Here is a 69054-nt window from a genome sequence, read left to right on the forward strand (position 1 = left end):
TTTTTTTTCATCCCATTTTTTAAATCCCATTTTTTTTTAATCCCATTTTTTTATCCCATTTTTTTATCCCATTTTTTTAACCCATTTTTTAAATCCCATTTTTTTTTAATCCCATTTTTTATCCCATTTTTTTAACCCATTTTTTAAATCCCATTTTTTTATCCCATTTTTTAAATCCCTTTTTTTTTTAATCCCATTATTTTTTTTAATCCCATTTATTTTCATCCCTTTTCCCAGAGTTCCCAGTCCCCGCCTTCCCGGCCACTCCCCTTCCCATCCCAGGCTCCTCCTCCCCTCCGCTCCATAAATAGTTAAATCCCTGGAACAGCCGGGAAGGAGCCGGAGCTGCAGGTGAGGAAAAACAACTCCACCAGCAATTTCCTCTCTTAATTAATTTAATTGCTAATTGCCTTTTTTTTTTTTTTTTTTTTTTGCTTTAATTATTTTGTGGGTATTTATTAGAATTTTAAATTTATTTTCCCAGTCAAAAATCAGCTTTTTTTTAAACTCGTTGTTATTAGGAATAATTAAAAAAAATAGTTAAATATGGTGTTTGGTATGTATAGGTATAAGGTTTTTTAAAATGTTGATTTTTTTTAAAGATATATAGAGATTTTTTAAAGATATATAGAGATTTTTTAAAGATATATAGAGATTTTTTAAAGATATATAGAGATTTTTTAAAGATATATAGAGATTTTTTAAAGATATATAGAGATATCTTTAAAATATATAGAGATATCTTTAAAATATATAGAGATATCTTTAAAATATATTGATATTTATTAATGTATATTGAGATTTTTTTAAGATATATTGAGATTTTTAAAGAATATATTGAGATTTTTTTTTAATATATTGAGATTTTTATACGATATAGAGAGATGTCTTTAAAATATATTGAGTATTTTTAATGTATACTGAGATTTGTTAATGTATATTGAGATTTTTTAAAGATATGGTAAGGTTTTTTAATATATATTGAGATTTTTAAAGAATATATTGAGATTTTTTTTAAAATATATTGAGATTTTTAAAAAATATAGAGAGATATCTTTAAAATATATTGATATTTATTAATGTATATTGAGGTTTTTTAAGATATATTGAGGTTTTTTAAGATATATTGAGGTTTTTTAAGATATATTGAGGTTTTTTAAGATATATTGAGGTTTTTAAAGAATATATTGAGGTTTTTAAAGAATATATTGAGGTTTTTAAAGAATATATTGAGGTTTTTAAAGAATATATTGAGGTTTTTAAAGAATATATTGAGGTTTTTAAAGAATATATTGAGGTTTTTAAAGAATATATTGAGGTTTTTAAAGAATATATTGAGGTTTTTAAAGAATATATTGAGGTTTTTAAAGAATATATTGAGGTTTTTAAAGAATATATTGAGGTTTTTAAAGAATATATTGAGGTTTTTAAAGAATATATTGAGGTTTTTAAAGAATATAGAGAGATATCTTTAAAATATATTGAGATTTTTAAGAGATATATTGAGATTTTTAAGAGATATATTGAGATTTTTAAGAGATATATTGAGATTTCTTTAATGTATATTGAGGTTTTTTTTAATGTATTGTGCCTTTCTAATACATTGAATTTTTTTTCTATACTGGGATTTTTTTATACTGGGATTTTTTATTAGATATTGATATTTTAATATATTGATTTTTAAAGTACTGATTTAAAAATATTTCTCTATTGAAGCTTTAGATTGAAATTTTAATATTTAAAAAAATTTGAATCTTTAAAAGTGTTCTGTAATTCTATATTAATTCTATTTTTATTTGATAGTGACTTTTATTTGATAGTGACTTTTATTTGATAGTGACTTTTATTTGATAGTGACTTTTTCTTTAATATCATATTTTTTTTATATATATATTGAGATTTGAAGTGCCAATCCAACATCTCACTGAGGAGAAATCGCTGTTTTCCTTAGAAAGCAAATTCTCAACACCTGCAAACCAGAACTCTGGGCTTTATATTCCATTTTAAATCCCCAAAAAAACCTGTACACTTTGTTCCAAGGACCAATCTCAGGAATCCACTGAATTCCACAATCCCAGGCAGGGCAGTATCCATAAAAAAACATGGATAGGAGCATCCAAAGCTCAATCTCAGCTTCCTGTGCCAGCAAATAAATGGAATTTTGGGGATGGGGTGGTTTGGGGGTGGGCAGAGCGAGGGGCTGCTGGTGGTTTTTTTGATGTAGGATTTTAGGGAGTTGGGAATTCCATCAAGAGGAGCAAGGATGGGGATTTATCCCTGAATTTTGATCCTCGTGGCACTGCCAGTAAATCCCATGGAGCAGAACAATCTGGAAGGGCAGGGAAAGGAGAGCTGGGTTTGGGGCAACAACTGAGAAAATCTGCCCAGAAAAACATTGGATTTTCAGTCATTTTTTTCCAGATCAAAACCTTCACCTGGAGCCCAGCCAAGGAATAAATCCCATTTTTTGTGTGAGCAGCCAGGCTGGTTCCACTCCCGAGCAGAGCTGAGATCTCGGATTGAGGCCCTGGGGAGAGAATATTTCCAGGAGCATCAGGGATCAGGGGGAATGGTCCCAGTGGCAGAGGGCAGGGCTGGATGGGATCTGGGGCAGGAATTATTCCCTGGAAGGGCTGGGATGGAATTGCCAGAGCAGCTGGGGCTGCCCCTGGATCCCTGGAATGTCCAAGGCCAGGCTGGACATTGGGATTTGGGACAGTGGGAGGTGTCCCTGCCATGGCAGAAATGGAACAAAATTATCTCAAAGGTCCCTTTCAAATTATCCTTTAATTTTGAGAAGCCAGATCGGGCTGGAACAGAGGGAAGAGTTTTATGATCCATGGGTAATTCACTTGGAATCTGGAAGGGATTTTTCCCTTCCTATTTTCCTGTAGAGACAAACATTCCCCGTTTAGCTCCAAGCTCCACCTGAGCTGCGTGATCCCACAAACCCAGAGCTGCTGGAATTCCTTGGATTCCCCTGGAACATCCTCAGCTCCCGTGCTGTGGCTGTAAATCTCCACAATCCCAGATCCCACACACCCAGAGCTGCTGGAATTCCTTGGGTTCCCCTGGAACATCCTCAGCTCCCGTGCTGTGGCTGTAAATCTCCACAATCCCAGATCCCACAAACCCAGAGCTGCTGGAATTCCTTGGGTTCCCCTGGAACATCCTCAGCTCCCGTGCTGTGGCTGTAAATCTCCACAATCCCAGATCCCACAAACCCAGAGCTGCTGGAATTCCTTGGGTTCCCCTGGAACATCCTCAGCTCCCGTGCTGTGGCTGTAAATCTCCACAATCCCAGATCCCACAAACCCAGAGCTGGTTATTTGGGCATTACGAGATTCCAGGTGGAGCAGTCAGAGCCCAGCAGGATAAACACATCCATTAACCGGGAATGGCTGCGAGGAGAGGGAACCTCACCAGGAATAATCATCCAGGATATCCACACCGTGCCAGGGGGACACTCCAGGGGTCTGGGGATGGGGAAAGGGGAGGAAATTCCGCAATTCCCTGAGTCAGGAGTGCTGAACATCCCCCAGGGAAAGAGGATCAAACAATTCCTGCCACTAGGATGAGGAAGGGAAGGAAGCTGCCAGGCAGGGATCCCAGCTGGCCTCACCTGGGGGTCAGCTGCTCTCTTTTCCAAGGATTACCATCCAAATATCTCAGGGAACGCTGGCAGGAAGAGCTACACTTTAGTCTCCATATTTTTTCATATTTTTTGGGGTTTTTTTTAACCCTCTCATTTACATTAATTTGAAGTTTTAAATTTAAACTCACTTTTTAAAACCCACTTTAAAAATTTTTCAGCTCGCTTTTTAACTGGGTTCTTGTAGGAAATTTCAGGCAGAGTCAACCCCTCAGGTGTTGTAAAGCAGCTCTGGCACAAAGCTCTTCTAAGATTGTCACGTTCTTCTCCAGGAAGGCATTTCAGAGAGCTAAAAATGATCCATGGATTTCTGTCAAAATGGGGAAATTGTTGCTGCCGAAAGCTTATTTTTGTGTGTGGGACTGGGAAGATGGAGCAATGATTTGTTTCATCTTTAGATTTTTCAGAATGGCAGGATTTTGTGGTTTACCCAGAGCAGCTGGGGCTGCCCCTGGATCCCTGGAATGTCCAAGGCCAGGCTGGACATTGGGAGCTCCTGGGACAGTGGGAGGTGTCCCAGGGCTGGGATGGGATTTGAGATCCTCCCAACCCAACCCATTCCTTGATTCTGTGCCAATCCCAGAATTGATTTCCCTTCTTGGTGAGGTCACTTTTCATCCCGTTTCCATTAAGATAAATCCCTGGAATTGGCAGTGTTATTCCCAAATTCTGACTTTGATGCTGCATCAGCAGCAGAACAAAACCAGCCTGGGGGGAATTGTGTGTGCCCATGAGTGGAAATGCCCGTTTTCCATGCAGATTCCATGGATTCCCTGAATTCCTGCCCTAGCTGGCTTCCACTGTGGATCTCTGCCTGGCAGATGTGCAGCTGGAGGGTGGAATGATGGAATATCCTGGGAATAAACCCCCAGGGATCCCCCAGTGCCCCCCTGCCCTTCCCAGACCCCCCAACAAGCCCAGCCTGGGCATCCCTGGATGCTCCTGGAGCTCTGGCAGCCTCGGGGCCGTGCCCATTCCCTGGGGAGCCTGGGCAGTGCCAGCAGCCTCTGGGGAAAGAAGAGCCTTGCCCTAAAAGCCAACCTAAACCTCTGTCCCAGGAGCAGAGATCAGATCTGCAGCTCAGACTGGACATTGCAAGTGCAGGAATCCCCAGAGCAGAGGACAGGGGATGGTTTGAAGGTCCTGGGCTCAGCTAATCGGTTCCTTTTCGCTTTGTTTTGTTCAGATCTGGCCTCTGGAGTGGAAGCCACGATGGCTTTGAGCAACCACACCAACAGCAGCTCGGTGCTGCCCAATTTACTCCACATGTCCGTGGAACAAAAAAAGGCCCTGAGGTTCAACAACTACAGCAACCCCGCCCTGGAGCTGCAGGAGGAGATCATGGCCTCGTTTTACATCCTCATCATCGTCGGCTTCTTTGGCTTCCTCCTCTTCGTCATGATGCTCAGCAACATCGTTTCCAGCAAGCCTGAGAACTACATGGATTATCTGTACTCGGGGAAGCTGAGCCCGCCGCGGGGCCCGCTGGAGCTGCGCAGGGACGAGAGCAGGGACACCTTCGTCATCATCAACAGCGCCGCCTTCCTGGACCTGCAGCGGCAGGAGGGCAAAAACCAGCCCGGCACCGAGGGGCTGAGCGCAAACTCGGCCCTTGGGGATGTGTGAAAATGTATTTTTTTTCATTTTTCTTCTCTTCAGCCTAGCCAGAGATGATTTTCCTTCGTGAAGAGCCGTGCCAGGACAGCTGTGTTCCCATGGTGAAGGTGCTGGTGTGGAACCTCTGTTATTGCAGCTCCAGGATGAGAGGCTGGAGGTGAATTCCCTGCTGGGCTGCTCTTCCATGGCTGTTCCTGTCGTGTTTTCATGGCTTGGCTCTCGGGAGAAGGGATCATCCTTCCTTTGCTGTTGCTTCCAGCCGGGTCAGGACGTGTCCAGCTGGGATGATGTGTCTGTGCCTGCTTCCTGGAATTCTTTATTCCCTAATTTATTTGGGAGGTCAGAGGTGCCAGAGAGCCCTGGCTGTGACTGTGCCAGCAGGAACAGCCACTGCAGCCTCTGTGTGGCCTCAAACGATGGGGAAGGGTCGATGATCTGTGTCCAGCCATTCCACAAGGAACAAAGGTTATTTCAAGGATCTGGAGGCACAGCTGGACTTGTTTGGTCTGCAGCAGGTTTTGGACAGTGGTCGTGCATTTCTCAGCAGCTCTTCCATATTTGGCTGCCCTAAACCAGGAAAATGAGGAGGGCCAGGACATCCCATTCCCAAGGGCTTGGAGATGGGACAATTTGGAATTGCCTGAAGCTGCCAGAGGGCAGGGCTGGATGGGATCTTGGGCAGGAATTGTTCCCTGGCAGGGTGGGCAGGGGCTGGGATGGAATTGCCAGAGCAGCTGGGGCTGCCCCTGGATCCCTGGCAGTGCCCAAGGCCAGGCTGGACATTGGGAGCAGCTGGGACAGTGGGAGGTGTCCCTGCCGTGGCAGGGCTGGGATTATTTTTAAGATCCTTCCAATCCAACCCATTCCATGCTCCTGATGTCCCTCCCAGAGCCCCCCTGGGCAGCCTCAGGGCTGACAATTCTCAGCTGGAGCCCTCAGGGATGTGACACCGCTGTGCCAACAATCCCAAACAACTCATCCAGGGTTTAGTGCTGCCCCTCTCCTGATGGAATCCCACAGAGCTGCTGCTGCTTCCCCAGGGGGGTGTTGCACTTTTGGGGTGTGTTCTGCAGGTCCCCACGGGGCTCAGGAGGGCTCCATCTGTGCCCTGAAGAGTCCTGGAATCCAGGATGGGAGGTGTGGAGAGGCAAATGCTGGTTCCAGCTTGCTACACTTGGTCCAAGAATTCATTGGCAAAAGCTCTGGAGTCTGCAAATCCAAATGGTTGGAGACCACTGGGGCAGATACTGTGAGAGCCTTGAGGCATTTGGTTATAGGAGTAAAAATCCTATGAAATCCTATAAAATTGTGAGTCTGAACGTTGGGGGTTCTTCTCAACCTCCTTTGTGTTCCTTTGTGTGTTTGCTCTTTCTTACTGACAGAAAAAAGAATTCCCAACAATTTTATAGGAAGCATTATTTCCTAATTCTCCTTCCAAGGTTTTTACTGTCTGGAACTTCACATTTTGCTGCTGTGATGTTTTTCTCTCCCTGTTTTCCTTGTATCATTTTCTGCCATGATAAAGTGTTGCTGTTTTGGGATTTTGCCACTGTTTGGGCCAATCCAACCACCTGGAACTGATTTATTCCACGTGGGCCACATCCTTGCAGAGAGTTTTCAAAGCCTGATCTCCTCAGAACTGTTCCAAGGCTGCTACTTCCAGCTGATATCCAAGCTGAAATCCAAACCACTCTCTTGGCTTTCCACACTTATCCTTGGAATTCCAGAGCTTCAGCTTTCCAGCAGAGACCTCTCCTTTTTTGGACAGGTGCATATTCCCAGCCACTGGCTCCAGCAGAGGCCACTTAGGGATTGGAGTTGGTTTTGGATCCTGTTCCTTTGGCTTCCATGTGATGTCAACTCTGTGGGAGCCAGGATCCACAATTCCAGCTCCTGTCAGCCACGTTCCCATTGCTGCTGCTCAGCTGGAAAATGGGAGATGTTTAAAGGTAGAAACAACATTTGCAGCTCCCAGGTTTGTTCCTTCTCCCCAGTGGGGCACCATCCAAAACTGGATCCAATTTCTGCCATGCCAGCACTGAGAGGAGATTCCAGCTCAACTTCCACCAGCTCTGAGAATTCCTGCTCTGCACACCCAGCTTCTCCATTTTTCCATGCAGCAGCATCAGGAAGCAGAGTTGGTGGTGCCTCATTCCATGGGGAGATCCAGGTTTTGGAGGTGCCTCATTCCATGGTGAGATCCACGTTTCAGCTTCCATCACCCACTCCAGATTTTGGGCAGGGATTTCACCTCCTGCACCACTGGCTGCTGCAAGGAATTGCCAGGCTGGAAGCTGAATTCTGCAGGGAAGGGCAAACTGAGCTTCCAGACCCAAATTCCCTGCTGAGGGATGTCAGAACTCTGATATTCCCTTGGGAATGAGCCCATTCCTGCTCACACCTTCACCAGCTCCTGCAGGTGGCTGAGGTGAATCCTCCCCTCTGCAGTGGCAGCTCCACATCCCAAAAAGAGAGGGGAAAATCAAATTCTGACCGCTCAGGATCTGGTGGCTTTGTTCCCTTTCCAAAAACTCTGTCCCAGCCCCTTGGAGCTTTCCCTCCTCACCCCAGGGAGATGCAGCTGTGCCTGCACCATTTCACCCACACTGATAAAAGCTCCAACTCCTAAAGAAATCCTGATCCTACAGAGTCCAGGCAAGGGATGCTCAGTGTTTCCACCTGGGATAGTGGCTGGGATGAGGCAGAAGCCACGAGAGGAGTGTGATAAACTCAGCCTTGGCTGAGAATTCCCAATGCTGAACCTCAAACTCCATCACTTTTCACAAAGTCTCTCCCTGGTTTAGCAGGAAAGCACCAGCTCTTGTAGTGACTGTTCTGAGGAGTAAAAGACTCTAAATTTAATTATTGGCTTCATTTATTTTCTAAATTTCCCACCTTTTTCTGTTTCCATCCTGAGGCCATCTTTGATTTGGGCAGGTTTGTCCCTCTTGGTTTCAGCAGAGCTAAAATTACCCACTTTTGGAAAGTATTTTTGACACCAGAAATACAACTTTGATGTGGGACTTCAGCTCATGCTCAGAAATTCATCAGCCAGGAGGAGGGAAAAGAGATTATTTAAACTGGGGATGGTATTGATTAGAAAAAGAATCCTAATCTTTGTCACTTTGTGTAAGATCGGGAGAGAACCAAATTCCCTGTGGAGAGTTGGTTTTGGGGAAAAAAAAATAAATTAAACCTACAAAGCATTTAATTTAGATAAAAATAAAATGTTAAATTTCAAACTTAATTTTAGCTGTAATATGATACAGCAGTAAAAAAATCCTACTGTCTAAAAAATCCTGCTGTGTATTTCATTATGTTCTGTATTTCATGCTGGTTTTAGTTGGCATTTTAAAATAAAGGGTTTGTGATGATTTTTAGCTGTAATCTCAAATGTAGTAACTGGCAAGGTAATGACATAATGACTCCTGAACTGGCTAATTGGGGTGTAAGTGATAATTGCCACCTAATTGCCCCAGTAATAGGGACTTTGTTCAGGGGTAAGTGGTGAATTTGGTGGTTGGGTTGCTTTATGTCCCTGCTGTAAGTCTGGGACAGAGGAGAATCCCTTGCTCTTGAATCCCTTGTGACACTGGGATTTCCAGATCACAGAATCATGGAATATCCCGAGTTGGAAGGATCCTCATGGATCATGGATCCAGCTCCTGGCCCTGCCCAGACCCCCCAACACCCCCAGCCTGGGCATCCCTGGATGCTCCTGGAGCTCTGGCAGCCTCGGGGCCGTGCCCATTCCCTGGGGAGCCTGGGCAGTGCCAGCAGCCTCTGGGGAAAGAAGAGCCTTGCCCTAAAAGCCAACCTAAATCCCTGCTGGGCCAGCTGCAGCCAGGATCCTGTCACTGTCCCAGGGAGGGGTCCCTGCCTGCCCCTCGAGGAGCTGAGCTGAAGCCACCTGGGCCACTGCAGTGCCTGTCCCCACGGCCTTGGGGACGCCATCCTCAGCCTGGGGCAGCTCAGGGAGGGAGAAGAAGGGGAATCCCAGCTTCATTCCTGTACCCCAGGATGCTCCCACAGCTCTTCCCTCACTGCTTTCCTCCTGGTGTCCACTCACAGTCAGGAGGGAGACAAAAGCGAGAGTGACAAAAGTGACAGGGCCTTGTCATGCCTGTCTCAAGAATGGCACCTTCTGATGGTGCAGAACAAAACAAATCCATTAAATAATTAAACAAGGAAACAGCCAGGTCAGGGAGGGATCCTGCCCCTCTGCCCAGCCCTGGGAGGCACCTCTGGAATGCCCAGCCCTGGTTCCTCAGCACAACAGGGACAGGAGATCCTGGAGCTGAGGAAGGGCCTGGAGCATCTCCATGCCCAGGAAAGGCTGAGGGAGCTGGGGCTGCTCAGCCTGGAGAGGAGCCCCAGCTGAGAGGGGCCTCAGCCCTGGCTGTGCCTGGGTGTTCCTGGGTGTCCGTGGGGTGTCCCTGTCCGTCCCTGTCCATTCCTGTCCGTCCCTGTCCATCCCTGTCCGTCCCTGTCCATCCCTGTCCGTCCCTGTCCATCCCTGTCCATCCCTGTCCATCCCTGTCCATCCCTGTCCGTCCCTGTCCATCCCTGTCCATCCCTGTCCGTCCCTGGGTGCAGGAGGGGCAGAGCAGGCCCAGGCTCTGCTCCAGGCCCAGCAATGGCACCAGAGCCACGGGCAGGGGCTGAGCCCAGCAATTCCCCCTGCACAGGAGCACAACTTGTGCCCTGGGCAGTGCCCAGAGAGGGGCTGGAGTCTCCTCCTGGGGATATTCCACAATATCCACAATCCGTGCCCAGAGCTCTGGGATGATGCTGGAACAGGGAGGTGGCACCAGATGTCCCAACCTGAACCACCCTGTGATTCTGTGAAACAACACCTTCAAATTAGGGATCAAAGAACAAGATTTGCACTTCCAGTGGATACCAAGGGCCCCACAAGAATTAGGGGATAATTCCCTCCAGGCTTTTCTTCCCACACTTTACATCCTGTTCTTTAATAGTGAGGTCCATGAATGACTTTTCTGGGGGCACCTCAGGCCACCACCAGATCTTTCATGTGCTCTTTGCATGAAATCAATAATTCCAGCAGGATTATCCCTGTCAGGTTCTGCTCCTGGTATCCTTCATTAAGGATAAAAACACATATTAAAAGAACACTAATAAAAGAGCAAGTTTCAAATCCCAGTGTTTCGTTTCAGGTGTATCCCATGACAGGTGCATCTGTGCTCTGCTTGGATCAGGGACACATAATTTACACAAAAATGGGCCAAAAATCCAATTTCACCACCCTTGTGACAAATTCCTGATATGGGAGTCATGAGATCAGGCCTTGGACGTAAATCCCTCGCATTTCAACAAAAAGATGGCTGGAAAATGAATTCTACAAATCAAGCCTGTCTTTGATTCCAAGGATCTGCTCCTGAGCAGGGACTTGAATAAGGATGAAGAATTCCAAGTGACTTTCCCACTGCAGACACATTCAAATCTGGCAAAAATGGGAAATTTCCAATTTTCCCCCTAAAACCTGCTGCCAGCTCAGTGCTTCCCAACACCAAGCACTTCCAGCATCTGCAAGGAACATCTCAGGGACAGGTAGGAGAAATCTCCCTGAAAGGAAAAGATCCCAGCAATCAGTGGTTGGTTCAGGCTTTAAGGCACGAATTCAGTCTCTCAGGGTAAAATCTGGCACCTCTTCATGGCAGATTTTCCTTCCCCATGCTGTTAATTAGTGAAATTCAATGATTCCCCATGCTGAGTGATGCAAAGTGGTAATTTTTAACAGTTTTTCCAAGTTCATTGAGTATTTTCTTCAATTTTTTAAAATTTTTTTATTTTGGAAGTGGCTCCCAATTTACGTTGTTGTGTTCATTACTGTGTTTCTTGTGAATTTCTGACAAAATCAACACATAAAAACATAAAAGACAGAAGATATGACTCACTAAGCCTGTACTGTGTTTCCCCTGTGCATGGAAATCATTGAAATGGGAATTTTTGTGGCAGAGAGAGATCTAAACCAAGGGAATCTCATCTACCTTCAGAAGAATCCACAGATTTAATTCTCCAGAGAATTAAATCCACAGATTTAAATCTCCATCTCTTGAGATGTGGATATGAAAAATAAAATAACCAGCTTTTCTCAGCTTCAGATTCCTCAGCAAAAACATCTGCTCGTTTTTGACCATCAGGGAAAAAGCAGGGAATGGGAAATAGAGGAAAGAGGAGGGAAGGGAGAGACTGGAGAGGGGCAGGAATGATTTTATTGTCCTGGTATCTTATCCCTGCACATAATTCCACATTGTCTTGAAGCAGCAATTGCTCCACTAAATATCCCAGAAGATTCAAGGCTGGAGGAGCCCTCCTGGATGAGGCAGTCCCACCCAGCATCAGCCCAAAGCTGTCCCCAAGGGCCACATCCAGACTCCTCCTGAGCATTTGGGATCTGGGTGCGCAGGAACAGCTGCTCTGCTGCAATGTTGGCTGCTGACCAGAGGGATCCTGACAGGCTGCACCCAAAATATTCATGTCTGGTAAAAACCTGCCTCTAAATGTTCCAATAACTCCATGGCTGAAGGTCACAGACCACACTGGGATGCTCTGTCCTTAATTCCTGGTGGAGAGGGACACCTGGGATGGTTCTTTGTGGCTGAAGAAAAATCCCAGAGTCCCAGAATCACCTGGAGACTTTTGTGTTCATCCAGCATCAGCCCAAAGCCTGTCCCCAAGGGCCACATCCAGACTGCTCTGGGACAATTCCAGTGACTCCAAACCTCCCTGGGCAGCTCATCCCAAGGCCTGACCGCTCTTCCAGGGAAATTTTCTTTCCCAATCTCCAACCTGAGCCTCCCCTGGTGCAATTTGAGGCCATTTCCTCTCATTTTTCCCTGTCCCCTCCTGCCAGGGACTTGTGCAGAGCCACAAGGGCCCCCTGAGCCTCCTTTGCTCCAGGCTGAGCCCCTTTCCCAGCTCCCTCAGCCCCTCCTGGGGCTCCAGACCCTTCCCAGCTCCCTCAATCCCTCCTGCCAGGATGATTTGGGAGTGCTGTGAAATGAGAATGAGGAAAGGATCAGCTGTGGTGCCTCTGTGCCCTGGGGAAAGGCAGGGATTGCACAGCCCTGGGCTTTTCTTGGGACACAGCTCTGCTCACCCCATGGCCCAGCGAGCTCTGCCCTGCCCTGCCGGCGCCTCTGGGGACACGGAACAGCCCCAGTGAGAGCAGCACAACCCCCAGAACACCTCGCTTGTGTCTGGGTTGACAGCAAGGAGAACAAGCCCAGACCTGAAGGGCTCCGAGTCCTGGCTCCGCTGTCTCCCTGGGATTTGGTTCCAGGGCTCAGCTGCTGTGGGTTCCAGGCAGAGTTTCCACCCTTGTTCCATGGCAAGGTGTGTCCTGCTCTCCCCGACACAGCAGAGTCCATGGGAGCAGCAGTGGGGTCAGAGGGTCATGGAATGGTTTGGGTTGGAAGGACCTTAAAACTCATCTTGTTCCATCCCCTCCCACTGTCCCAGGTGCTCCCAATGTCCAGCCTGGCCTTGGGCACTGCCAGGGATCCAGGGGCAGCCCCAGCTGCTCTGGCAATTCCATCCCAGCCCCTGCCCACCCTGCCAGGGAACAATTCCTGCCCAAGATCCCATCAAATCCTACTCTGAAGCCATTCCCTGGCTCCTGGCCCTGCAGCCCTTGGCCCCAGTCCCTCTCCAGCTCTCCTGGAGCCCCTTCAGACCCTGTCAAGGCTCTAAAATCTCCCCAGAACCTTCTTTCCTCCAGGCTGGACGACTCCAATCAGCTGCTTCCCATCCATTCAGCAGGGAGAGGTATCCCAAGGAAGGAATTTGTGTCTCAGGAATTGTCCTTCCTGGTTTGTATTCTTTGGGAAGCCCCCCGTGAAGGATTTCATGGAAACAAACATTAGGAAAGAGGAAGTGTTTGCTGCCAGTTTCCCAGAAAACAAAGGGAAAAATAGAATAATCTCCTTTTCCTGGAAAAGCTTTGTCAAATCCCTTCCCATTTCCCTCTGGGAGGTTGAAGCCTGGCAGAACTTTTCTCCCCAGTCCCTTTTAACGAGCATGGAAACCTGTGGGCAGGAAAAAGAGCTGAGTCTGAAATCCAAGGAACTTTGGGATTTTACAGAAACCCCTCCAAGATGAGTCCTTGCCTTTCCTCCACTCCCATTTTGCTGCTGGGCAGGATAATTACAGCCCACGTTTTTCACAAAACCCTGTAACCCTTGCTGGGGAGTATTGTGGCTCATGCAGTGTGACTCAACTGGTAATTTGGGATAACAAGCAATTCCTTCAACATCTGACTCAAGTTAATGGGAGGATGTTACCCAATAGCAGCACCTTAGTCAAGAGCTCTTGAAATAACATCCCAGCTCCTCAGCAGGGTTTGAAATCCCAATTATTTTACTGGGTTTGCCAGCAGGAGCTCTGGGAGGGAGGCTCAGGGCACTTGAACAATGCAGGAGAGCAAAGCCAAGCTCTGGTCCCACTCAGGAATCTCTGTGTGTGTGTGGAGATTTTTCTTTAAAATGTGGGAAAAAAAAAAATCATTAAAGGATCTTTGCATAAGGACAAGAGGCAGAGTCAGATGCAAATGTTGGGGGAGAAGCTGCCACAGATGTCCCTCTGCTGGAGCTGGAATGCAAATCACTTGGATTTCCATCACGTCTCATTGACTAATGACTCCTAAATGCTTTTCCAAGCCTCATCTTCATGGAAAAAAAAACCCACAAACATTTATTTTCCCCCCAGACCTTGGAGTTGATCTGTAATGGGTGACCCAAGACATTTTGGGATGGGAACATTTTAAATGGGAACATTTTTCTCCATTTTCAAGTCCTCAGTCCTGACAGCTTTCTGCAACCCAAAAGCACTTGGGGACATAATTTAGGGGTGATTATGGTGGGACTGGAGGATCCTGGAGGTCCCTCCCAAGATGGGTGGTTTGGGATTTTGGGATAAAAGCTTTTCTGAGCGAGCAGGCAAAGTGGAACCCACTGAAAAGTGGGAGAAGGGTGGCCAGGAATGGAAAGCCAGGAGACGTCACTCAAAGCTCATGCTCTGTCCCTCTGAACTCATTCCTTGGAATTTCTTCCTGCAGGGCCCAGGTGGGAGAGGAGGAGGCCTGGGAAGAAGAGGGAACACGCTGGGGATGGTCTGTGTGAGAAAATCAGAATAACAGAGCTGGTTTAGAGCCCAAACACAAGGCCCAGACCCATTCAAGGAGCACCAGGCTGGGAAATGAGCCCGAGTTTAGGCTGGAGAAATGAGTCAGAGCAGATAAAAAGAGCTGGAGGACTGGAAGCTGAGGCACTGGGGAGCAAAGCCAAGCAGCAGGAGGAAGTCCAGGAAAAAATTAAAGGATAATCAAAAAGGAGAGCCACCCATCTGTGTTCCAGGGGATCAACAGGAAGCAGCCACGTCCATCCTCCTTCACGTGACAGCCACATCCCAGCCTTGGGACAGACTGCAACAGCCTTGCAGGGATGCTGGGACACATGGACATTTCCAGGAGCTCGTTCTGATCCAGCAGGAACGGCTGCCAGATGGAAATCCACATGGATAAAAGCCTAATCACTCATTTGTGCCCAAACTTCCCCTCTGCAGGAGCACACGAGGAACCCGTTGCCACCGGATAACTTGTGGCAGCTGCCAAGAATTCCAGTTATCAGCTGGGATTATCCCAAACTGCTCCACAGGTGAGCCAGGCAAGGTCCAGCTGAGCCCAGACACGCTGGAATTGCTCCAGCAGCCAAGACAAAGCAGTTTCAAAGCCAAAGCCAGACTGGGGAGTGACTTGGGTTGTGCCACCTCCAGTCCCTGGTCACTCACTGCCAAAAATCAGCCCTTGGATCAAATCCAGGGGGAAACATCAGCCCAGGTTTTGGGAATTTTACCTGAGTTTACCTCAATTTAACCTTCAATGGGTTGGACATTAGGTTGTTTTCCACGTGGGGCTGCAATCCAAAGCTCAGAGATCCAAAGATCCAAAGCTCAGAGAGTGTCCAAAGGATGGGGAAAGGTCTGGAGGTTCAGCTGGAGGAGCCTGAAGGAAACTCCTCATCCCAAGGGCCAGCTCCAATCTCTGCTCCTGGCACAGGGACAGCAGCAGGGATTTAGGCTGGAGCTGGCCCAGCAGGGATTTAGGCTGGGTTTTAGGGCACCCAGAGGCTGCTGGCACTGCCCAGGCTCCCCAGGGAACGGGCACAGCCCAGGGATGCCCAGGCTGGGCTTGTTGGGGGGTCTGGGCAGGGCAGGGGGGCACTGGGGGATCCCTGGGGGTTCATTCCCACTCAGGATATTCCAGCTCCCTCATGTGAGGTCTGTCAGCTCCTCAATAGCCTTGAAGGCTGAGGTTAGTAATAGTTCATAAATATTAACTAATTAACTAGGCTGAGGTTAATAATAGTTCATAAATATTAATTAATTAACTAGGTAGTTTGTGCTGTAATTAGAGGATGAAACAAGTCACTGCATCACTGGAAGCATTCCTGCCAAGACTGGAGTTGGGATCCCAGGGAATTATGAAGGAGTGTCCCCCACGCAGAACATTTGCAGAGCAGGATAAAGCAGGTGGAATTGCTGATTCCCAAGAGGAAGAACGGGGAAGGAAATGTTGGAATCACTGTTTGGATGTGAGGCCCTGGGGATGCTGCTCAGGGAGCTCTGCCTCCCTCCAGCCCCGCTCTGGGGTGATTCTGGCAGAAGTCTCAGACTAAAAGCTTTCAGTGGTATTAAAATTAAGCTGAGCTCAACTCAGCTAAAGTCTAATGACAAAACTGTCCTGTTGAAGGTTCATTTTTCATTTTAAGGACCTCAGAAACCCCAGAGCTCTGAGCTCCCTATTCCAGCAGCCACCTCAGAACCTCGGGAGAGTTTCCTTTGTTTCCCTTAAAATCACAGCAGTTCCTTTCCTGATCACTCCACAAGGACTGCAGCTTTTGTTTAAACACACAGAGATTTCATGTGAATAAAAGGAACCCTAAAAGTGCAAACACTGGGAATTTAGAAGCCTCTTTTTAATTTTAGACCTTTGATTTTTTTGTCTTCAACTCTTGGCACTGTGTTGAATGCCAGTATCAGAAATACAGACAAGGGAGGTACAGCCTGAACTTTGCTTTGGAAAAGAGGAATTTTATGGACTAGGGGAGAAGGAGAGTTCTGTAGCCACAGTGAGCTGGCTCATTTTTTGGGATGGGGATATTTCCAAGAGGTTCCCATATAGATCCTCTGGTGCTGAAGCTGTTGATGTGGCCCTTGGGGACAGGGTTTGGGGTGATGCTGGTGGTGCTGGGGTGGCACTGGGTGATCCTGAAGGGCTCTTCCCACCTTCATGATTCTGGGATACACCAAGCACTCCAAGGCTCTCTATCCTTGTTTCCTCCTCTTCCTCAAAAAATAAACTGGACTGAATTTTCTTTTCTTCTTTCAAATGTGTTTTTAATCATAAAACCTTTCTGTGCCCAAGGAAGGGCTGGATGGGCTTTTCCAGCCTCAGGATCCTGGGATTCTGGGATTCATTCAGAATTCGAGGTCCCCAGCTGGTTTCTGAAGGAGAAACTGCAGCAAAGCTGAGCTGCTGTCTCCCCCCAGTGACAGCAGATTTTTCCTGTTTGAATTGTGGCACACGGGATTCCCAAAGGTAAAATCACCTGGAAGCTGTGACAGCACAGGTCAAACTCCCCATGGAATATCAGGGAACAGGCACTGGTTCAGTTTGGGAAAGGACAGGACTGGACAAGACCAATTCTTTTCCTGGAAATCACTGGATATTCCCCATGCCAAGATCTGGGAATGTCTGAGCTCTGATGCTGCGCTGAGATTTAGGAATGGCCTCACACAGGAGGAAGGCTTGGGATAAATGGGATATTGGGAGAAAATTCCTGGCTGTGAGGGTGGGCAGGGGCTGGGATGGAATTGCCAGAGCAGCTGGGGCTGCCCCTGGATCCCTGGCAGTGCCCAAGGCCAGGCTGGACATTGGGAGCTCCTGGGACAGTGGGAGGTGTCCCTGCCATGGCAGGGCTGGGAATGGGTGATCCTTAAAATCCCTTCCACTCTGGGATTATAAAAATCAGGCTGGACCAGATTTGAAATCTTTTACCTGCAAAGATTTTTCTGATTTGGCTGCAGAGGCAAAAATGTGATAATTTGCAGGATTTCTGAGGAGACTCCTCACAGCTCCTTCCCTCATATTCAGGGGCAAGAAAAGAGCATTAATTCCCTTCTTGCACATCTTTTCCAGGGATGATTTTAAGCCAGACTTGATTGCTTTGGGTGCCCTGTGGCTTTGGTGGTAAATTGAGTTGCAAAGGGAGATTGTGTCCCTTTGTTTCTCCTCACAGAGCAGAAGTTGAAAAGATAAATTAAAATCCCTTCCTCATTATTATTTTTTTCTAGAAAAATTTACTCTGGAGAGCCTAAAAACTCCAGATTTGGGCTAATATCCAAAATGAACCAGTGATTTCACAGAGCCAAGCCAATGGTGTCACCAGACCTGACAATTCCCTGGAGGTTTGGGGAGTGGTTCCAGCAGAATTCCCATGTTTCCCTCAGGAAAGGTGGGCACCAGGCTGTTCTCACTGGCACCACAGGTATTGAATTCAATTCCCCCCCAGTTCACCTTGGCATGCCCAGGTGAGTGTTGGGAACAGAGGGGAAGTGCTGGATTCCCTGGGATTCTGGGAATTCTTGAGCCTGGCAGCCCTGGGGCTGCTGGAGCAGGGTATTTTTCCAGGATACAGCAGGATACTGCACAGCAGGACGTTTCTCTGTGCTGGGAATGGGTATCTGCACTGCTGTTGTTCTCCAGTCTCCAAGGAGACAGCAGGAAAAGTGAGATTTTAACACCCCTGCAGTTCCAGGGAGTGATTCCAGCAGGGCTGGAGCCCCCTGAGCATTCCCTGAGCTCCCACTCAGGTGAGGCCCAGAGCTTCTCCAAGGGCTCTCCAGCCTCCTCTTCCCTCCTCTCCCCTGGCAAGTTTCTGCTTCTCCTTAAATCCCAGAAGGGTCTAGGAAGTGCTTTGGAATGGGAATGCGAAGGCAAAGGTACCTGAGGCAATGCCACACCTGAGCCTTTATTGCTGTATTTCTGTATTTCTCTTGGTTAACCTAAATCTGCTCTGGAGCCAGGCTGGGAGAGCTGGGAATGCCCAGGCTGGAGAAGGAGAAACTCCAGGGAGAGCTCAGAACTCCTTCCAAAGCCTGAAGAGGCTCCAGGAGAGCTGGAGAGGGACTGGGGCCAAGGGCTGCAGGGCCAGGAGCCAGGGAATGGCTTCAGAGTAGGATTTGATGGGATCTTGGGCAGGAATTGTTCCCTGGCAGGGTGGGCAGGGGCTGGGATGGAATTGCCAGAGCAGCTGGGGCTGCCCCTGGATCCCTGGCAGTGCCCAAGGCCAGGCTGGACATTGGGAGCTCCTGGGACAGTGGGAGGTGGCCCTGCCATGGCTGGGCTGGGAATGGGTGATTTTAGGTCTCTTCCAATCCAAAGCATTCCAGGATTCCATGCCCAAGTTCTCCAGGATCAGCCCAGGCAGGAAGAGCTGCTCCCAGGCTGCGCAGAAAACAGAACCAAGGAGATTTCTCAGGATAAACCTCCTCTCATGGAACTTCCTTAAGGTGACACCGTGATTTCCACGGATCCAAGGAAGTCCTGGATGCACAAAGTGCCTGGAAAAGCTCCTCTCCTGGGTTTGTCCACCTGGATTCCATGCTGACCCCACAGCCTGACCCTTGCAGGAAGCAGCAGCAAAAGCTGCACTGAGCCTTCTCCACTTCTGCCTCTCCATGAACTTTGGAGCCTCCCAGGATGGATCCAGAGCATTTTCCTCCTCAATTTTTCTCTCCAGAGTGTTTTCCTCTTCCTTCCCAGCCACCTCCTTGCAGCTGATCTTTCCCAAGTGCCTCCCCTACAGTTCCAATCCTTTGAGGAAGCAGCACCCAAGTTCATTTTTTTATTTTTAATTTTTTAAATAAAAGCTTTTTTATTGCATAAATAGAGGCTCACACGCTTTGCTGCACATATAAAAACTGAGATAATTTAAGTGTCACCCTGAGGTTACACATCCTTCTTTTCCAGGAAGGCTTCATCCTCCTGGGAAAGGAATCCAAGTGTCAGGAACCTGCAGGGTGGGAAGAGAGCAGTGAGAAGAGCAGGCACAAGAGGGAGAGCACAGGGGCTCCAAATGGGCACCTCTGGAGCTGTTCCCTGCTCCATAGGGGAATTCCTCCCTCTTAATCCCAGGATTTAGGAAGGACAGAGCCTCTGCTGGGCAGCTCTGGGGGCTGGGACGGGAATTGCTGTGGAATCAGAGAGGTTTTAACACCGGTTGTTGTCACCTGCTGGGCACTGAGGTTTTGTGTGATGATCCTGGTGCAGAAATCCCTGGAGCTCTGGGGTTTGCCAGACAGAATTCCCTGGGATAACAGTGCCCAGAATCCCAGAATCCCAGGCTGCTTTGGGTTGGAAGGATCTTCAAGCTCATCCCAGCCACCCCTGCCATGGCCAGGGACACCTCCCACTATCCCAGCTTGCTCCAAGCCCTGTCCAACCTTTCCTTTTCCAGGGAAGTGGCCAAAATCTGCCCCAAATCAAGTCCTGAATCTGCTGGGAACAGGAGACTGAAAAACCCCTTTGGTTTTTTGGTTTTTGTTTTGTTTTTTCCTGTGTAAACAAAAAAAACCCTTCGTTCCCATGGTTATTCCCAGGGCCTCATTTCTAGGCACAATTCCCAATCCTTAGGAATAAAGGGAATAAAACAAATAAAACAGGGAATAAAACAAAAGGAATAAAACAGTGACAGGGTGGAAATAAAATCAAGGAAATATTTTAAGAACTGAAAAGTGTCTTTAGAAGGGAGGGGATGACCTCAGAAAGGGAAAGAAGAATTTATTTCAATAAAGAGCAACATGACATCAAACTCCCACTGAGCTTCCAAAGGGCAGGCAGGAATAGAATTCCCATTTTGCTGCAGAAGAGGGAGAAGTGAAGCAAACTGCTCCAAAAAAACGACAAGCAAGGCAGGGAACAGAATCCAAGCAGCAGGCAGGACTCATTCTGCTCATGGATTTGCTCCAAGGAAGCAGGGATTGTTTCAGCTTTGGAAACAGAAGGGAGGAACTTGGGAATTTCAGAATGAAAATCCCAAATTTAGGGAAATTTGCAATGTTCATTTTGCTATTTCAAGCAGAAGAACGTGCATTTTTCTCAGGGAATTCTACATGGTGGATGTTCCATGGCATAACCTGTCCCTTTGGGAATTCCAGGTGTGGAATTTGCCCTTCCCAGCTAAACCACCCCCAAGCTGTCAATAATTCCACTCATCTAGAAAGGCTGATTATTTTCTCTCTTTATTTTGTGCCTTGAGGCCCAGAGTTCTGATTGCAGCATCCTGCCTGGCTGCTCCCCTGCAGTTATTCCAAATTTATCCCCCCTCTTTGTGAATCAGGCATGGAAATCCAGGGAGATAAAAACAGAGAGGGAATATTGTGCTAAAATATCCTCAAACAGGACAGTGGTTTCATGCAAGTCCCACAAAGAATGAGTCCCAAATATTCCAAGAGCTCATCATATTCCAATTTCACATTCCAAATCAATCCCACTGGGAGGAACAAGGGCATCCTCAAAGCCCAGGAACTGAGATCAATTCCACACCTGAGGGACTCTTCACTCATCCTTCTTCTCTGCTTCCGCTTTCAGCTTCTCTTCTCGTTCCCTCTTCAGTTTCTCCTCGATTTTCTTGCTCTGGTACATTTTGACTCCAGCAAAGGCCAAGCAAAGGATCAATGTTTTAGCTGCCAAAATGTACATCAGCAGTGGGAAGTTCTCCAGAGCCTGGAATGTCAGAGGATCTATTTAGGCACTTCTGGAACACTTGGATAATTAAAAGTGAATTTATAGGGATGTTCTGCATCTTCTATTCCAATAGTAACACTCCTCTCTCTGCATGGTTTCTATTTCTGTGGGAAGTTAAACCAGGCAGAGCAACAAAGCCAAAGAAAAATCCCCTTCCCTCAAGTCCTGAACTCCTTTTTACTCATTTCCCAGCAATATTTGTGCCATCTGGAGCTGAAAAAAGGGAAGAACTGAGTATTTTAGGGAAATTGTGAAAGTGGAAATGCTGCTGAAGGATCCTTACAAGTGATGGGATCCCCAGAAACACTCTAGGAAATCTTAATTTGTAGCAATTTTGTAATGAACCTGCTCAGATGTGGAAGGTGCAGATAAATGCCTTTAAACTGGGAGAAAAGTAAAACATCCACAGCTTCCAAGGGTTGTTGTACCAGTGCTGAACGCCTGGAACTGCAGAGAGTGTTTCAGTGCTATAAAAACAGGAACTCGGAGAGGAAAATCCAATGGAAATGGGAGGTGGGCACTGAGGGAAGGGGTGGGATTGTTGGGGTGTCTGTGCAGGGCACTGGGTGATCCCTGTCCCTTCCCATCAGGATATTCCATGGTTCTGTGGTAACTCTGTGAACTTGGAATTCACCCTGTTCCCCCAGGATCTCCCAAAGCTGTCAGGACACCATCAAAGCACTGAATTTGGGCCAAGCCTTGTGTCCAGACACCAGCAGGGAGTTTGGAAAAACACCACCAGGCTTTGTCCATCTCCCCACATTCACAGCAGCAACAGCTCTAAGTCCAACACCACGGCAGGGGAGGCAGGGCTGGGGGAAAGTTTAATTTAATGTGTTCAAATTGTTAATTACAGAGTCATGGAATGCTTTGGATTGGAAGGGATTTCACAGCTCATCCAGTTCCACAGGCAGGGACACCTTCCACTAATCCCAGGTGCTCCCAATGTCCAGCCTGGCCTTGGGCACTGCCAGGGATCCAGGGGCAGCCCCAGCTGCTCTGGCAATTCCATCCCAGCCCCTGCCCACCCTGCCAGGGAACAATTCCTGCCCAAGATCCCAAGATCCAGCCCTGCCCTCTGCCACTGGCAGCCATTCCCTGGCTCCTGGCCCTGCAGCCCTTGGCAATTGTCTCTCTCCAGCTTTCCTGGGGCTCCTTCAGGCCCTGCAAGGCCACCCTGAGCTCAGCCCAAAGCTTCTCCTGGCCAGGCTGAACAATGGCAGCTGGGCCAGCCTTTCCTGCCAGCAGAGCTGCTCCATCCCTCTGCTCATCCTGGAGCCTCCTCTGGGCTCTCTCCAGCAGCTCCATGCAGCTGCTCCAGCACTGTGGTGCCTGACACAAAACCCTGCAGAGCTCTCATGGCCCCAAAACCCAAAAAAATACAGTGCAGAAATTCCCCTCCAGTTACAAAAGCAGCTGAGGGAAGAGCAGCCAGAGAAAAACCTGGAAAGAGGAAAGGCAGGAGGAGCAGGGATGAGCAGAGCTCTGGTGAATTTATGTGGAATTATTTCCCAACAGCAAATCCTGGAGCAAGCACATCTGGCAAGGGAGGAAACAACAACAAATCCCCTGTCCCTGAGAGTGTGGGGGTCAAACAACCCTCCCCTGGGAGAGGAATCATCAGAACCCACCCAACACATCCCACGTGGAAAGAGCAGCCATCCCTGCTTTGGGAATGTGCACCAGCCTCACCTTCCAGTTAAAGGCCACCATCTCGGCTGTGGGGTGCTCCAGGACTGGGGGGGTCACACTCCTGGAGGCACAGGGCAGGGCAGGAGCATCTTGGAGAAATGGGAAAGAAAGCAGAATGAACTCTTGGAGAAATAGAAATTAAAAGAGAATTAGGCAAGCTGCTGCTGAGCTCACCCTGCCCCTCTGAGGGCTCGTCCCCAGCAACCCCCAGTGACCTCCAGGGCCTTTCTGGGGCTGAGTGACAGGAGCAGGACAGGGCTTTGACAGTCCCAGAGCAGGTGCTGGGGCTGGAATTCCACATCCTGACATGGAGAACATGGCTGCCTGTGGAAGCTGGAGCTGTGCGTGCTCCCCCTGCCCGGCTGTGCTGGGACCTGAGGGACACAGAGCTCCACAGGAGCTGCCTTGGGGGCTCTTTGGGGGTTCTCTGGGTGTTCTTTGGGGGTTTCTAAGCCCACCTGCTCTGTTTGGAGCCTGAACATCTAATTAATCCTCTAATTTATCAGTCCTCTGTGGTTGATTAATTTAATTCTCCATACTAACAGTTTATAAACATTGAGGTTAGCAGAGCAGGCACTCCCTGGAGCCCTGAGTGGTCGCCAACCATTCCAGAGCTGAATTCCTGGGATGAAAAGCCTGCTGGAGGCTGCAGCACACACAGCACTGCCCTGGGCTCTCTGCTCCACCTCTTCAGCTGCTGGAATCCAAATTAAACCCTGGAGGCTTTTCCTGTCCATGGAACAAGAGTGGGAAAGCGGGAGGGAACACTCCAGCACAGTGAAAAGCTGGGCTGAATAAATCAGCACCGCACCAGAGAGCTGCTGTTGAGCTTCCTGCAGAAATTAAATGTTCTTGCAGCTCCTGTCCTGCTCAGCTTCTGGGTAGAAGTTCTAATTTCTCCAGCCAGAGGATCCTCTCCTCTCCTCTTCCCTCCCACCCTGCTGAGACCCCTCTGGAAACATTCCAGCTCCTCCAGAGATCTCTGTGACAAAATCCAACTGTACCAGAGCCCTGGAGTGGCAGCCACCAGCAAATTCCTGTTCATCAGTCACTATTTCTGTGCTGATCCTGACTGTGCAGCTCCTTATCCTGCTGGGAAAATGTCAGGGTGGTCATTACACCTCTAGAAAAAATATATTTTCACTTCATGGAATCATGGAATGGTCTGGGTTGGAAGGAATCTTGAAGATCATCCAGTGCCATGGCAGGGACACCTCCCACTGTCCCAGGAGCTCCCAATGTCCAGCCTGGCCTTGGGCACTGCCAGGGATCCAGGGGCAGCCCCAGCTGCTCTGGCAATTCCATCCCAGCCCCTGCCCACCCTGCCAGGGAACAATTCCTGCCCAAGATCCCAAGATCCAGCCCTGCCCTCTGCCACTGGCAGCCATTCCCTGGCTCCTGGCCCTGCAGCCCTTGGCAATTGTCTCTCTCCATGTTTCCTGTAACCCCAAAATGTTTCCCAGAGCTGACACCTGTGCTGCTGTGTCCCCACAGTGTCCTGTGCAGCTGGAACTGAGTGGGAATGGCACTGCTCCCTCCAGGCTCTATTCCCACATCCACCAGCCTCCAGTGGCCAAGCACTTCTCCCCATCTCATCTCTTGGCTTTTCCCGTCTCCATCTGATCCCAGCACTTACCAAATCCAGCTGAAACCTCAGCATTGAAAAAAGCAGGAGAAGCTGCAGCACAGGGAAAGGAGAACAAAGTGGGAAGAGTGGAGAAAATGGGAAAAGGGGCAGATTTTGCCCAGAGCAGCTGTGGCTGTCCCTGGATCCCTGGAAGTGTCCAAGGCCAGGCTGGACATTGGGGCTTGGAGCAGCCTGGGATTAGTGGAAGGTGTCCCTGCCTGTGGAACTGGATGGGCTTTGAAATCCCTTCCAATCCAAACCATTCCAGGGTTCCCTTCACATTTAAAAAACACCATTTATGAGTGCTGAGGTCATCAGTGCAACAGCAAAAAGCTCTGACACTGCTTTTTCAAGGTTGGGATATCTTAAAAGCCCGAAGGCAAACAAACAGCTGGAATTCTGTGTTTGCCTTTCCCGAGGAGATAAGGCACAGATAGGAGCTGGGAACACATCCACAGGCAGGCATTGTTCCTTCCCCAGGAAAATGCAGGCAAACACAGGGCCTGGGCCCCACACAAGGGCACTGCTCCCTCCCCTCACCTGCAAGGAGCTCCCGTGTGCAGCCATGTGAGGAGGGACAGCAGCACCAGGCTCTGCCAGATATTCCCTGACAGCTGCTCCACAAGCTGGGATAAAATGGCACCAGGCTCACATGGATTGCCTGGGACTGCAGCTGCCAGGCTGCTCACTCCCAGCTCTCCCCTGGAGTTTTATTCCTTAACAAATGGGAGCTGGTTGTCCTGCCAGGCTGCTGTGGCCATGAGCAGAGCCATCCCACTGGGGCTGCCCCTGGATCCGTGGAAGTGTCCCAGGCCAGGCTGGATGGGGCTTGGAGCAGCCTGGGACAGTGGGAGGTGTCCCTGCCATGGCAGGGGTGGAACTGGAGGGGCTTTGAGGTCCCTCCCAACCCAAACCACTCTGGGATTTTGGGATTCTGGGATGTGTGCAGCCTTGTCCCAGGGAGTTGAAGCAGATCAGACGCCTGCAGATGAGAAAGAGGAGAGGGTGTGATCCCACCTCAGAGCTGTGCCAGCAATTCCCAATGAACCCCAAATCCTCTGGGATCCTCTGCATGCACAGCAGGCAGCGAGGTTGTGGCTCATTCCCTGTACCACATCCCAGAGCTTGGGATTAGCCCCAATTCCAGCCCCAGGATCTCTGCCCAGCTCTGCCTTGTGCAGCACAGCCCCACAGCTGGGCCCCAGGCACGAGGGAGACCTGTGGAGCAGAAGGAATTGCATCCCAGCCCCTGGATTGCAGCTCCAGCCCTGCACAGGAACCCAGCCCAGGCTCTCAGGGCATTGTCTGCAGAGCAGGACAGCCCCGAGGCACCACATCCACACAACATCCTCAGCATCCAAACCCTCTGGAGGTGTCCTGGCTGCACATCTCGGCCTGCCTGCCAAGAACTCCATCATTCCCACAAAACAGGGCTGGAGACATTCCTTTGGGGATTGCTGAACAACTCCAGCCACGAGGCCTTGGAAAGCACAGAGCTACTGAGTGATCTGAGTGCATTTAAATGTGACATTTCTGAGCTAGAAAAGGGGTGTCACTCACCAAGGCCAGGCTGGATGGGACTCTGAACAACTTGGAAGGTGTCTTTGCTCATGGCAGGCCTTGGAATGAAATGATCTTTAAAGTCCTTTCCAACCCAAACCTGATTCTGATTTTGGATCAACTCAAGGTTCCAACTCAAGCAACATCAAAATAATTTTTAAAAAAATCAAGATCTTCATACCTGGTGAAGCAGAAATTAAAATATGAGTGATTCCTCTGGCAGCTTCTCACATACTCCAAACTCTGGAAGACAGGAACAGAGAAGATGGGGTGTTTTGTTCACATTGGTTGGATTAAAATCAAGCCAAACCCAGAAATGCCAGGGGCACAAGTCTGTTCCACCATGGCATCACCAGGGATCACAAAGATGATCCCAAGGTTGGAGCCTTTCTGCTCTGGGAACAGGCTGGGAGAACTGGGTTTGTCCAGCCTGGAGAAAGGAAAATTCCAGGGAGACCTTAGAGCCCCTTCCAGTGCTTAAGAGGGTTTATAAAAAGGAGTGAGAGGGACTTTTTATATGGGCAGAGAGTGCCAGGACAAGGGGCAATGGTTTTGAACTGCCAGAGGGCAGGGCTGGATGGGATATTGGGGAGGAATTGTCCCCCGGGAGGGCGGGGGGCCCTGGCACAGGGTGCCCAGAGCAGCTGGGGCTGCCCCTGGATCCAGCCCGGCTCTGTCCTGGGCTGGAGAACAAGGAAGGGACTGGGGAACAAGGACAGAGGGTGTAAAGCAAGAAAAGCAGGGGATGGAGAGCAAGGAAAGGGGATGGAGAGCAAGGAAAGGGGATGGAGAGCAAGGAAAGGGGATGGAGAGCAAGGAAAGGGGATGGAGAGCAAGGAAAGGGGATGGAGAGCAAGGAAAGGGGATGGAGAGCAAGGAAAGGGGATGGAGAGCAAGGAAAGGAGATGGAGAGAAAGGAAAGGGGATGGAGAGCAAGGAAAGGAGATGGAGAGAAAGGAAAGGGGATGGAGTGCACGGAAAGGAGATGGAGAGCAAGGAAAGGGGATGGAGAGCAAGGAAAGGGGATGGAGAGCAAGGAAAGGAGATGGAGAATAAGGAAGGGGGCTGGAGAACAAGGGGGGGATGTCTCAAGAATAAGGAGGGGGGGGCTGAAGGGAAAGGAGGGGAGTGGAGAACAAGAACGGAGGGCCTGGAAAGGAAAGAAGGCAATGGAGGTAGGAAGGGGGCTGGTGAAGCAGGAGGGAGATGTGGATACCGAGAAAGGGGGCTAGAGAAAAGCGGTGGGAGAACTGGAGAGCAAGAGGGGGGACTGGAGATCAAGGAAAGCGGGGTGAGAAACACAGAAGGGACTGGAGAGAAGGAAGGGGGGGTGGAATAGATGGAAGCGGGGTTAGGAGAGAAAGGACGAAGCCCGGAGAGCAAGGACGAGGCCTGGAGAGCGAAGAGCGGGGGTGGAGAAGGGGCAGGGGCAGGCCGGGCAGGGCAGGGAGAGCAGGGAGGCTGCGGGGAGCGGAGATGCGGCTCCCCGGAGCCCCGCGGGGCCGTGAGGGGAAGGAAAGGGCCCGGGCCGCTCCTACCTCAGCGCGGCCATGGCGGGCGGGGGCGGCGCTCCCTCACGGAGCTCCCGGCAGCGCCGGGCCCGGCCGGGGCCGCTCCGCCCGCTCGGCTGCGAGTGCTCCGCTTTTCTTCCCCCGCATGAACAGCGCTGCGCTAAAGCAGCTAAAGCAGCTCCCGCAGGAACCGCGGCGACATCCCAGAGCCCCCCTACCCAGCGTGGGCAGCAGGAAAGGGATTGGGATTGTGCCCTGAGCCCCCTGAGGTGAGACCCCACCTGCAGAGCTGCCCCAGCCCTGGGACCAGCCCAGGGAGCAGCTGGAGCTGCTGGAGAGAGCCCAGAGGAGGCTCCAGGGATGCTCTGAGGGCTGGAGGCGGGCTGGGAGAGCTGGGGGTGCTCAGCTGGCCAGGAGAAGCTCCAGGGAGAGCTCAGAGCCCCTTGCAGGGCCTGAAGGGGCTCCAGGAGAGCTGGAGAGGGACTGGGGCCAAGGGCTGCAGGGCCAGGAGCCAGGGAATGGCTTCAGAGTAGGATTTGATGGGATCTGTGGCAGGAATTGTTCCCTGGCAGGGTGGGCAGGGGCTGGGATGGAATTGCCAGAGCAGCTGGGGCTGCCCCTGGATCCCTGGCAGTGCCCAAGGCCAGGCTGGACATTGGGAGGTGTCCAGGTTGCTCCAAACCCTGTCCAGCCTGGCCTTGAACATTTCCAGGAATGGAATGGAGAGTCCACAGCCTCTCTGGGCAACTTGCGCCAGGGCCTCACCACCCTCATACTAAAGAATTTCTTCCTAACATTTGACATAAACCTGCCCTCCTTCAACTGAAGGCCATTGTCCTGTCAATACATTAATATGTGAGAAGTCCCTCTCCAGCTCTCCTGGAGCACCTTTAGGCCCTGGAAAGGCCTCTGAGCTCTCCTTGGAGCCTTTTCTTCTCCAGGTGAACACCCCCAGCTCTCCCGGCCTGGCTCCAGAGCAGAGGAGCTCTGTGGTTTCCTCTGGCCTCTCCAGCAGCTCCACATTTTCTGGTGTTGATCCAGAGGCAGCTCTGAAGAGCAGAGGAGAGGAGAATCCCTTCCTTCAGCCTCCTGCTTGTGCTTCTCTTGCACCTCCAGCACATCTGGAGTGTGATGGTATCAGCTCAAATCTCAAGACCTGTGTCCAGGACAAGCCAAAGGTTCCCGAAGAAAAACCCTTCGTAATTTAATATTTAACAGGAGTGAAAATAGGAGTCAGATCACTAAAAAGGAGTTGGGAGTGAATGTGTGTGCAGGTGTCAGGTCCCTCCTGTGATTCATTCCCTAACTGGTTGTTCAGTCAATCCGTGGAGATTGATGATTTTACTGGACATTTTAAAGTTGTTTTTTTTTTTAAAGTGGGCTTGAGTCACAGAGTTTGGGTCTAAATTGTCACTTTTGACCACAAATTCACAGTTATTCTGAGGTGAGAACCTCCACATCTACTTGTGGATTTAAAAAAAATGCTCAAATAATCAAGTTATCCTTGTCTTGGCTTTATTTTCCTAAAGGACAGAAGATCAAATCATAGATTTTTCTTGGACTTTCCCAAGATCCTCACGGGAACCACCACATCGATTTCCTCAGGACTCCATTATCCTGTGTGTTAATTTAGTCAACACTTCCACAGCTCTTTGGAATTCCAGTGAGTTGCCTCTGTGTGACTCTGTGAATCCCTCGCTGCTGACATTCCCAGAAAGTCAGGGTGATTCCGGGTTTGTTTTATCCCTCGCCCCCAGGTTTTCATGGATCACACACTTGAGATCTTCTGGATTCAGAACCTGGTTTTTGTACTTCTCTCCCCAGTCCTCCACGATGTACTGGTGATAGGGATCGTTGGAGTGCTCCCTCCTCTTGGATTTCACCGTGCTCACCAGGATGGCCACGATGATGAAGGAGAACATCCCAATCATCACCATCAGATAGAGGATAACGTAGTCAAAGTTTTCAGCAGCCACCTCAGCCTGCAGTTTATTCTCTGCTTCTGTCATGTTTCTTCTCCAGCTGTTCATATAATTGAGGAAAGTGTCCTTGAAAATGTCTTCCACTGCCCAAGTGAAGTTTTGCAGCTTGGCCATCCTTGACAATTATGCTGCTAAATTCAAGAAAATACTCTTTTTAATCAGATGTCTGTATTAAAAGAGTTGGTTTGGAGTATTTTGTCAGTGTTATGACAATTATCCAATAACAGTCACCCTCTGACACTTGAAGGTGCAGTTCTAGCTCAGCAGAGAATCCCCATCTCTGGGTGGTTCAATATGTTCAGAGACCCAGGAAGGTCCTACTCAGAATCCTGGAGTGGTTTGGGCTGGAAGGGACCTTAAAATCACCCATTCCAACACAAACCATGGGCAGAGACACCTCCCACTGTCCCAGGAGCTGCCAATGTCCAGCCTGGCCTTGGGCACTGCCAGGGATCCAGGGGCAGCCCCAGCTGCTCTGGCAATTCCATCCCAGCCCCTGCCCACCCTGCCAGGGAACAATTCCTGCCCAAGATCCCAAGATCCAGCCCTGCCCTCTGCCACTGGCAGCCATTCCCTGGCTCCTGGCCCTGCAGCCCTTGGCAATTGTCTCTCTCCAGCTTTCCTGGGGCTCCTTCAGGCCCTGCAAGGCCACCCTGAGCTCAGCCCAAAGCTTCTCCTGGCCAGGCTGAACAATGGCAGCTGGGCCAGCCTTTCCTGCCAGCAGAGCTGCTCCATCCCTCTGCTCATCCTGGAGCCCACTCAGGTCCCTTTGCTCTGTGGGACATTTTGGTCAGGGTCCCCATGGCCCTGTCACAGGTGCACTGTCCCTTCCCTACAGAAACTCCAGGGGAAGAAGGATTTCTCCTGAGGAGAAGACAAAGACATGGGAGGGACGTGGAGGCTGAGATTCCATCCCTGGAGTTGCCTCAGGGACCATTTGGGAAAGTCGCCAGAGGGGCAGAGACACTGCCTGGTGCTGCAAAGCCACGTTTGATCCCATTTATCCCAAAATTTAGACCCTTGTGCTTCTCAGACTCCATGAACCAGGTGTGTGTCCCACAGGAGGAGAATCCCCCTGCAGCATTCCTTCCCACCAGATCCCATTCCCACCCAGGCTGTCCCACTTTAATGTGGGCAATTCCTTCAGTTCTTCAGGCCAACCAAGCCCTAAAACCTGTGGAAATCTTTCCCCAAAAGCCCTTTGTTCCCAGTCCAGTCCTCAAGAACAAGGAGTTCACTGCATCCAATGGGAAGAGGCAGTGAATTTTCATTGCTAATAAAAAATTAGGGATGTCTTTCAATTCAGGAATTCAGGAATTCAGCCTTGTGTGCACACAAAGATTCAGGTACACGTGCAGGTGGATCCCTCTGCAGTTACACCCTCACACATGCTAAGATATAGGGGATAAAGGTAATTAATCAAACTTAATGAGAAAATAGAAATACAAACTGCCTTTACTGTCTGTAAAATCTGGTTTTTCCTTGATTTACATCAAAATTCACTATCATTTTTCAAGAGGAAATAGACCTAACAGCAACTTACCTTTGCTGTGTCTTTCCCTAAGGAGATTCAGAACACTCAGGATTTTCCAACTCCACTGGCTAATGGGATGAAACTCCCAAAAAGATCAGGGATGTCTTTAAGGAGCCTCCAGCCTGCACAAAGCTTGGAGCAGTTGCCTGTGAAATAAGTGCCTTACACTGCACGCTTTATGTTTATATTAAATTAAAAGCTAAATCTAATCTCACCTGGAAAGTCAAATATTGGCTGACAGCTTGCATCAGTCATCCTGTCGGATCTGGGAATGAGCCTTTGTGCTGATTGCTGCAAGTTTAGATATTGGAAAAGAGCTTTCCTGGGGATAAACGTGGATGCAACTCCATTTTTGGTGAGCCAGAGGGGTAAAGATGAACTCTGTAAAATTATGATGATAATAATTATGATGAGAAGAATTCTTGGCTGTGAGGGTGGTGAGGACATGGCACAGAGGGCCCAGAGCAGCTGGGGCTGCCCCTGGATCCCTGGCAGTGCCCAAGGCCAGGATGGAGCTTGGAACAACCTGGGATTGTGGAATGGGATAATCTTTAAGGTCCCTTCCAACCCAAATCATTCCCTGTTTCTATGAATAAACCAGTAGCACCAGCAGGGATAAAAACAAGAATTTCCTTTGCTGATCTGGGCACAAGAGGTGAGCACTGAGTAGTCAGACTGCTCAACACCCAAAATATGTCTTCTTTTCCTTTTCCTTTTCCTTTTCCTTTTCCTTTTCCTTTTCCTTTTCCTTTTCCTTTTCCTTTTCCTTTTCCTTTTCCTTTTCCTTTTCCTTTTCCTTTTCCTTTTCCTTTTCCTTTTCCTTTTCCTTTTCCTTTTCCTTTTCCTTTTCCTTTTCCTTTTCCTTTTCCTTTCCCTTTCCCTTTCCCTTTTCCTTTTCCTTTTCCTTTCCCTTTCCCTTTCCCTTTCCTCACTCATGAGCTGGAGCAGAAAAACTTCCTAAAAAAACCCCAGAAAACCAAACCAAACAATAAAAAAAAGGAGAATGGATGAGTGTTGACTTTCTTTATGGCAAACAGCACATGCTGACACCTCTGAGAGGCTCTGAGACACCTGAGGGAGCAGGAATTTGCTCAGGGAAATGAGATTGAAAAGAGAGAGGAAAAGAAAAAGGTTTTGGTCAGGAGCATCAGCAGCAGCTCCTGCTTTGGTGGGGACATCCAAGGAAGGGGATTATGGTGGGATTGAGGTGCAAAATGCTCCCCAAGCACTTGGGCTGGGACAGGCCTGCTGTAAAAAACACATTTTCATTTTACAGCCATTCCTACCTAAGAAATGTCATCTTTGAGGGACGGGAAGGCAGCGTGGAGCGACCCTGAAGCCACAGCACACCCCAGAGAGACAGAGATGTGCTCCTGGTGTGGCTGATCCCTGTGGGAACTCCTGCCATTGCCATGGTTACTGCTCTCCTTGCTCCTGGAGCTGTTCTGAGATGAAACCTCCCAGCACAGGGATGAGCTGCTGGCAGCATTTCCTCCTGATCCCACATTTTTCCTGGCAGGTTCCCTTGGCTTTGCCCCCAGGAGTCCAGGGAGCTGGCACAGCTTCTGTGTGCTCTGAGAACCCCAGAGGGACCTCCCTGTGCTGTGCACAGACATTCCCTGGATGATCCCAGCTGGAGAAAGTCACTTGGAGCTCTTTTATCTGGCTATGGAAATGAGACAGGAGCCTGGAAGTTCCCAAGTTCAGGAATAACTGCCAAGAACGTGGTTATTGGCAATTAATTATTACATTTATCCCTCCTTCAACCCCTCTGTTCTATCAGCTGTTCCTGGCCATGCTTGTTCCAAATGAAACCAAAGATTCCTTGAATAATCCCAGTCTGCTGCTTGTCCCCCTTTGCTCAGGGTTTGCTGGGTCTGGAGAGCAACGAGGTGGTCAAGGACAGACAGGGTGGGAATGATTAAACAGGAGGAGCAGACAAAGGGCAGGAAAACTGGAAACCTTAACATTAGTCTGAAACGATTGCAAAGCAAAATGCTCCTGAGCTCATGGAATAATAGAATAATGGGATTCTTGTGTGGGAAGGGATCACCCATGTTTTGGAGGTGTGCTAGTTTTGTATTAATTGGTTTGTAGTGAAGAGAGAAAAACGTTAGGTATAGAAGTGATTTGTGATATCTCACAACAAAACATAAATAAATAGTTCTAATAAGTGAAAAAAACATTTAGCCAACATTAAACCCACTACATTCAATTAGTATATTAGCTGAAAAAATTCAAATTAGTGAACCAGAACCACTACAGGACGCCTTCTCCCACCTAAATGATTCTGTGATGCTTCTGGACAGCAGAAGACTGTTGTTAATAATGATCTCCCCTAGACATTTCCTTCCAGAGGAGTTTTCAGTGCACTTGATCCCTTTTTCTTGGAATATGGATCCAATATTCCACTGTTTCCCTCCATCACCTACAATAAACAAATGTGGTACTTTGGATGCCTTGCCCTGTTGAGGCTGGGTTTCCTTTTTAACTGAGGAAACCCAGGTTTTTCTTGGGATTTTTTTGGGGGGATTGTTTATTTCTTATGGAACTGTTCTTCCATCTCCTGAGATCTTTGACTGTTGAGTCAAACCATTGGGGTATTTTGGTTTCCTGAGAGATCCTGAGACTTCATTTAGTGTTACAGTCTGATCACCTGTAATGACACTTTGGGTTTGTTTGTCCCCCATCTTTTCCCATAGGATCAGAGGAACAGCTGCTCTGCTGCAATGTTGGCTGCTGACCAGAGGGATCCTGACAGGCTGCCCCCAAAATATTCATGTCTGGTAAAAACCTGCCTCTAAATGTTCCAATAACTCCATGGCTGAAGGTCACAGACCACACTGGGATGCTCTGTCCTTAATTCCTGGTGGAGAGGGACACCTGGGATGGTTCTTTGTGGCTGAAGAAAAATCCCAGAGTCCCAGAATCACCTGGAGACTTTTGTGTTCATCCAGCATCAGCCCAAAGCCTGTCCCCAAGGGCTACATCCAGACTCCTCTGGGACAATTCCAGTGACTCCAAACCTCCCTGGGCAGCTCATCCCAAGGCCTGAACACTCTGTGAGAGAAAATTTGTTTCTAATCCCTAATATGAGCCTCCCCTGGTGCAATTTAAGGCTATTTCCTCTCCTCCTTTCGCTTGGGACACGGCAGAAGAGACCTGGCTGTGCCCTCTGGTCAGGGAGTGGTGGAGAGAAATGATGTCCTGCCAAGAAAAGCTTTGCTGTCTCAGCCCAGGCTGCAGGGATGGAGAAATCCGAGGCAGGAGGAGGCTGCAGTGCCCAGCTTTGTTGCCATGGTTTTATGTGTTGCTGTTGCAAAAGCTTCAGGGGATAAATGAGGGTGTTGGCTGCACAGAGCCTTGAACTGAAAATGCAAACATGGATATTTCTGGCTGGGAAGAGCAGATGTGACACCTGAAATGCTCAGGTGTGTGTGTCCCTCAGAGGGGAAGAGAAACTTGAGGTGTCCACGCTGATCCCTTTGAAATATTGGGGGGTTCCCCATTCTTTCAGCTGTAATGAAAATATTAGTGCTGCAGCTGAATTGCAAAAGCCTGTGGGTACCTGAGGGCAATATCTGCTCAAAACATCAAGAAAGGCAAAGTAAATGATTGGCAGCAGCAATGGCTGGGGGTTTTGGGGGGTTTTTGGTTTGTTTAATTGCTTAAGTTTGGGTTTTTTTTCAATGGTCTGGGATGGAAGGAATCTTGAAGATCATCCAGTGCCACCCCAGCCATGGCAGGGCCACCTCCCACTGTCCCAGGAGCTCCCAATGTCCAGCCTGGCCTTGGGCACTGCCAGGGATCCAGGGGCAGCCCCAGCTGCTCTGGCAATTCCATCCCAGCCCCTGCCCACCCTGCCAGGGAACAATTCCTGCCCAAGATCCCAAGATCCAGCCCTGCCCTCTGCCACTGGCAGCCATTCCCTGGCTCCTGGCCCTGCAGCCCTTGGCAATTGTCTCTCTCCAGCTTTCCTGGGGCTCCTTCAGACTTTGGAAGGGGGTCTGAGGTACATGAAAAGTACAAATGTCACCAAGGACAGTCACACAACAAGGTGCTGTCCATTCCCACCTCTCCTTTCCTTCCATGGAGTGGAAAATCTGAATCCAGAGCTGCTCTGCCCTCAGTGGCCAGAACCAACAGCAGTGCTGGTGTGCAGGCCCCAGCCTCATGTCCCTCATGTCCCTCATCCAGGCTCTGAGATGGGCCCTCTGCTCTGATCTTTACACACTTGACAGCCAACTGTGAATCCTGGAAATAAAAGTGGGTTCTGATCCATCACATTCAAGTGGGCTTTTTGTCATCCTGGCATTTGCTCGGATGAACACAACCTGTGGAGCTGAAGCCTCACTGAAGAATCACGTTGGGCCCTCACAAGAGAGCCCTGGAGGGGCTGGAGCGTGTCCAGGGCAGGGAACGGAGCTGGGAAGGGGCTGGAGCCCCAGGAGGGGCTGAGGGAGCTGGGAAAGGGGCTCAGCCTGGAGCAAAGGAGGCTCAGGGGGCCCTTGTGGCTCTGCACAAGTCCCTGGCAGGAGGGGACAGCCGGGGGGGTCGGGCTCTGCTGCCAGGGAACAGGGACAGGAGGAGAGGGAACGGCCTCAGGCTGGGCCAGGGGAGGCTCAGGGTGGACAGCAGCAGGAATTTGCCCATGGAAAGGGAGCTCAGGCCTTGGCAGGGGCTGCCCAGAAGATCCCTGGAGGGATTTCAAGCCATGTAGATGTGGCTCTTTGGAACAGGATTTTGGGGTGGACTTAGTGGTGCTGTTATGGGATCTTACAGGTCTTCTACAGCCTAAACCATTCCAGGTTCTCTCTGCTTCCACACAAGACTCCAGAGACAGGCGAGTGAGGCAGCAGATGGTACCAGGACAAAAGTTTGTGGTTGGCCTCAAGGAGAGACCTGAGGTTTTATTTGGGATTGCAGTGGGAAACAGTTCCCAGAACCTGCAGCCCAGGTGTGCAATGGTCACCGTCATCCCGTCCCGCCTGCCACTGTCACAATCAACTCCTCCAGAGCCTGGGGGTTTCCAGGGAATGGAAACTGGGCAAGGCAGCCCTGCTGAATTCCCATTTTTCCTGCCAAGTCCTGTCCTCCCAAAGCAGAGGGAGGCAGAGCAGCAGCTGCAGCTCCAGGCCCTGGGTTTGGCAGGAGAGCAGGGCTCTGCCAGAGGCCACTGATTGCCACAGCTCGCGTGGGCAGGGACAGCTCAGTGTCTGACAGGGCTGAATTCCCACAGCAGCACTCCTACTTTCCAGTCCCATTCCTTCTCCTTTCATCTCCTCACCACAGTGGCCTGGAAGCTGGATCCAATTCCTGGATTTCCCGATTCACCTTATCCCCTTCTCCCTTCACACTGCTAAGCTGTGGGACCTTCGTGCCACAGGACCCTGGAGGTGCAAACATTCCAAAGGAGTTTGATTCACAGAGGGAAAATGCATCCAGAGGGTTTGAGTAAAAGGACACGGTGTCCAGTCCCAGCAGAAGATTAGTCTGGGGAGGTGTGACCACATGCCTGCCCCACTTGCGTGTCCTTCCTTAATCCCTCAGGTTTGTCCATCCTCTTGAAGGATTTCTTCACCTAAAACCTCCCCACCCTGTCTGGGAAAGGGGAGGGAGAGGCAGGAAAGAGAAGGGTGGGAAGAGAAAAAAAATGCAGAGGAGACCAAGGAAGGATGCAAAGGTCACCTGGATGCTCCTGTCAGAGCTTCCCTTCTGGGGCAAAGGTGCTGGGACTTCATGGAGCTCCGGATGGGACAAGGGGAATAAAAAGGGGAGCGCAGGGGAACAGCCAGAGCCTTTCTAGAAGGTTCTTCAGGGCTCAGAAGAGAAATCACGACCTGTCCCCCTCAGGGTGCTTTGTGTGCCAGAGTGTCCTTCTTGGACTCGTGGCTGAGCCAGGACAGAAATCCTCATGGAGGTGTATTCCATGGACATTGGTGTATTCCATGGACGTTGGTGTATTCCATGGACGTTGGTGTATTCCATAGATACTGGTGTATTCCATGGACGTTGGTGAATTCCATGGATGTGGGTGCATTCCATGGACATTGGTGTATTCCACAGATGTGGGTGCATTCCATGGATGTGGGTGAATTCCATGGATGTGGGTGAATTCCATGGATGTGGGTGAATTCCATGGATGCTGTGTATTCTATGGATGTTGGTATATTCCATGGATGTGGGTGCATTCCATGGATGTGGATTAATTCCATGGATGTGGGTGAATTCCATGGATGTGGGTGAATTCCATGGATGTGGGTGCATTCCACGGATGTGGGTGCATTCCACGGATGTGGGTGCATTCCATGGATGTTCAGAGAGGGTTTGATGGCAGGTGGATAGGAGGTGGATCAGGATGGAGGTGCGGGGATATTTGGGCTCGCGTTGGTTCCAGCCCTGCCGGCATGGATCAAAACCAAACTGGTTCTGCTCTCCTGGCTGAAGTCCGTGGAATTCCATGGGGAGCTGGGATGGAACAGCACCTGGAGAGCCTGAACTGGAGCCAAGTTCCCATCAACACCGACTTTCATGGAGTGTGGTGTTGGTAACCCACATGTTCATGGAATTACAGAATTATTCCTGAAAAGTTCACGGAGCAGTGAAGGATCTGTTCCCACAATTCCTCCGGAAAACAAGCGGCCTGATCCCCATGGGCAGGAGAATTCCACCACTTCCCTGACTCCTTAGCAAAGAACATTTTAAATGAAGGCTGTTCAGAAAACAGAGGCCTGGAGCCAAGGATTAAATCCCAGCCCTCCTGAGCTCTGAAAAAATCCAGGATGCTCCTGAGCCTTGTTCTGTTGGAAGCTTTTCCTGCTATTCTCATCTTGTTCCCACTGCCATGGGAAGGGAACATCCCCTAGACCAGGTTGCAAACCAGGTGTAGGAACTCACCATTTTACATATATTAATCCCTTCTATTTTTAATGATTCTTTTATTCTTATTACTAAAGAGTCAGGGAGGAGAAATGGGTTGGAGTTCAAGCTCCTCAATCTGAGGAAAGATGTTTTTCCATGGAGCTCTGGAACAGCTGCCCAGGGAGGTGATGGATTCTCCCTCTCTGGAGACATCCCAAAGTCACCTGGACGTGTTCCTGTGTCACCTGCTCAGGGTGACCCTGCCTGGGCAGGGGGTGGGACTGGGTGATCTCCAGAGGGCCCTTCCAAACCTGCTCATTCTGGGATTCTGGGATGGTGTCACTGGTGAGGTCTGTGTTTGTGCCACAGGCAGGAACAGGAGGAACAAATCCCACCAGAATTCTGGGATGAGCACCTGGCCACTGGGTACGACCTGTGCCGAGCTCAGAGTCTGGCAGAAATATCAGGTCAGGTCTAGAACTGCTGCATATTTTGGGTTTGCTGCACCCTGTAGTTGACAATTAAAGAAGTGGTTATTTTTCACTTGATACAGCCCAGAGAGGCTCATTCCCATTCCTGGGAGTGATGGAATCCTGGAATTGTGGACCCAGTGGCTGCTGCACAGACTGAGGGGAAGCAAAGGCTAGGTCAGGATGTTTGAATGACCCAGAAAACCAGCGCAGCCACCCCACACGACCTCCTGAGGCCAGCTGTCGGAGAAAGTTGCATTTCCACTGCTGTTTATTTTGGCAGGAAAAATCCCAGTTTGACACACAACCATCCCAGGAGGTCACGGAGGCCAAAACTCATCCCGAGGCCGCAGAAAACCCGGAGACTCGGGGTTATTTGGGGCTTCCCACATGGTTAAAAGCAAGGAGAGCTGATCGTTTCCAACCCAAGGGAGGCAAACAAGGGTGTCAGCACAGGAGTTAAGAAATCCCTGCCCATGAAACGTGGGATGTGTTGCATGAGCACAGGAACATTCCTCGTTTCTTGTTTCCTCCCCCTGCCTTGACCTTGGGCCCATTTGTGATCCTGTTGTGCAAACGGGTCTTGCAACCCAGCTCCTGCTTCCAGCAGAAAATCCTCACCTCTGGAGGGGCAGGTAGAGGCCAGCCCTGCCCTGGCAGCCAGCCTGGGCTCCGGGGTGAGGGCCTGGTGGCACCCCTGGGAACGCTCTGGATCCTGCACTGAGCCTGCTCTGAGCTGGGCTGGCTTCCCAATATCCCCTATCCAGCACCAGTTCCCTCGGGAAGGTTCTGAGAACCAGGGGAAGTCCTCATGCTGGTCTGCTGGGTCACATGGGGTCATCTCCCTCGCTGGGATGGCTCCCAGGGTGAGGGGATGTGGGATTTGGGAGATAATCTGCACTCCAGAACTCTGGGTATTCCCGTAGCCAAGGAAGGGCATGGAGTGGTAGCACCGGGGGTGGTTGAAGGAGGGCAGGGCTGGATGGGATCTGGGGCAGGAATTGTTCCCTGGCAGGGTGGGCAGGGGCTGGGATGGAATTGCCAGAGCAGCTGGGGCTGCCCCTGGATCCCTGGCAGTGCCCAAGGCCAGGCTGGACATTGGGAGCTCCTGGGACAGTGGGAGGTGTCCCTGCCATGGCAGAGGGGTGGGAATGGGATGATCTTCAAGATCCCTCCTAACCCAAAAATCATTCCATGACTCTACAAAGCTCAGCAAATCCATGGAGATTTTCAGCAGCCTCCTCCCAGCTCTCTGAAATCCACCAGAACCTTCCTGCTGCCGTTCATCTGCATTTTGGGAGGAAGGGACGGTGCAATTCCCTTCATCCTGCTGGGAAGTGCCTCTCACATCCGTGCCTGACTTGGAGCTGAAGCTGGAGCGCTGCTCCACACGGAGATGATTTCCTGAGCTGGAGCCTCCCCTGGGAGCTGGAGTGGATCCAGGAGAAGGTTATTCCGGGTAAGCTGCCTGAGGGATTTCAACAGATAATTCTGTGCATCTCTAGAACACCCTGGCAAGAGAACAGTAATCTTTTAATTGGATTCCCTCCGGATAATTGCCCTGCTGGAGCTGCTTGGGTCCAGCTCTCTAGAAACACATCCTGGCGTCTGCACGGAAGGCTCCAGAAACAGCTCCAGGAAAAAGCCAGGAAGTCTTGATTCACCTTGGAATTTCTCAAGTACTCTGAGTGTGATGGCCAGAAAAGCCTGGCTTATACATTTATCCTACCAACATCATGGAGGTGCCTTTTGATCCTGCTTTTTTCTTGGGTTGCAGTGCCACATTTAAGAACCATGAGCTGAGTATTTCTGGCACTGCCTTTCGCTGACCTGAGGATGGAACAAAGATGAGGAATTACCATTTTCATCAAAATTCATGTTCATTTTGAAAATAAATCAAATTTTTCACAGTGTGTCTGCAGACTTTGGTGTGTGTGTAAATCTGGGACTGTGTGCAGTGCTGACTTGGGGGGGAAATCCTGGAGTTTGATTTTCAGGAATTTGATGTTCTGTGGCAGAAAAAAGCAGCACAAGGTTCCTAATGCAAACTGGTTATAATAGACAGCAGATTCCACCAAAAGTCAGGATTTGGTCCCACAAAAATCCAAGAGTCTGGAGTCAAGTGGGTGTTTATTTGTTTGTCTGCTCCTTGTCTGCTCCAGTGACCTTCAGCTTATTGTGGAGCTGGCAATCAGTGGATTTCATGGGACAGACTCCTGGTTTTGCATGTGTGCTTCCACTGATGTTATCCCAAAAGATATCCCAAAGGAAAAGCCAGCACTCAGGGATGTAATTCAGGAATTTTGTTTGACCAGGAGACAGAGCTGACCTTCCTTGTCCTCAATTCCCTCAAATACGAATCCAGACCTGGATTGCATCCCACTCATCCATGTGTGGAAGGAGCTGAGCTTCAGCTCTGGATAATTCCTCGTGTTGATCCATTCCCATCTGAGCTGATCCCAAATGGAAAGGTTCCTCCTGGCAAACTGATCCTCCTCCAGAACAACCCCAAACACCCAAATTCCGAATTTGGAATGATTTGGATGGTTTGGCTGAAGACAAAGAGCCTTGAACTGGAGGAATCCCCATCTCTGGGAGTCGATTTTGCCAACCCATACCCAGAATGATCAAATTCTGCATCATTAAAATTCAAACACAGATCCCACAGCTCAGAGCTCACCTGGAGTAATTTGATCCCAGAAGGGAGGTCTCAAACCTCTCATCAAACCCAGAATTTCTCTTAAAACTGATCCCTAAAACTTCATATTTTGTGCTTTATTCAGGTTTTAATTTTGATAAACATTCCACACATTGCTGAGAATATCAGAATTAAAACCACAAGTGGCCAAGAGTGGGTAGGGGAGTGATGTGTCACTCGTGTCCCCACTTATCAGGAGCCCAAACCTGTGGGGAGGAGATTTCTTCCCATTCCTCACTCCAAAGGCTCCGTCTCAGCCTGTGCCTGGCTGAGCACGGAGCCGTTTGTTTGACCTCCAGCTCTGCCTAAACATCCTGATAAACGAGAGGGAGCCTGATTAGACAGAAAAATATCTGGGGCACTTTTGCCAGGGAAGCAGGAGAAGATTTAATCTCATCCAGAGACACATTTTTCCATAAATCAGGACAGCGGGACACCCCTTGGTTTTTCTCTTGGAGCACCCTGGAGGATGCAGGTCTCAGCTCCAGTTGAGTCATTGCTCTCAATCCAATTTCTGATTGGAAGGGACAATTAAAAAAGCAAAATGTTTATCTTTTCTCTAGGATATCATTCCAGTAAAAAAAGTCCATGTCAAGAGTCCATGGTGAGCCAAAAGGGGATCCTCCTGCTTTTTACACATGTAGATAAAAAAAAATCCTATAAACCAAAAAAAAACCCTATAAAACAAAAAACTATAAAAAAATAAACTAGAAACCAAACAGGCCATGAAGAAATGGCCATATAGGAATATGCTCTGACACCATAAATTGCAGGTGATTATTTGGCTGGAATGATGGATACATTCCTGTCTGGAATTCTCTAAGGTGTAACCAGGTCCTTAAATCTGTCCTTTGACATGGGACAATGATTTTAAACTGACAGTGAGTGGAATTAGATGGGATATTGGGAAGAAATTCCTTCCTGTGAAGGTGGTGAGGCCCTGGCACAGGGTGCCCAGAGAAGCTGTGGCTGCCCCTGGATCCCTGAAGTGTCCAAGGCCAGGTTTCCTGGTGACAGGACCACCACAGACTCCATAATTCCAAAGGAAAATGTGGATTTGCTGAGTCTCTTTCAGGGAAGCAAAGGAAAGTGTAAACCTTCAAGGGGTGTTATCCATATTTTAATCAGCAGGACTGAGGAAGCAAAACAACTTTGAGAATTAGGGTGGTTTAGTCCCATGGGACTGAAACTTCCATGATAGGCAGTGGAGCTTGGGAAGGGGCTGGAGAGGGAGTCAAAAGAGAATCCCTGGAATCCCTGGTGCTGGAAAAGCCCTCGCAGCCCAGGGAGTCCCAGCTGTGCCCGATGCCCACCTTGTCCCCAGCCCAGAGCCCTGAGTGCCACGTCCAGCCCTTCCTTGGGCACCTCCAGGGATGGGCACTGCAAAGCTCCCTGGGCAGCCCCTGCCAAGGCCTGAGCTCCCTTTCCATGGGCAAATTCCTGCTGCTGTCCACCCTGAGCCTCCCCTGGCCCAGCCTGAGGCCGTTCCCTCTCCTCCTGTCCCTGTTCCCTGGCAGCAGAGCCCGACCCCCCCGGCTGTCCCCTCCTGCCAGGGACTTGTGCAGAGCCACAAGGGCCCCCTGAGCCTCCTTTTGAAGGAATCAAAGAATTTCCCCTGGAAGGGCAGCTGGAGCTGGACAAACCTGCTGGGAATACCACAGGGTATTGGAGTTATGTATTCCCTTGCACGGGAATAACTCCCCCAGTTCAGTCGGTGCTCCCAGAGGGATCCTTGCTCACCCCTGGGGTTACTCCAGAGGCAATCCCAGAGTTTGGCTGGCTCCTGATTTCCAGCTGGGATGCCCTTGGCCTTTCCTCTGAATCCAGCTGAGTTAACAGGACACCAAGTGCAGAACTGGAATCAACATTTTCCTCATTTCAAAGCACTCAGCACTGGATTTTGGCCACCAGACCCTGGTCCCTGCTGTGCCCCTCTGAGTTGGCATCTTGGGTTCCTCACCTGCTCCTGCTCCCTCCCTCAGCCAAGAAAAAGCTGGGTTGTGTTTTTCGGGAGCCACCACAGCGTGTCCCCACAGAGCTGTGCTTCCATCCCTGCTCCAACCCTGCTCCTTCCAGCAGGAACTCTGTCCAAGTGCGAGCTCATCTGCATGGCCATAAACACACCCCCCTCCAGCTCTGCTCCAGCCACTTCCATGGGCAGAGCTGGCAGGAAAAAGCTCCTGACCTTCAGCTGTGCCCAATCCACCCGGCTCGGGCCTGGTGAGGCGAGGACGGAGTCGTAACAATAAAAATAAAAACCCCAGCAAAGCGAGCAGCAGAGAAAACTCAACAACAGGGAAAGGTCACCATTCAAGGTCTGCTGCTCATTACCGAGGAATAACACCAGGAGCCAGCCTCATTTGCATAACGCGTTTCGTGCTGGGCTCTGACACGTCCCAAAACCAGGGGCTGATGTGGAGTAGGGTTAGGTTGGAAATTAGGGAGAAATTCTTCCCTGTGAGGGTGCCCAGAGCAGCTGTGGCTGTCCCTGGATCCCTGGAAGTGTTGCCTTCAGGGATATTTCATGGAGTGGAGCTTCAGGAGCTGTGGGATCCAGGGAGGTCTCTGGCCAAACTGGAGGAAAGGCAAATTGGAGGGCAAAAGGGAAAAAAATGAAAGGATTCCTTCAAGGCCAGAAAGAAGAGCAACCATTTGGGATGGGGAAACTCCTGCCTCAGCTGTGAAGAGTTTCAGGAAGCTCAGGGACGGGAAAACCCTCCTGAGGGAGCTGTGAACGGAGCTGGGAAGGGTCTGGAGCCCCAGGAGGGGCTGAGGGAGCTGGGAAAGGGGCTCAGCCTGGAGCAAAGGAGGCTCAGGGGGCCCTTGTGGCTCTGCACAAGTCCCTGGCAGGAGGGGACAGCCGGGGGGGTCGGGCTCTGCTGCCAGGGAACAGGGACAGGAGGAGAGGGAACGGCCTCAGGCTGGGCCAGGGGAGGCTCAGGGTGGACAGCAGCAGGAATTTGCCCATGGAAAGGGAGCTCAGGCCTTGGCAGGGGCTGCCCAGGGAGCTTTGCAGTGCCCATCCCTGGAGGTGCCCAAGGAAGGGCTGGACGTGGCACTCAGGGCTCTGGGCTGGGGACAAGGTGGGCATCGGGCACAGCTGGGACTCCCTGGGCTGGGAGGGCTTTTCCAGCACCAGGGATCCTGGGATTCTGTGAACTGTGTGAGGAAGGAGTAAATGAGATGGAGCCAGCACTGCTGAGGTCAGGGGTTCCTCCAGCAGTGACAATGAGCAGAGCTGGGGCACAGATGTCACACAGATGTCATTGCCAGGCACTGAGCATCAGCTCTGAGATCCCTCCTGGTGGAAGGCCAGGATTGGGCTCCAGCTACCAAATCCAATGGGATTTTTTTTCTTTCAGGTCATTCCACTGCCCTACAGATCTGCCTGTTCCTGCTTTGATCACTGCACCCCAGCAAGCCCAGCCTGGGCATCCCTGGATGCTCCTGGAGCTCTGGCAGCCTCGGGGCCGTGCCCATTCCCTGGGGAGCCTGGGCAGTGCCAGCAGCCTCTGGGGAAAGAAGAGCCTTGCCCTAAAAGCCAACCTAAATCCCTGCTGGGCCAGCTGCAGCCGCTCCCTGCTGCTGTCCCTGTGGCAGGAGCAGAGCCTGGAGCTGTCCCTCTGAGGAGCTGCAATGGGACCTGCAGGATCACAGAGCTCCTTGACATGGGGCCAGCAGGGAACTGAGGGCCCGGGGGCTGTTTCAACTCTCCTAGTTTTTGATCCTCTTGATTTTGGTCATTCTTGGGGAGAGGTGCCATGGACCCCCTTTGTTCCAGCCTCTGTTACTGCAGAGTTTGGGAAGCAGAAGAGCAAATCCCCCTTATCCTGGAGCTGCTGCTCCAAGGCATCACCACGAGCAGCTGGCAGAGGGATCTGAGCTGTGCCTTGCAGCCTGGAGAAGGAAAAGTTCAGGCCAGCATGTGATGACCCCCCTCAGCTTCCTTCCAGTGCCATCACCCTTGTCCCTGGGCACAGGGAATGTGAGTGACCTCTGGAACCGCAAGCTGCCACTGGCTCCAGATGTGCAATGAAATGGAAGCTGACTTTCAGGAATGATTCCTTGCCAGAAGTTCCTCTGTGTGAGGCCAGTGCTGATTGCTGGTCCTTGACCACAGGATTACACTTGTCAGCCACAAAGGATTTTGACCGCGCGTGCCTCGCTCTGCACTCGCTGACCCGCAGGACAGTCCTCACCTCTGTCCCTGGTGTCTCACATTCCCACCCTGTCCCATCACTGCAGGACCAGCTGCTCCCCTCTGGGGCAGGGTAGTGAGGACATGACCCACTTGGGAGAGTGGAGGAGACTCAGAGGAGACTCATTGCAGGTACAGCTTTGATGTGAGGGGAGAAGGAGGGACAGCTCCAACCTCTGCTCCCTGTGACCTGACAGGACCCGGGGAGCGGCTGCAGCTGGCCCAGCAGGGATTTAGGTTGGCTTTTAGGGCAAGGCTCTTCTTCCCCCAGAGGCTGCTGGCACTGCCCAGGCTCCCCAGGGAATGGGCACGGCCCCGAGGCTGCCAGAGCTCCAGGAGCATCCAGGGATGCCCAGGCTGGGGGTGTTGGGGGCTCTGGGCAGGGCAGGGGGGCACTGGCTGATCCTGGGGGTCCCTCCAGCTCAGGAGATTCTGGGATCCTGTGATCTCTCCCAGGCACTCTGGACTCATTTAGCAGGAGCAGAGGATGGGGCTGAATTCCCCATGGCCATGGTTGGTCCCAGGGCTGATAACGATGGCAGTGCAGATAATCCCAGTGTGGGGCTGGTATCTCGTGCCAACAGCAGGACAGCAAACACCTGGCAGGGGTGGCAGGTGGGGACTTCCAGCAGGGACCGGGATTGTGGGTGACCTGAGAGGCCCAGGTACAGCCAAACCTCACGTGAGTGATAAATTTGGGGAGCACCTTAGAGCAACACTCATCCAAAGAGGGGGAGATGCTTTCCCAGTTCCTGAGCAGTGGGAACAGGGAATAATCCATGCAGTGCATGGCTCTGCCGAGCTCCCTGGTGCCACTGCCACGGGGGACACGTGGCACAACCACCCAGCAGCTGCCCTGGAATGTGTGTGGGATCCTGGGAAAGTCAGGCTGGAGGTGACCTCAGGAGCCGCCTGGTCTGGCCTCGTGCTCCAGAGAAGTCCAGACTGAGGGCAAGGCTTGAGCTGGACTGAAATGCTGCTGGGATTTGTGGGAGAACTGCCTTACCTATGGAATTCCATCCAGGGAGAGGGATGGGCTGCTCTGCTCCTTCCCCAGAGCAGCACAGACTGACAGGGATCCCTGGGTTTGTTCATCCACTGCTCCTGCTCTGGAATTGCTGCTGGAATGTCCCACCCCACTGGGGGCAGTGGCTGTGGGACTCCTCCCTGTCCAGTGTCACCCATGGAGTGACAACTTCCTGGGGAGCTACAGCTCCTCACCCCTTCCACTGCTGTTCGTTCCTGATGAGTTGCTAATTATTGTTCATTAATAAAGCTGACCTGAAAGTGTCTTCTTCTCAGCTGTACAAGGATGGAAGTGATCCAGGCCAGGCTGGATGGGGCTTGGAGCAACCTGGGATAGTGGAAGGTGTCCCTGCCTATGGAATGGGATGATCTTTAAGGACCCTACCAACCCAAACCAGTCTGGGATTCCATGATTCCACAGCAGGATAATTGTCCCTCCACACCAGGCTCTGTGTAGGATTCCTCAGCTGCTATTCCAGACATCAGGGAGATGTTTTAGGCAGCAAAAAGAAATGCAGTGGCACAAGGAAGATTCCAACTCTTTTAATCCCACTCAGTTCTCCTGATTTAACTGGACAAACAATGCCCTGACACACAAGCTCATAATAAATGATTAGAAATTTAACTTTAGCTTTTCCAGCCCCTTGGGGATGACCCAGCTCCTGGGTTTGTGCTTCCACAGGGAAAAAGGGCCAGGAATGAGTTGGGGTGACTGCTTGCCTGGACACAAATTGTGCCCTGCAGAGACAGGGATGAGTCCAGCAGCTCTGGTTGAGCTGTCAAATCCCAACTCTCAGCAGAAAACTCTACACAGTTTCCCCCTCAATCTGGAACAACAAAAGTGGGGTTTTTCCACTCTCCTGTAAAGAAAAAGCGACGTCTTTGCTCCAACTTTCACTCACCCAAGCAAATTTCACCTCCAGGCAAACACCACCCATGGAAAACTCCATATCCAAAGGTGTTTTGGAAAGTTAGGAGAGTGTGAAAAATAGGGGCCAGAATGGAAACTATTCCTGCAGGAGTAGGCAAAGGATTGGATTCCCATCTTGGATTCCTTCTCCACAGCCTCCCCAGCCAAGGCTGTCGCACACCAAGGGCAAACAAAGCCAACAATGAACTGACCAAAACTCAATGTTATTCCATGGAACATAGTTGAGGTGAGGGGAGTTATGTGGGATGGAAGCCAAGGTTAAGCGAACACAAAGGAGAAGGAATTTGGGCACTTTGGGGGATGTGTAGGGAATATTTTTCCTTCGCATCTGCTGCAAATTGGAGATTACCAGGCACAAAATCCATACCCTGGGCCAAGCCAGCGGTTGGGCTTAAAAACAAGGCAATTGTCTTCGAAAACTTAAATATTGTTTCTCTAGGATTTGTGGTTGTGTAGCCTCGAGATATTCCATAGGGAATGCTGGGAGTGCCAGGCTGAGGTGAAATGACCCTGCTGAGGCCAGGCTGGAAGGGCTCAGAGAAAGGAGCTCTGAGCTGAGGTGCCTGAGGAGACTCATGGAGGTGGCACTTCCAAAAGGAGGTGTTGGCTGAGGAGGAGCGAGGGCTCCCACCCCACCTTTCCTGCCCTCTCTCCTTGTTCATGGCTCCCTGGCTGCTGGATTTTGGTGTTTTTAAAGGCTGTGATGTCTTAGTTTGTCCTTCCCTGTGCTCTCCTTTGCTGAGGGGCACAGGGAGGCTGGAGAAATGCAGAGATCCAGAAACAGTGGCAAAAGTGCAGCTCCATCCCAGAATCCCAGGATCCCTGGGGCTGGAAAAGCCCTCCCAGCCCAGGGAGTCCCAGCTGTGCCCGATGCCCACCTTGTCCCCAGCCCAGAGCCCTGAGTGCCACGTCCAGCCCTTCCTTGGGCACCTCCAGGGATGGGCACTGCAAAGCTCCCTGGGCAGCCCCTGCCAAGGCCTGAGCTCCCTTTCCATGGGCAAATTCCTGCTGCTGTCCACCCTGAGCCTCCCCTGGCCCAGCCTGAGGCCGTTCCCTCTCCTCCTGTCCCTGTTCCCTGGCAGCAGAGCCCGACCCCCCCGGCTGTCCCCTCCTGCCAGGGACTTGTGCAGAGCCACAAGGGCCCCCTGAGCCTCCTTTGCTCCAGGCTGAGCCCCTTTCCCAGCTCCCTCAGCCCCTCCTGGGGCTCCAGACCCTTCCCTGCTGCTCTTCTCCCACCCACAGAGTTCCAGCTGTGCTGGTGATGAGCAAAGGTAGAGAAAATCCTGGGAGCCATGAACACATTTTTTATTTACCTTGTGGAAATCTCAGCTGCCCTGGGGCCAAAATTCACATTTTTCCTGCTCCTTTCTCACCATTTTTTTTACACTTCCACAACCAGCCCAATAATGCTTTAAAATAATCTCATTTCCAAGACATAGCAGTGGCTGTGGAAGTTCATTGCTGCATTTGGGATCACCTCAATCTACCCCGATGTGATTTAAAATTCTTTTTGTGCTCTATAAATGGGTTTCCATTAAATCACCCGTAATATTCCTTTAACCCCCGGTCAATGTTTGGCTCCCAGTGCTTATATTTAAATATGATTAGAGGAACTCTGCCTCCTGATGAATCAATTCCATATAAAGCAAACTTATTGTAATTTAATTTCTCTTTTGAACTGGAAGCAGAGTCTGAATCCACATTTATTTCGTGGAACTGAGGGAGTGGGAATGGGATTTGATTATGAGAATAAATATAAGATCATATGATCAAAAAATTAATAGCTTCCCTTATCCAACTTTAATCTGTTTAAATAACTTCAGGAAAGGCTCAAGGCCTGGAATACTTGACTATTCTATAGTGAAGCAACCAACCAGCTCAGCAGAGTTCCCCCTGGAAAATCCTTGAGTGACTTTCTCCATGAAAACTGAATATTTAGGGTTGATGTAGCCTTTTTTTACATGGTTTGACCAGCTGAGAATTCATTGGGATTTTTTTCCTGCTGAAAAAAAATCTTGTGGATATTTCAGTGGGATGTTTGTTGTTAACTGAGGTCAGGTTCCAGGGTTAACTCGTGTTTGATATCCTGGATAAATCCACACTGGGAATTGGACAATGCCATGACCAAATCCCAGCAAATGGATCACAGCAGGCCAATTTCATTTGGTGAGGAAAAGTTTTTCCAGGGAAGTTTAAAGGATGTAACTCCATGAGATCCATTGAAAAATTTAAATCACGTTTCCCCAGAAAAGTAATTTGTGCAAAACCTCTGTGTTCCCTGGGAAAAAAAACTCTGTTTGAAGGAACTCTCCAATATTATCAGTCAAACAACGGAATTGTGGAATTCCACAATGGTTTGGATTGGAAGGAATTTAAGGATCATCCCATTCCCAGCCCTGCCATGGCAGGGACACCTCCCACTGTCCCAGGTGCTCCCAATGTCCAGCCTGGCCTTGGGCACTGCCAGGGATCCAGGGGCAGCCCCAGCTGCTCTGGCAATTCCATCCCAGCCCCTGCCCACCCTGCCAGGGAACAATTCCTGCCCCAGATCCCATCCAGCCCTGCCCTCTGGCAGTTTAAAACTGTTCCTCTTTCTCCTGTCACAGTTTGCAGGGATAAAAATTCCCTCTTCCTCCTGTTTATAACCCCCTTAAGGCACTGGAAGGCCTCAAGGAATTCTCCTGGAGCCTCCTCTTCTCCAGAACATGGAAAATCAAATTCACAGCCCGAGGATAACCTTGGGAAAGAATCCCTGCTCAAGGAGCTGGAGATGCTGATGGTGGCTGGCAGCTCCTTTTTGGGATTATTCCATCCCTTCCCAGAAGGAGGCATGGGACAGGAATTCCACCAAGAGTGGGGAGATCCCAACAACTGCAGCTCCTGGAACTGTCAGGAATTTCCTGCTTTGGCTGTACCAATCTTTAATTTATGGAGGAATTCCCTAAAAAGGTCTGTGAGAGCTGGGAAAGGAAAACCACCTTTGAAATCTCTCTTTATAGGGAGCTGAATTCCAAGAGAATGGATTTTTTAAGTGGAATGGAGCATCCAGTGGTTCATCCATGGGAAGAGTGGAAGGACACAGGACACAGCTCAGCCCTCCTACATTCCTGGCACTCTGGGATTTCCCAGTTGGGCTGGAGGCTGTGGCCAGGCTTTATCAGCTCCAGACAAACCTGTCCTACCTGGATTTGTCCAAACTGTCTCCCAATGGAACGAAACCTTTGGCCTTCTCTGTATGTTTGGATCAAAGCTTTCACAGCTTAATTACACCTGGAATTAAAGAGATCTTCCTTTGGTCTGTGTTAAAACCTCTGCCTGATACTTTGATTAGAGCTTCTCCTTCTTTTATTACCAGTTTTACTACCCTGTTCCTCATTCCTCAGGACTTTATGGATCTGTATTCCCATTCACGTCCTTTCCAATCTGTTAATCCCTTCTACATTTCTCATCAGCTTTATTTCCCTCCCTTCTCATTTCTTCTGGTTGCTTTGCCTTGAACAGTAGCAAAATCCATTTTTATTTTTTTTACTTCTGCTCTAATCATTGCTCCCTGGCTTTTTCCCTTTTTCCACCACTGAGCTGCCTTTTCAGGGAATTACACAGCAATTCCCAGACCAATTTCCTAAATAGCAGCAGCTCAGTCAGAATCCCAGAATCCTGCAATGGGTTTGGACTGGAGGGACCTTAAAGGACTCCTTAAAGCCCCTCCAGTGCCAGCCCTGCCATGGCAGGGACACCTCCCACTGTCCCAGGAGCTCCCAATGTCCAGCCTGGGATCATTCCCTGAGGATCCCTGGAAATGTCCAAGGCCAGGTTGGACACTGGGGCTTGGAGCCACCTGGGATAATGGAGATGTCCTTGCCCATGGCAGGGGTGGAATGGGATGAGCTTTAATGTCCCTTCCAAGCCAAACCATTCCATGATTCTGGGATTCAGTTCCTCAGCTTGTTGCCTGTACAGAGCTCCTTCTCCATGGGAACTTCTGTTTGATCCAAATGGAAAACCCTGGCACAGGAAAGGTCGGGGCTGCAGTTGTTATAAAGCCTCTCTGCCCCTTTTTGCAGATATTTATTTGTACTCAGGTCCCTCCTCTTGCCTCTGGAATTGTAACTGTGGCACTGCAAGGATTTCTGTCCCTGCAGCCACATTCCCAAGTCACACAGGCTCTGTCCCTGCATTTACAAACAATTGATGTGCAATCCCTCTCTTTCCCTGGCTTTTCCTCAAATCAACAGCCAGAAATTCATTCAAGCCCTGCACTTCTGTTCTTATCGGGATGCAAGGATGCAAGGAGCTCCTTTTTTTGGGAATCACAGAAAAGCTTTCCAAGCTTTTGCCATGAAGAAATAGTTCCCCCCTACCTGCTAGCTAAACAGCTGCTGCAGTTGGATTCCTGCTCTTTTCCTTTTGCTCCCCATTCTCCTGGAGGATTGCTGGCTGCTGCTGACATTTGTATTGTGCCTGGGTTTATTAATTCATCAAATGCCAAGGATCTGGTTCCTCATTCTGCTGGAGCAGCTGGTTCCCATCAGCTGTTGTTACAATTGGCTTGAAAAACCTCCCAGGAGGAGCCCAATAACTCAGATTTGTCAGATCTGCAGTAATTCACCCAAGATGGGGCCGATGTGGAAATCCACATTTCTTAACTGCAAGGATCAAGATACCAATCCTATTGTTGAATCCAAGATGGGACTTCCAGTAGAACCCACTTGTCACTGACAATTCCCAATTCCCACCCCCTTCCTATTGCACAGCCTGAAATCTTCTGTGCTTGCTCTTAGGTCAAAGGTTGATGTATTTCCTTTAAAGACAGAAGAAAATCTGTTCAGATCAGAACAGAGCAACACAAACGATTCAGAAAATCACTCCAGTGCTCTTCATACTCGGATAACTCCAGGAACATTTCCTTTAAATCCTCACATTTGGCATCTGCCAAAGAGGAATTGTGGTTTGCCTCGATAGGAGAAATCTGGAAATGAACATTCAAACATTTTCTGCTTTGTAATTTGTAATTGTCCGGGCTGGTTTAGCAATAAGTGTGTGAGTACAATGTTCAGGCAGTTTGCAGTTCTGGTCCTCTGACTCAATACAGACCTTTTGTTATCTTTTTGACTCAGGAATTACATCAGATGTCATTTGGAACTCACTGGCGGGCCCTGCACCATGGCAAATGCACAGACCCTGAGGAGAAACTCAACATTTCTTTATAAAAACTCTGCCTCGATGCTTTTTGTTTCCTCAGCACCCCTCACCTGCACAAGAATTGTGTCTAAACCAATTCAAGCTCTTGGACAGAAACAGGATGAGGGGGAACGGCTTCCAACTGGAACAGGCAGGGTTGGATGGGATTTGGGGAAGGAATTCTGAGGGGTTGTGGACTGCCCATCCCTGGAAGTGGCCAGGTTGGAACAGCCTGGGATAGTGGGAGTTGTCCCTGCCCATGGATAAGGGTTAAGGTCCCTCCCAAGCCAAGCCAAGCCAGTTAAAGATTCCATGATTCCATGGTTCCCCATGGGCAGAGGGTCTGTCCTGCTGCGTACCCCACAGGCAGCTCGTTAAACAAATTAAAGCTCTTGTCCCACCTCTCTGTGCCTACAGCAGCTCTACCAACGCGCCCTTTCTCCTTCTTTTTTCCTGGGGACGGTGTCCTTAAGCTCTGGTGTCCGACCTTGCGTGTCCTGAGGAGCCCCAGGGTCTCCACACAACTCCCAAATCCAAGAACAAGGAACATCTTTAGCTCCGTTCCCAGTGGGCACCGCTGGCTGCGGCCGCGGTGAGATCCCGCCTTCGGCTTCCTCGTGGGAAGGAGGGCTGACCAAGAAAACAGAGGCAGCCTGTGGTTAAAACCCAGGGATCTGTGCTCTATTCCTGGAATTGCAGCAGATTTCCTGTGTGGCTTTGGACAAGTCACGTCAGCCAAAGCCCTCGGACGTGGGGCCAAGCCACTGCTGCTCCAAATCAGGTGTTTGTTTGTTTGTTTGTTTGGCCAAGCATGGGTTTAGGAGCCTGGGTTTTGACATCCAGGGGGTTTTTATAAATCTTTGGTCTGTATGTCTCAGGTGCCACAGCTCCCTGGAATTCCTGGAGAGCACTGGGTGTCAGGCCAGTTGTTTATATGTGAATTGAGGTGCGTTTACTTTGTAAAGCTCATCAGCTGGGCACTCATTTTTCTGAGACAGTCACTTCCACCGATGGATGGAGAAGATCCAGGAGCATAATTCCATCTCTTCAGGCCTTCCAGAGGCTCAGCATGTTAAGGGTGGAAAGGCTTTAATCTCAGAGAAAAGCAAAAACTGAACATTTCTACTCCAGTTTATTCCAGCTCTGTGGATAGGCTCTGGATGTTCCCATTGCATTCTCAGTGGGGAAACACTCCAGACTTGCTGGGCAGTTGTTCTCACCCTGAAGATTTTTTTCCCCTCAGAAAGAATCCCAGAATTCACCTGCTAGGTTTTTAATTCCCTCTCCAATTCTGTCAGGATCCAATCACCAGAAAATACCATGCAAGACCTTTTTAAACAGAAAAAAGCAAGGTGGGAGCGCACACCCACTCATTATTTTCATTCCTTGTCTTAAATAACCTGTCCAAACAAACAAACACCTCCTAGGCTGAGGCCTCCTACCACAATTTTTAGTCCAGGCTGGATTTTAACAGCCAATTTATAACAATCCCCCCTTATTGGTAGTGGCGTGTGTGCTACCAGGGTAAAAATATTCCCAATGTGCACACACTGGATGGGATTTAAATAGAAATATCCTTGTGATTTTGGCTGACAGAGTCATTGGGCAAAGCTGGCTCTGTGCAGAGGGAGAACTTTTCTTAGCACAGCCCGGGGCTGGCCGGGTTTGTGTCCAACCCTGGGCTCCGCATGGAGGGGACAGCAGGGACAGGAATGGGGGTCTGGGCATGGCTGGGCCTGCGTGAGGGACCCCAGCTGGAGACACCAGTGAGGTGTTTCACACCCCAGCAGATGGAAGCTGGGGTTTTATCCAATATCCCAGGATCCCTGAGTCTGGAAAAGCCCTCGCAGCCCATGGAGTCCCAGCTGTGCCCGATGCCCACCTTGTCCCCAGCCCAGAGCCCTGAGTGCCACGTCCAGCCCTTCCTTGGGCACCTCCAGGGATGGGCACTGCAAAGCTCCCTGGGCAGCCCCTGCCAAGGCCTGAGCTCCCTTTCCATGGGCAAATTCCTGCTGCTGTCCACCCTGAGCCTCCCCTGGCCCAGCCTGAGGCCGTTCCCTCTCCTCCTGTCCCTGTTCCCTGGCAGCAGAGCCCGACCCCCCCGGCTGTCCCCTCCTGCCAGGGACTTGTGCAGAGCCACAAGGGCCCCCTGAGCCTCCTTTGCTCCAGGCTGAGCCCCTTTCCCAGCTCCCTCAGCCCCTCCTGGGGCTCCAGACCCTTCCCAGCTCCGTTCCCTGCCCTGGACACGCTCCAGCCCCTCCAGGGCTCTCCTGCACCAGCCACAACTGGAGCCAGCCCTCGAGGGGCCTCTCAGAGCCAGCACAGAGGGACAATCCCTGCCCTGCTCCTGCTGGACTCATAATTTGGCCCCAATGTGCCAAACTGGGGCAAATCAGCAAATCCCACCGAGATGTGTCAAACAGGAAGCCCAACAGGAAGTGAAGGCCCTAAAAGTCCTGGTGGCGAGTGAGATTCCCAAGCAAAGTGGATTTAAAATCTAAGGGAATCTTTAAACTAAATATTGGTTTTTATAGAACAATAAAACCAGGGTAGTGTTTGCACTCAGCCATAAAAGTTGCTGTGGTTGTGTAATCATGTGGAGTTGTGGCCTTAGGAAGGAGTTAGAAAGCAGCTGCAGCAAATTAACTTTTCAAATTCATTATGGATTGGGTGGTATCTAGAAAATTCCCCCATGTAATCATTTTTTCTTGCATAGAACTGGAAAAGGCACGTTTTGGATGAGGTTTCATCTCAAGCCTCTCCCCCCAGGCAGGCTCAAACCTGAAGCCTTCGAGGGGAAATGCAAAACCAGCAGCAAAACCAAACAACCCCCTCCCAAAAATTCATGGACAGATTTTTTCCTCCTTTAAGGACCTGATCCATGTCCCAAATGGTTCAGGCAAAGGAATCCCAGTGTAAGGAGGTGGTAGAGCCTCAACAAGGTGAAAATTTGTGGGGTGATCCCAAATGAGTGAATTCTGGTAAAACAGTTGGGGATCCTCATTCCAGGGAAAGGGGTGGGTAACACCAGAAGGAAATCCATGGAATGGTTGCCACAGCTGGCATGGGGGAAAATTCTGGATTCTTTGCTGAGAAATAAATTCAGAGTCTCCTCTAAAAATCAAGCACAGAAAGCCTCCAGTGCCCTGCCTGTTTTAGAGGATAATCATAGGAAGCTGTCCCAGATTCCAAACATCCTCCAAAATATTTCAGGTTTTTTTCCCTTCAAAATAATTTCCAAGTGCCCCTCACCAGTTCCTAAATCCTCTGGTGTTACTCCCTGGGATTTTCAGTTCCTTGGCTCAGCACTCTTCCCCTTTCACACCTCAAGGTCTCCTCTCACCTTCCTCACTTCCCCTCATCCCACCCCACTTTTAATCCAGGTCACTGGATGATCCTGAGTGTCTTTTCCCACCTTGGAGATCCTGTGGTTTTCCCATCTCAGGAGAAGCAGGGAGTTGTGTTTAGGGTTCTGTCTGTAGGAATGATGGTTCTCAAGAGTCCACTAAGGATGAAATCTTTTCCATGGAGACCCTTCCCAAAATAAAACTGTTTCCCAACCACTTTATAGAACAAAGTGCTCACCCCACAGCTCAGATCAGGATTCCCTGTAATGTTCATTTGCTGTAGATCCCATCCAAACCTTACCCAGTGGAAATTTTTGCATCACCTCCAAAGTTCTTGGGATGTCATTACAGCCTGGGACAGGATCATTTTGTTTTCCCTACATGAACAGTCCTGTTCCCACTTATCCCTTCATATTTCTGCTGGATGTTGGATCCTCCTGAGGAGAGCTGCTCATTAACAGGAATTTTCACCCTCCAATACCCCTTCCTTAAAGCCCACTTGTTTTTTTTGGAAAATGTTCAGTTCCTCCCATTGTTTTCCTACCAAATTTTCACTCCTGGATTCATTCCCTGAGCTGGTGGCAGGATTTACCTTCGGAGCAGGGAAGTAGTTGGGCCCTGGGAATTCAGCCCCTTGCTGCCATAAATGAAGGATTTTAGGGGTGCCACTCTTCTCTTCTGGCCCTGAGAGGCTCAAACCACCTGCTCTTCCAGGTGAAATGTTCACTGTCCCTCCAGGAATGCTCTGCATCCACAGGGAACAAAGCTGGCTCATCTCCATGAAACATTCATGGCATGGCAACAGGAAGCTCCTGCTTTGTGTGCTGGATTTTTCCCTCCGGGTTCCAGAGAAAAAGATCAGAAAAGAAGGAAAATATTTAAGGCTGCAGCAGAACCAGGTTTTAGTTGTGAACTGAGAGCAGGGGATGAGCACCAGCTCCTTGGAATCTTGTCCCTGAATGGGAAAAATGAAAAAATCATAGGATCTTCATAGCCACGTCTTCACCCAGTGCAAATCTGAGCTGCTCCAGTAGGACCAGGATAGACCACTGAGGGTCTGGTTATGGAATTCCTAAGTCCAGACATGCTCCAGATCATTTCAGTGAATAACTGTACATAGGTCACTGTTTTCCATGTGATTTAGGGATGTCCAGTGCCTGAATCTGATCTGAAAATCCTGGATAACTTCAGTGGCATCTGAGAATTTATCTTCCCAGAGCAGCTGGGGCTGCCCCTGGATCCCTGGCAGTGCCCAAGGCCAGGCTGGACATTGGGAGCTCCTGGGACAGTGGGAGGTGTCCCTGCCATGGGAATGGGATGAGCTTTAAGGTCCCTTCCAACCCAAACCATTCCAGGATTCTTAGACACATTTTCTGTTTGAATAAATGGAATTCCTACTAAAGAACCTCTGTGTGTCTCCAGGGAAAATCCACAACCCATCTAAGGTGACTTTGATGTTCCTGAGTGGTGCCTTTGCAGAATTCTCTGCTTGTCACAGATAACTGCTAAAAGCACGCATTAAAACCAGTTTTAAAGCAAGAAAACAGCTTGAAAGGAGTGTTTGAGCAGAACCCCATCTAAAACACAGCTTTGTTACCCTCACTTACTTCACTGCAGACTCTGAGGAGTAGGAGCTGTGGATAACAGCCACTCATCCCTTACATTTCCCCTCAATCCCAAAGCTTCTCTCCCTGTTTTCCACAGTCCATGGAGCAGCCAAGCCACTCAGGGCCTTGCCAGAGGCCACTGCCCACTCCTTCCAGGAGCCCAGTGACGCAGCTGCACTCACACAATGGCTCCTTTTCCTCCTTGGATACAGCACAGGAACCATCCCAGTCTTTTCTTCCCTCTCCATCTGCAGAGAATCATCACTGCTGGCAAGGACAGCGTGGAGTGTGATAAATCAGCATCCATCCCTCTCCAGCCTCTCCTGGAATTTGTCACTGCAGAGGGACATTTGTCACGGCTCTGACAGGTCAGGGATGGAAGCAATGCTGCAGATATTTAGGTTCAGTCTGTTTTTCAAGCAGGACAAGCAGGCTCTGCAGTGCAGCTCTTCCACGAGCTGTTCCAGCCTGGCAACAGGCTTGGGATGAGTCTGTTCCTTAATGTCCATCACCCACAGGATGAGCCAAAGGAACAACAAAATAGGGGAGAGTGGATCAAGCAATCCCAGACTGGTTTGGGATTGGATTAAAGATCACCTCATTCCACCCCCTGCCATGGGCAGGGCCACCTCCCAGTATCCCAGGTTGTTATCCCAGGTAGTTCCACCCCTGGAAATGTCCCAGGCCGGGCTGGACAGGGTCTGGAGCAACCTGGGACTGTGGGAAGTGTCCCTGCCATGGCAGAGCTGGCACTGGGTGGGCTTTGGGGTCCCTCCCAACCCAGTTCCTTCAGTGAGTCCATGATCTCCTGGTTCTCTTGACCTTGCAGGATAATTAGAATCCGTCATTCCCCTCTGGGAAATGTCTGCATTTGTCACTTCTGTCACCCATGGGATGTCATTTCTTCCTGTCAAACCGTGTTGCCTCAGAAACTCCGGCTCCAGGTTTGTGTCTCGTGGTGGGAACAGCAAAGAACTCAGCTCTGCTCCAGAGATTTTATGGACAGTGATGGGAGATAATAAATGGATGCAGAACAGGGATGGCAGGATTTCAGGATTTCAGGAGAAAATCCTGCAGAGCAGAGCTGGCAGCAGACAGAGCTCATGGCTTCTGTGGGAGAAAACAAGGAAAGGGGAGTCTGAAAACAAATAATTCCAGACTGGTTTGGGTTGGGGTGGACCTTAAAGCCAATCCAGTCCCACCCTATCCCACTCCCACTGTCCCAGGAGCTCCCAATGTCCAGCCTGGCCTTGGGCACTGCCAGGGATCCAGGGGCAGCCCCAGCTGCTCTGGCAATTCCATCCCAGCCCCTGCCCACCCTGCCAGGGAACAATTCCTGCCCAAGATCCCAAGATCCAGCCCTGCCCTCTGCCACTGGCAGCCATTCCCTGGCTCCTGGCCCTCCATACCAAAATCCAGATACAAATCCATGAGGAATGAGGATCCATAATCTCAGTTATCCATGGAACAGCAATGTCTGTACGTTAGAGGTAACTTTATTCCCATGTTCTCAGATTTCCTGGAACCCAACCTCTTCTTCTGCCTGGGTTTAGGGTATTTCTGGATATTCAGGATATTTTCAGGACTTGCTGTGTTTGTTTGGATTTCTGGATTTGTGGTAGATACAGGGAGACCTGGCCATGCTTTTGTCCATCCCAGATATTCCCACTGTAGGAATACTTCCATAAAATTGTTCCTCCTGGCAGAGGAACCTCAGAGTTCTGAGTCAGAGCAGAGATGCCTCAACAAGTGCTTCATTCCTGCTCTTCCCACATAATAAAACTGTTTGGGAAATGTTGGCTTTGCAGAATGTCCTGTGTATCCTGTGCTTCCATGTTCTCGTTCCAAATGTCCATATTGTCATGCCCAGAAAACTGGAGAAGACATGGAAGAGCTTTCTATGGCTAACAAGGACATTCTGGGAGATTTTCCCGTAATCCGAATGTGAAAAGTGATATTGAGATTAAGGAACAGAAAAGGAGAGGCAAAAAGTGATGGAGACAGGGATGAGGGAACAGGAATTGTGAGGAGGATGGGAAGAGTCCAGGTCCAGTGGAGGAGCCACGGGTGAGGTGGGCAGGGAATTGGTTTGGGCAGAAGGATTTGGGCTCCTCTGGAATCTCAGTTTCCACCAGGGAATGTGTTTTATGTAAAGGAACTAGGGAAAACCAAAGGAGGGGTCTCAGCCAAGCAACCTTGGAAAGCCTTTTATACCAGGGGGGTTGGATCTGCTGGAATTTCCCCCTGGCAGCAGCAGGAGCAGGGCAGGGATTGTCCCTCTGTGCTGGCTCTGAGAGGCCCCTCGAGGGCTGGCTCCAGTTGTGGCTGGTGCAGGAGAGCCCTGGAGGGGCTGGAGCGTGTCCAGGGCAGGGAACGGAGCTGGGAAGGGTCTGGAGCCCCAGGAGGGGCTGAGGGAGCTGGGAAAGGGGCTCAGCCTGGAGCAAAGGAGGCTCAGGGGGCCCTTGTGGCTCTGCACAAGTCCCTGGCAGGAGGGGACAGCCGGGGGGGTCGGGCTCTGCTGCCAGGGAACAGGGACAGGAGGAGAGGGAACGGCCTCAGGCTGGGCCAGGGGAGGCTCAGGGTGGACAGCAGCAGGAATTTGCCCATGGAAAGGGAGCTCAGGCCTTGGCAGGGGCTGCCCAGGGAGCTTTGCAGTGCCCATCCCTGGAGGTGCCCAAGGAAGGGCTGGACGTGGCACTCAGGGCTCTGGGCTGGGGACAAGGTGGGCATCGGGCACAGCTGGGACTCCATGGGCTGCGAGGGCTTTTCCAGCACCAGGGATTTTGGGATTCTGGGATTCTCAGTCAGCAGCAGCCAGACAAACACGGATTTTTGTTTGCATTGCAGATGGACAGAAGCAATTCCAGCTGCACTCAGCCTCCACAGCTGTTGGATCCAAACCTTTCCCGGCTCCCAGAGCTCCGAGGTTTGGCTGGAGCTGGATCCCAGCAAGTGAGGGGTTAACCACACACCTGTGGGCAGCTCCTGAGGTGGTTTTTTTTTTTCCCTTAACACATAATTAGGCTGTGAGCTCATTTACAGCCCATAATGAGGTCATTATGATGCCACAGGTCGATTTTGCCAGAGCTGGCAATCCCTAATCTGCTTCCTCTCCAGCAGCTCCCAAAGGAAGGGAGAAACCCAAACACCCATCCCATAACAATGCTCTTATTTGCACTGCTGGGGCCCCAAATTCCTTTGTTTATTCCCCCTCTTTCTGATGGGTTTTCCATAACAAGGAACACTCGGGAGATCCATGCAGCAGGAATCCGCTCTGCCTTTTCCATGCCTTTTATTTTCTCTCCATCTTTCTTGCTGGCTCCTTCAGGTCCTGGAAGGCCTCAGTTGGGTTCCTCCGGTGCTGGGGCACTGGTGACAGGCTTTTTGTGGCTCCTGAAGTGGGATCCAAAGGAAAATTCCAGCTCATTGAAGGGAGGGCAAGGAGGACCCTGTGGGCAAGTGGAGACTGAAAGAGGAAGAGGCAACAAATCCATCCTGGGCTGCTTTTAAAGCAGATTCTTTCTGGATTTATCTGTGGCACACCCTGCCCAGCAGGAGGGAAGAGGAGAAACCTCAGAATTCCAGCAGAACCAGCCAAGGTGACTCTTGGAATGGCTTTGAGCACTTAACTCACTGCTGGGAACCCTCTGGAGATGAAGTTTCCAAGAGAAATGGGCACTGCAGCGTGGGGGAAAGGGGAAATCCAAGGTGGGGAATGTCCCTGCTCCATCCCTGGGGACTGGGGGGAAAGGAGAAATCCAAGGTGGGGAATGTCCCTGCTCCATCCCTGGGGACTGGGGGGAAAGGAGAAATCCAAGGTGGGGAATGTCCCTGCTCCATCCCTGGGGAAATGTGGGGAAAGGGAGAATCCAAAATGGGGAAATGTCCCTGCTCCATCCCTGGGGACTGTGGGGAAAGGAGAAATCCGAGGTGGGGAATGTCCCTGCTCCATCCCTGGGGACTGTGGGGAAAGGAGAAATCCGAGGTGGGGAATGTCCCTGCTCCATCCCTGGGGACTGTGGGGAAAGGAGAAATCCAAGGTGGGGAATGTCCCTGCTCCATCCCTGGGGACTGTGGGGAAAGGAGAAATCCGAGGTGGGGAATGTCCCTGCTCTATCCCTGGGGAAATGTGTGCCTCACATGGCAGAACTCTGGTCACATCCAGCCCAGAGTGGCCCAGGCAGCTGTGGGGTCCCTCCTGCACAGGGATCTTTGGGATTTGTCCCTGAAAACAACTGGGCTGGGACTCAGGGGAGCCCAGCAGGACATGAAGGATGATCCCACCTGGGATGTTTGTTCTCCTTTGGGCGTGGAACTGTTCCCAGAGCTCCTGACCAGCACCGGAACTCCCAAAATCCCTCTGGAGATCTGGAGATGGCTCCTCATCCTTCCTGAGAGCCAGGAATGCTGAATTTATCACTTATACCCAACAGATGAGCACCAAATCCATCCTTTGCACCTGGATACGAGGGAGATCCGTAGCACAGCTTCCATGGAAAAGCAAAACACACCCAGGATCTAAACAAGGCCCTTTTGTGCTGCTCTGACCAAAACGAAGCAGCACCTTCTGGCTGTCCAGGCTGACATCCAGGCAGCTGGAAGCTCTCAGGAAAACTTGGAAGCTGCCAAGTCACCATTTCCAGGTGGGAAAGGGGCCATTCCCAGGGGGAAAAGGAGTGACAGATAAATAACCAAAATAACAGATGTGTGGCAGCCCTTCAGAGCAGGGAAACCGAGACTCCTGGGGAGGAACTTCAGCTGCAGCAGAGCTGCTCCAGGGGCTCCAGGAGAGCTGGAGGGGATTTGGACAAGGGCTGGAGGGCCAGGAGCCAGAGAATGGCTGCCAGTGGCAGAGGGCAGGGCTGGATCTTGGGATCTTGGGCAGGAATTGTTCCCTGGCAGGGTGGGCAGGCCCTGGCACTGGGTGCCCAGAGCAGCACATTATTACTAAACACTTAAAATACACCTGAAAAAAATATCCCATGGATTCATCCTATTGTTTGTAATTATCCAATAGGCAAATTATCCTGTGTTTTTAAAATATGTTTACATCCTGCTTATTCAGCATGACCTGAGTCCATGAAATAACCAAAGGGTTTTGTTACTGCATCATCTGCAGCATTCCTGCTGCTGCTGCTGCATCTCCAGGCTCGGAGCCAGCTGGGTTTATGTGGCACTGGTGGCAGCACAAACTGGCCTTTGGAAAGATGGAACTTCTCTCCTTATCCTGCAAATTTGGTTGAGAAAACTCCACATCTAAAAGGAGCTAAAGCTGCTGCTTCAGGAACGACTGGAATGTCCCCTCCGTGCCCCTGATTCCTTTCACGTCCCTCAAGGTAATGATTTTTTAAATTATAATTAAAAAAACCAGCTCATCTTAAGAGGATCACTGAAATGCCAGCTGTGAATTGTGATTCCTGCCTGGATTGCCATTTTCTGGATGGGTTTGGAGTCATGGAAAGGGGAGCTTTGGGAAGTTCAGCTACAACAGGACCTGGCTGTGGTCCCCTGGTGCAGGAAGCCACCCTTGGCTTGGTGGCTGCTCAGGGGAGGAATGACCTTCCAGCCCTGCTGGGCATCCCTTGGTCTCATCCTGCTCCTAAATCCCTCTGGAAAAGAAACCTCACCCTCTGGAAGCTGATCCTTGAGAAAATCCCATGGGACTGGCAACCCTGGAAGTGCCAGTTGGGGTTTTGTTACAGAAGGAAAGCAAAATGTTTTTTTTTCCCCTCCATCAAATAACATCCTAAATGTTGTCTCCTCCTTGTCCACAGGGCATGGAACAGTTGGGATTGTTTGGATCACAAAATCCATTTAAAGCAGGCAGAGAGGTTGGGCTGAAGGCTGCTGCTCCCTTTCCTGCCAGCACCACCCACCTCCCTTCCCTGGAAAAGCCAAATCCCATTACCCCAGGTGGGAGCAGCTCCTCCCTGCTCAGGCCAGCCAACCCTGGAGGGTGGAAAAGTCCTGCAGCACCATCCCAGCATCTCCCTGTCCCCACATCCCACGCTCCCTGCAAGCTGGAGCTGCTCAGAGCTTCCTGTTTGGGATTGGAAGCAAACATTGCCCTTGGTGTGCTCCCAGCACAGCTCCGGCTCCAGGAGTGCTGGGCAACTTCTGCTGGATGTTCTTCCAAACATCATCCAGGGGCACAGCCAGATCCTGCAGAAGAGGAGGAAAAAACCCTGGAATTGCAGCTCTGTGGATACAGGAAGTCCTGGTTGGAATTTCACTGGAAATCTCTGGGTTTGAGCAGCTCCACATCAGCCTCTTCCCACCTGGGGGGACTCCAGCACCTGGAGGAGCTCCTGGCAGCACACTGGAATTCCAGCAGCATTTATGTGGTTATGTGAAGCTCCATCAGGTGTTTCCCAGCTCTCTGAGCCCCCTTTTCACCCTGGGGGAATTTTGGGATGGGATTTTCCTGCCCCAGCTGTGGGAAAAGGGGAAGGGTGGAGAGTAACAGGGAAGAGCAGGGCAGATACAGAACCATGGAATGGGTTGGGATGGAAAGGATCTTGATCATCTCATCCCAGCCCTGCCATGGCAGGGACACCTCCCACTGTCCCAGGAGCTCCCAATGTCCAGCCTGGCCTTGGGCACTGCCAGGGATCCAGGGGCAGCCCCAGCTGCTCTGGCAATTCCATCCCAGCCCCTGCCCACCCTGCCAGGGAACAATTCCTGCCCAAGATCCCAAGATCCAGCCCTGCCCTCTGCCACTGGCAGCCATTCCCTGGCTCCTGGCCCTGCAGCCCTTGGCAATTGTCTCTCTCCAGCTTTCCTGGGGCTCCTTCAGGCCCTGCAAGGCCACCCTGAGCTCAGCCCAAAGCTTCTCCTGGCCAGGCTGAACAATGGCAGCTGGGCCAGCCTTTCCTGCCAGCAGAGCTGCTCCATCCCTCTGCTCATCCTGGAGCCTCCTCTGGGCTCTCTCCAGCAGCTCCAGCTGCTCCCTGTGCTGGTCCCAGGGCTGGGGCAGCTCTGCAGGTGGGGTCTCACCTCAGGGGGCTCAGGGCACAATCCCAATCCCTTTCCTGCTGCCCACGCTGGGGGCTCAGCCCAGAATAATCCCAATCTCTGTTCTGTTCCAAGAATCTAAGGCTCTGACCTTCTCCAATCCATGACTCATGTGCTCCCAGGAAGGTGAAGGTCGAAGGATTAATGAGCTGCCTCATTTTCCGCAGCCCTCAAAGCCTCTGCAGTGAGCTCAGCTGAAGCCCTTGGCGCCATTCCCAACACTTGATCCCAATCACGGCTCTGCACCTGGCCCAGCTTTCTGCTTGGGACAAAATGTGACCAAATTTATTGTGGCAGTTTTGTTTTCTCTCTTTCCATTCACCTCTTCTTCCCCTCGGAGTTCAAGGGATCCTGCCTAGGATGGGACCCAAACAGCATCAATGGAAGGGATTGTGCAGGAGCAGGAGGGAGCGGGAGCGTCCAGCTGTATCCTGCTTTCCTGCTTTGATGTCCTTGGCTGGACAGGGATGATTCAGACCACCCACGGGAGAAGGGATCAGGAATCCAGCATGGAACACCTGGGAATTCTGTGTCCTTCCCTGCCTGCACAGGGACAGCAGCAGGGAGTGGCTGCAGCTGGCCCAGCAGGGATTTAGGTTGGCTTTTAGGGCAAGGCTCTTCTTTCCCCAGAGGCTGCTGGCACTGCCCAGGCTCCCCAGGGAATGGGCACGGCCCCGAGGCTGCCAGAGCTCCAGGAGCATCCAGGGATGCCCAGGCTGGGCTTGTTGGGGGGTCTGGGCAGGGCAGGGGGGCACTGGGGGATCCCTGGGGGTTTATTCCCCACAGGAATTCCATAACTCCCATAAGTGGGTCCCTTCCAGCTCAGGATATTCCATAATTCCATTATTTGGCAGCCCTGGAGGGACCTCTCTGGAGGTGAATCCAAGCAGGATTTCCACTCTCTGCTCACTCTGGTGGGGTTTTCCACATCGTGCTTTAAACTCCCCTTGGTTTTGTGATTTTATTTTTCAGTCTTGCTTTTCTTTCCAAGTGGGAAAGGCAACCAGGAGCCTCAAGGCTGCTCAGAGAACACTTTGAGGGTGATGCTCATCCTTTATTCATCACTCTTTCAGTAGCATGGACTTAGACTTCCACATTTAACATCCCTTTAATACCGAGAGAGCTGAATGATAGAGAAAAAAATGCTCTAGAAAACCGTGGGCAGGAAGAAAACCCTGAGTTAAAGGCAGCTTATCATGCCCAGCTGCTGCTTATCACCAATGCTCCATCTGCTCCATCTGCTTAGCATAAATAATTCCTTGATTTTTTTTTTTTTTTATTTTTTATTGGTGTCCTATGGTCCATCCGAACAACGAGCAAAAAGAGAAACTGTAAATAAATTTTACAGTGTCACTAACAGCATTCACATTAAGGGGAACTATTTTGAGGTGATGCCAGTTCTTAATAAATTGCATTTATTCGGGTGTTTTTACTAGGAGAAAAGAAGAAAAAAGCAGGAACAATGGAAGAATGGAAAATGCTTCATCAGTCCTTTTAATAATAAATATTCCCAGGCTGTTCTCCTCACAAAGGAAGGGCCAAGGGTTTTATTTTTGCTTTTTTTGTGTGTGTCCATCTGAAAGGCAGGGGCATAAAAAAGCCCCTGAGGCAGCTGGCTGAGCTCCCCTCCCGCAGTTTTCCCGGGATTGTTGTGCTGTGGTGCCAAGCCTGGGGCTGAACAGGCACCTTGGGCTCACCTGGGTGATCCAAACTCAGCCTTTGGAAGCTTTCCCAGCTGCTGAATTCCCCTAAGGACCAGCACCGCTCCTTAGGACAGCAGGTTTTCCCCAGAAGGATTCCCAATGTCCTAATTCCCAGTTAATCTTTCGGAGATGGGATCCCATTTCACCAAGAATTCCACCCAACCATCCCCATGTTCCCCTGGAGTTCAAGCTCCTCCATCCTGAAGCAGCATCTCCTGGGTGCTCCTGATTGAACTCACCAGGACAACGTGGATTTTGCAAGGAAATTTCTGAATAGCAACGAGATTTCATGGAAAACCCCAATTTTGGGCAGCACAGATTCCCACAGGGTTCCTGTCACTGAATATGGGAATGGGGTTCACTTTCCAGAGGGAACAGCAAAGTTCCTTTCTTTTCCTCTTTTACCAATTATTAATTTATATTTTAGGGATGAGATAATTGATCTGTGTCTGTTTTACAGCCCTCATGTGTTTAATTCCTGCCTGCAGGGATGCTGGGAAGCTTTGCCTGGCATCTCCAAACCCAAAGGCATCCTGGTATCACAGGAGTGGAATGTGTGGCTGTCCCAGAAATGTGACATTGGAATTATGGATATCCCATCAGGGTTGGACAACCCAATCCCAGGCTGACCTTGGCAGGTCCTGGACAATCAGGCAGGAGCAGGAAAACACTGGAAAAAAATTCCAGAGGATTCAGCTTTCAAAGGGAAGGGAAGAATCAAAGAATCATGGAATAGTTTCGGTTGGGAAGGACCTCAAAGCCCATCCATCCCACCCCTGCCATGGCAGGGACACCTCCCACTGTCCCAGGAGCTCCCAATGTCCAGCCTGGCCTTGGGCACTGCCAGGGATCCAGGGGCAGCCCCAGCTGCTCTGGCAATTCCATCCCAGCCCCTGCCCACCCTGCCAGGGAACAATTCCTGCCCAAGATCCCATCCAGCCCTGCCCTGGGAGCTCGGGACTGTCCATGGAGGACGTTGCCATCCTCTCTCTGTCTGATGTGGCATCTGGAGCTGCACTCAGGGAGTTTGGGATTTGTGCAGGAAGGGTGATTTTTCCAACAGGGAAAGGGCAAATCCTCCAGGAGTGGGAGCAGAGGAGCCTGAGGTCAGAGCTCCCGAGGGGCAGCGCAGGGACAGCTCCGGGCTCTGCTCCTGCCACAGGGACAGCAGCAGGGAGCGGCTGCAGCTGGCCCAGCAGGGATTTAGGTTGGCTTTTAGGGCAAGGCTCTTCTTTCCCCAGAGGCTGCTGGCACTGCCCAGGCTCCCCAGGGAATGGGCACGGCCCCGAGGCTGCCAGAGCTCCAGGAGCATCCAGGGATGCCCAGGCTGGGGGTGTTGGGGGGTCTGGGCAGGGCAGGGGGGCACTGGGGGATCTCTGGGGGTTCATTCCCACTCAGGATATTCCATCATTCCATGATACCCCACTGACTGACCCCCACAGTCCCTGGGCCTGAAGGAGCTCTTTGCCTTTTACACAGCCCAAAAATGGCTTTTAAAATGCAATAAGGGCCCAGTGATCCAAAGGGAATCAGAGCCCTTGGATGTGCTCCAGGTTTGCTTGGTGGGGCAATTCTAACGAGTAACTAATTGCTAATTACATGTGCTGAAACATCCTGGTCCTTCCCTATCCACCAAGAACTGGGAGTTTCTCTTGGGCTTGGTTTTTATCCAAACCTTGGCCCTGTGATCTGGACAGGGCATTCTGTGCCTGATTAATTGACTGCATTGTCTTGGGTGAGTGTTGATTAATTGCTGAATTCCAGATCAATTTTAACGAAGCTCCCACTGCTGTTTTAGGGCCACGGGGGGCCCCGTTATTCCTTTGGCTCCATGGGGTCAGTGTTTTGTTGGACCTCAATAAGAAAACTCCTGGCACAGCTTCCCACAAGTGAGGAGACAACAGCAGAGCTTGAGCAGACAACAAACTTTATTAAACTCACATGGACACCCGTTAAAAAAAGAGAAATATTGGAACAAGCTGCTCACACTCCTGGGCCAAGAGCAACAAAATTCCAGTTCATGAGGAACTCCCAATCCAGGTGCACTTAGGGAAAAAGGGAACTGCAGCTGGTGCCAGGCAGTAAAGTCAAATAAAAAGGAAAATAAACTGCAGGTCTTGAGGAGGAGCAGCCCAGAAAACAACCCTGGGCTGCAACAGGGCCACTCTGCCCCTGTGCTCAGGTGAGACCCCACCTGCAGAGCTGCCCTGGATCCCAGCACAGGGAGCAGCTGGAGCTGCTGGAGAGAGCCCAGAGGAGGCTCCAGGTGCTCACAAATTTATCACCTCCAACAGTCCAGTGCATCCAGGCTTGGAAATGGAGGATTAGGGAAGTCACCCAGCTCATCTCTGCACGAAGTTCCCAAGTCCAAATCATTCTGGGGAGTCCAACACTGCTGGAGTTCCTGAGAGCAGAACTGCAGCCAGTTTTCCTTTCTTTTTCCCCACTTTTTTATGCCTTTGATGAACTTTAAAAGGAGGAGAGGCCCAGATTTGGGCCTGGCCAGTGGCAGCTGAGCATTCAAACACCCCTGGAATTCTCAGGATGGATCTCATTAACAAAGGTCTAAAATAAGCACGGGAATTTCAGCAGGGGAGTGAAGAGCTCAGCTTATTCCTATTCCATAACAAAGATAAGAGCAGACCTCTCCTTCCTGGGAGAGGCTTTTTAGGAGGATGATTCCCTAGGGATGAACTTTAGGAGAGGTATCCCAGTGTTTGTCACCCTCTGTGCTATGGCAGAGTGGGAGAGGGACAAATTCCTGCTGCTTTCGGGAGGTTTTGTCACTGCTCAGTTATTTCCTGCCTATTTCCAGAGCATCCAGCTGGATCCCAATCCCACCTACAAACTTGGGAATGCAGGATATCAACCAATACCTCTTTGGAGGTGAAGTCTTTGGAGCTTCAGGCATTTCTGGGGAGGGAGTTTTGCCAAGACAACCTGACCTTCTTTTATTTCAACCCTTCCTCTCTTGGGACAGTTTGGGAAATTGGGATGGGCATCCTGGAGTCTGG

At 50.4% G+C, this 69054-nt stretch overlaps 3 protein-coding genes and 2 long non-coding RNA genes across 8 annotated transcripts; 3 read left to right on the forward strand and 2 right to left on the reverse strand.

Annotated features, from left to right (window-relative positions):
• The first annotated feature begins 335 nt into the window (after positions 1-335).
• Positions 336-8624, forward strand: LOC148184758 (uncharacterized). The gene is made up of 2 exons (XM_088052306.1): positions 336-351; positions 4839-8624. Exon 2 carries the CDS (start codon positions 4865-4867, stop codon positions 5276-5278), a length of 414 nt encoding a protein of 137 aa, XP_087908432.1. The 5' UTR covers positions 336-351; positions 4839-4864; the 3' UTR covers positions 5279-8624.
• A 10593-nt stretch (positions 8625-19217) lies between these two features.
• Positions 19218-27638, reverse strand: SMIM11 (small integral membrane protein 11). Of its 4 annotated transcripts, none has more exons than XM_005526575.3 (5): positions 27516-27597; positions 26159-26220; positions 22791-22879; positions 20898-21077; positions 19218-19365 (listed from the first exon to the last, which is right to left on the reverse strand). In XM_005526575.3, the coding sequence occupies exons 3-4, from the start codon at positions 22809-22811 to the stop codon at positions 20910-20912; spliced, it is 189 nt and encodes a 62-aa protein (XP_005526632.1). In that variant the 5' UTR covers positions 22812-22879; positions 26159-26220; positions 27516-27597; the 3' UTR covers positions 19218-19365; positions 20898-20909. The 4 variants fall into 4 exon arrangements, with proteins under 4 accessions (XP_005526632.1, XP_087908275.1, XP_087908276.1 ...); XM_088052149.1 differs by lacking the exon at positions 19218-19365 and adding an exon at positions 23795-23879 and having other exon boundaries at positions 20572-21077; positions 27516-27638; XM_088052150.1 differs by lacking the exon at positions 19218-19365 and adding an exon at positions 23795-23882 and having other exon boundaries at positions 20572-21077; positions 27516-27638.
• LOC148184759 (uncharacterized) lies at positions 27620-29434 on the forward strand. Its single transcript, XR_015772026.1, has 3 exons — positions 27620-27757; positions 29018-29221; positions 29313-29434. It is a non-coding gene; the product is annotated as an uncharacterized LOC148184759 (long non-coding RNA).
• On the reverse strand, positions 29207-31150 carry KCNE2 (potassium voltage-gated channel subfamily E regulatory subunit 2). The gene is made up of 2 exons (XM_005526574.3): positions 31014-31150; positions 29207-29601 (listed from the first exon to the last, which is right to left on the reverse strand). Exon 2 carries the CDS (start codon positions 29582-29584, stop codon positions 29207-29209), a length of 378 nt encoding a protein of 125 aa, XP_005526631.2. The 5' UTR covers positions 29585-29601; positions 31014-31150.
• A 29310-nt stretch (positions 31151-60460) lies between these two features.
• On the forward strand, positions 60461-64975 carry LOC148184760 (uncharacterized). The gene is made up of 4 exons (XR_015771898.1): positions 60461-60922; positions 61757-61966; positions 62443-62659; positions 63098-64975. It is a non-coding gene; the product is annotated as an uncharacterized LOC148184760 (long non-coding RNA).
• The last annotated feature ends 4079 nt before the right edge of the window (positions 64976-69054 follow it).

The sequence above is a fragment of the Pseudopodoces humilis genome, chromosome 2 (assembly GCF_049639895.1).
Source record: "Pseudopodoces humilis isolate 2021_Gansu_Grassland_sample_001 chromosome 2, ASM4963989v1, whole genome shotgun sequence".
NCBI classification, from domain to species: Eukaryota; Metazoa; Chordata; class Aves; order Passeriformes; family Paridae; genus Pseudopodoces; species Pseudopodoces humilis.

Excerpts from the sequence above, each read along its gene's own strand:
- LOC148184758 (XM_088052306.1), top strand. The coding sequence starts at position 4,865 with ATGGCTTTGAGCAACCACACCAACAGCAGCTCGGTGCTGCCCAATTTA.
- SMIM11 (XM_005526575.3), bottom strand. The coding sequence starts at position 22,811 with ATGGTGGCCTTTAACTGGAAG. Across the intron at positions 21,078-22,790 it reads TGGTGGCCTTTAACTGGAAG|GCTCTGGAGAACTTCCCACT; the intron begins GTGAGGCTGGTG and ends CTGACATTCCAG.
- KCNE2 (XM_005526574.3), bottom strand. The coding sequence starts at position 29,584 with ATGGCCAAGCTGCAAAACTTCACTTGGGCAGTGGAAGACATTTTCAAG.